Raw genomic sequence first — 71,255 nt, 5'->3', positions numbered from 1 at the left:
CACTCCGCAATCGTCTCGTGTGCCACTTTTTTCTTTTGCTGTTAAAACATTTTCATGTCATTGGTATGATCTACTACTGAAAAGACGAGCGGCAACATGGAATGTATATGGATTTTTTCCTTTTTTACAATAACTTTTAACCCTATCACGTGCTAATTGGCCAATTGTTATAAAAGTATCGACACAGATGACGCGATCATGTGGAGTCTATCTTTTTGTTGAGGGTCGGCGATCGAGGGTTACATGTTGAAGGTCGAGTGTGGCGGGTCGAGGGTAATATTTTTTGTTTTCTGGGTTTGTTTTTTTACTCTTCTATTTGCTGTAGGTTCGAATTACACCGCTCACTCGACTCTGGTCTACATGTTCCTCCCCGAATTGGTTAAATGTCCGCTAACATGATCGCACTTCATTTCACAAACGTCTTTGCTACAGCGAGAAAGATAATTTATGTAGTCTTCTCGATTCAGACATCTTTTTGGGTCCAATGTCGAGGGTTTAATAATATATCACAGACCTGATTAGTATTTATCTATAACCTTCTATAACATTCAAAGTCCGGTTTTTCATGTGACTAGTCCTCACGCTGGATGCATTGGCCGATGTACTAATGCCATCAACGCTTGAGTGGCTATCCGCGTAGAAATAAATCCAAACATTTAGTTTTGCAGTTGTAATTTCTTCAACAAATGATAACACACAGGAATAACAGAATGTGGTTCGCGTTAATATTTGCATTGATAGTGACAATGTTGTGTCAAAGTGCCTCACTCGCTTCGAATTTCACATTTTCTCCCGGCAAATTTTTCACTGTGGAAAACAAATAAAAAGCCTTTCCTAGCTTCGTTTGCGTACCTTTTCTTCTATGTCGCTGTAGTGGTTTAGGTCATTTTACTACCAATGCGATTTCGTGGAGTGTTGGCTTCATTGTTTTCCAGCGTTATTGACAGGCCGCGAGGAGAAATATTGCCATCTGTGAAACAGTACTTGAAATCTGGAGGTAATGGGAGCAATGGAAGCAAATTTACGGCTATTTTCCTCCTTCGGTAAATTCTCTGTCATACGAAACATCTGTGAGATTTTGCGACCTGAATTACTACTCTCCTTCGGTAAACTTGCAGGGCTTTGCGATGGGTCGCGATGAAAAATATCTGTGAGATTTGCGGTTTTCGACGACATCTTAATGGCTAGGCAAAGCGGTCAGAAATTACAGTGTTTGTATAGGAATCCGATGGCAAATAACTTTTTCCAAAATTGAATTTTACACAAGTTGTGAATCGGAACGTTAAACTACTAGGTACAGGATTGTATTTCCAGGTTTAAAGGATGTAGCTTGGCTAGAAGACGCTCGGTTTATTTTTCTAATTTTCCATACATTTGTCTGTAAATTTGGCTGAGTGGACGCGGTTCGCGGGAAAAAAATACAGACAAATGTATGGAAAATTAATTGAGCGTCTTCTAGCTAAGCTACATCCTTCAGATCCTTCAAACTTGGTAAATACAATCTTCCACCTAGTATCAGTAGAGGAATTTAAAACATATTGAACATCATGGGTGACAAATTACTCCTTAATTTTGGCGCGAAATTTTAGCATTAATTTATAATTTCACATGTGAAATTATAAAATTGCCATGGCAACATCTCTTGTATTTCGATCATTGCCAAGATGGCGTTGAGATTTAAGACGGTGACCATTGAAGAAGTTACGGAATTAAAAGAAGCGGCAGAAAACTTAAATACGCGATAGAGCACAATTACCTGGGTGAGGGTTTTTGAGAAGTGGTGTGGCGAAAATAGCCTTGAGAGATACCTGGAGATGATTCTTCCTGAGCAGTTGAATGAAGTACTCGAGCGGTTTTACGCCTTCGTGTGTAAACAAGACGGAATCGATTACGAACGTGGGTCCCTAAAACAGATTATCCAACCACTCAGTCCGGAAAACGGTGGTCAGAAAGCTGAAGGCCTAGGGAGTTCCAAAATCCGAAATAATAACAACAAATGGCCATCGACAAGAATAAAGCGTTGAAGCCTACAACCACGAGAACGAAGACGAGCAGCCGACAACTATCTAGCATCATTAATGCAAAGAAATCCACTTTAACCAGACAACCAGTCGAGTTCCCCTTCAGCCGCCAATCCAGTCCCCTGCAGCGGTGGGCAGTGGCCACGTCTAGAATTTCCTCAACTGTGATGTGGTGATAAACCACATGCCGGACAGGCTAACGCTTCGTGCACAACAAGCCATGATGTATAATTTGTCCACAACCGTGTTCCTTGCCAGCTTTGAAGGTTTTTCAACTTTGCGCATTTTCGCTTGACTTTCATTTAGGCAAGTTTTCTTAGACCATAAAGTAATTTCTTAGTGATAATTTCACTTCAAAACAAACTGTCAAAACTTTATATGGCCTCGTGCAAAATTGTAGTTTCAGCTCATTTCAACGGGTGCCGTTGTCATTTCATTCATCAGTCCATGACGAATTAGAGGCAATCATCTAAGAAAGATTTGACAGTTGTCTTAATTTTGAAACATTATGAACAAGCACGAAGAATTCGAAAGGTATTTTTGAGAAGAAACTCAGAAAATTACGAACTTTAGCAATAATGTATGCTTGAAACTAAAACTATATTCTTCGTAACGTTCTCGATTTTCGATAGAATAAACCAGTAAAAAAGTTACGGTTGTGAACGTAATTTGTAACCCACGATATTAAAGGGTAATCAAATGGTTTTCTCGTGAAATTAGGAAATAATTTCGCTTGCGTTTTGTCAAAACGCCTAAAGGCTCGAAAAATTATCAGAATTTTGACAAAACGTGCGTGAAATTATTTCCTAATTTCACTCGTCACCATTTGATTACACATACTAATAGAGAAAGCCAGTTCAAATCCAGTTCTATTTTCGCGGCGGCCGTTTCTAAAGCTGCTATTTCCCTTCTTTTTTTTCCTGAAACTCCTGTTTTTTATCTGGATGCCAACTCAACTCTCCACAGAAAAACACTGACTCACATTTTGCCACTCGGCAGGTACAAACTGTGTGATTTCTTACATGACAGTTACATAGCGTTGACCGGTATTTCCAAGCGCGGAAGCTGCGTCTCTTATCTTGGCAGAGGTTTCTTCAAGTTCTTATCTTTTAGCGCTTGCTTCCTCAAGTTTAAACTTAAAATTCTTGGCTCATTTTCCTCGATGAACCTTTCACAAGGGCTAAGTAACTGATGCCTGCTTGTCAGAAGAGAAACGTCGCTCGTTTTCGATACTCGATACTCGTCCGCATCATTGTTTGAGCCCGACGTGGATATCTTTTTTTCGTGCAGGAGATTGGAAATTTGATTCAGGGCTTTGTAACTGCTGTGTTGACGTTGTTTGACGCTTCAAGCTGCTTTTTACTGTCCCAAGAGTTGCTAGCCGAGCAATCATGTTCAAGACTGGTCTTTTGTGACCTTCAGGAGAAATGAAGATCTTCTTCTGCTAGATACCGCGCAAACAATGTTGAGGTGAACCCTTTCTTCCTTTAAAATTTCCCTGCATATTGTAAACGATCATGGTCGACATCCGACAGAAATTCCTCCATTGATTTCCTATCATTCATTCTGATTTTCAAAACTGCAAAAGACAAAATGCCCGTACGCGTTGCTGACTTTGCTTCTCTTCAAGTGTTTGCGGAGTGGCTCCAAAACGTTCCCAAGTGGGTGGGTAAACTTTGAAGTTTTATTGTCAAAACTTTGAATTTTGATTGATCGGCAGTTGCAATCGACCGTAAGATCTTTTTTAAACGTTTCCTCCACCCCGCTCTTCGTTTGTAATAGCTAGTAGTTACGGCATGTATTTCAGTAAATCTATTTAAGAGTTCGACTGATCGAGTGCCCAAGTTGTTTTCGCTATGTTATAAAAGAATTGGTTCATGCTTTCAGCTGTGCGTATATCGAATTTTGAATGCACTTAGTAAGTTTGGAGAGCACTCAAGAAGCTAGAGTTGCTCAGCAACTCTTACGCTTCTCTCGTGCTCTCCAAAACACATTTTTCACAAGGGGCCAAGTGTATTTTATCCCTCTCAAGTCAAAAATACAGTCGAACCTCCCGTAAGCGCTTCCTTACGGGAGGTGGTCGCTTACGAGAGCTTAGATCATATTGGGACAAAATTTTGCCTCATTAGCATATGGTAATTGACATCTTCTCTCCCCATGTTTTAAAGGTTTTACTCATAGGAAAAGTCATTTTCGACAAAAAAATGTGGTCCTTCTCATTGAGAATTTTTCGTCTTCTGTACTATCCAGAAATGCGATGATGTTACAACACCTTATCAAGTTTCCGCTCTATAACTGTCAAGTGATCGCTTACGGGAAGTTAAAAACAAAAGAAAATTTCAAACTTTTGGCTCTGAAAGTGGTCGCGATCGCTTACGAGAGGAGGTCAGTTACAAGAGGTTCCAAATATAGTGATTTAACTTGAGAACTTTTGGTATTTTGAAAAACGGGTCGCTGAGGAGAGGTGGTCGCAACCGGAAGTTCGACTGTAGAAAAAGCTGCGAAGATTTTATTTGCCTGACGCCACCTGGCACACATTTTCCGTGCACGACCTGATCACGTGTGAGTCAAAAGTTTAAGTAGTTGTTTCGTTACAGAGTTAGTGAGTTTCATTTGCTTTAGGTACGTTTTGGCCCATAAAAGTACTTGATCGTAACCATATCAGGTCAGGTTCAAGAAAATAGTAATTATACCTAATCGTACCTATTTGGTACGCTTCGGAGGCGCTGATTTCCGTTTCGTAAACAGTCGATGCCATTTTTAACGGAGATTTGGCGGACCAACCTGGTAGTGTAGTGGTATAGCAGGGTGTTGGGAAACAGAAATTCAGGCTTCGATCGTGGGTGGCTACTTAAAAATCTTTTTTTCTTTAATTTAGTAGAAATTCGTTGATAGTTAAAAAAAATTTTTAAGTGTCACGAAATTAAAATGGCATCGACCGTTTACGAAACGGATAACTGCTTCGGCGGCATATCAGGCGAGTTTGGACGAGTCATGGAGCTTATAAATCTACTTTGCAAACTCTTTTTTTCATACAAAAGAAAGGCATCAGAATCATTACCTTTTCTAGATTCCTTGAACATTCTAGTCCACTTTTTAAAACATTAAATGATATCAAATTATTAGATGTAGTTATTTTTCACAATGCTGTTTTCATGTACAAATTTCAAAATCATCCTCTTTCTACAAATTTTGACGGCTTTTTTCACTTCGGTAAAAGATACCCATAACTACAATACAAGGCTTTCATCTAGAATGACTTATGCTCTCCCAAACACCAGAACAAACTGTGGAATCTTTAACATTAGATATCAAGGTGCAAACATCTGGAATGATAATAGTGGTGATATTAAGCTTCTGCCGCTCAAACATTTTAAGAAAAAGATCAAATCAAACATTATTGCAAGCTATTATTAGCCCATTAAGGTTATTTCGGGCAGCCATGTACTCTTTTTATTTTAACTTATTTTTGTTGATCTAATTTCTAATTTCTAGCTGAGTACAAATAAAGTTGTCGTTGTTGTTGTTGTTGTTGTTGTTGTTGTATGGTTGTTATTTTGGCGTAGTCGAGCCAAAATACCCCTGGCGACACCAAACGTGCCTGATATGCCGCCTAAGCGTACCAAAAAGTAATTACAGTAACCAAATTCGGCCAAGTCAAAATGATATCGTAACCATATCAGGTCAGTGACTTGATATCGCAGGATATCAGTAGACACGGCTTCTGATTGACTAATTGCAAATTTGACTACGATAAGTTATCAAATTTCGATGATGTGGACCCTCAAAAATATTTCAGGTTCATTTGCCAACTGGGTGGCTTCCTGTTCATAGCGTAATTGATCAAATGTTATTTGATTTGGTTTTACGATTATCAACAGTATACTTAGTTAGCGCTTTTGAAAAGCTTTGGATAATTCAAACATGTTTTGTTTTATTGCAGGTTTCTCGACTCAAATAAAATTCAACATCTACCTGCGGGAATATTTTTCAACCAACAACGTTTGGAATATTTGTAAGTCTCTTTAGCAAGGGGTTTAATAGAAGGGAGGATCACTTTGATGGCCGACGGTCCAAACCGTGAAAGTCTTATAGTCCACGCATCAATTTCGCGCTCTTTGACAGTTGACGGATATTCTGTTATGAAATTACCCTGATAAAATATCTTTCTACCTGATCTTTCCAGTCAAGATTAAGAGTTTAACCTCATGCAAGAGAATATATGAAAGATCATACATTTGAACTACGGAAAAAGATATGAAGATTAAACCTCAAAAAATTCAGCCTGAACGGGATTCGAACCCATGACCTCCAGCTGAGCTATCAAGCCACTGGGAGCTGGTGACGTTGTGATTTCATAATATACCCGTTTAGCATAATTTCCAGAGGTGAATATAAGAATTGGACATTCTGATTGGTCGAAAAGCTCAACATATGACTTTATATTCACCCCACTAGAGTTTGGTTACTAAGCTCGTAACCTTTGCCCATCTCGGCAAGTAAACAAGGCGGACAGTTGCTAAATGAAATTTTCATTTATTCGAAAGACATCACTCCAAGTCTAGGATATTTGAAAGGATGGAGAATTTTCAAATTTAACGCTGTCGCCCTTTAGACCCACAATTTAAAAACAACAACAAAAAACCGTATTCAAGGCATTTAAAAATCGTAAACGCAGTGGTTACGTTGATCGCCAGCAGGTCAGATCGATGGACCGAATTTTTCTTCAAACTAAAGCTACTCATTTTTAGACGATGATGACAACTGTTTATGAAGTGAACAACGATAAAACAAAGGTACTGGATGAATTTATATTTCGTAGTGTTTCGCTCGTTCGTTCTACTGCCGAACTCGATGAGTAAATTAATTGACAATCGGTGTACGTGTACGCTTATTATTAAAACTACGGCTGCATACGTGTATGCACACGAATAATCCGCCGTAGGAAGAAAGATGGCGGCTGTACATTTTACCACAATACCATGCAAACCTCACACAGCCCATAAAAAAAAACAGGAAAGCCATATTTTTGCTATATTTGTCTCTGTGCTAACGACATTGTGTATGCTAGGTTTGAAGATTTTAGAACTTTTCTGTACGTTTTTATGAGCGTTGTTAAAGTTTTCGTAAGCTAAGAATTATGGGTAAATGTACCAGTCGCTATCCTTTTTCTTACGGAGGATTGCGTCTGTGTTTTTATGTTTTAGTCCGTTATTTTGTAGTCCTTGATATTCACCTCTGAATATTATACTAAAACAATTATTCGCCTCAAGCTCAGTGAACATTGGTAAATATTAACCTCGACTTCGTCTCGGTGAATATTCACCGATGTTCACTTCGCCTCCGGCGAATAATTGTTAAATAGGCTTTAATTTCACACCCGCTAAGTTGTGTATGTAACTGCGATGTTCATTAAAGTCTTAATATCTTTCTCCGCAGCTCAAATATATGATCTTTCATATATTCACTTGTATTCTTCACCATCTACAGGTATATTACGAACTCACAACGTGATCAGCTCCCAGCTGGCTTGATAGCTCAGCTGGTAGAGCACTCAGTACCGGTGTCGCAAAGGTCATGGGTTCGAATCCCGTTTAAGCCTGAATTTTTTCCAGGCTTTAATTACAAAATTGCTTAAGTTGGGTGTGTAACTGGTTTAGTCTTAAGCAGCATTCCGGAGGGATCGGTTGGAGTCTGGGGGCAAGGAGTGCTTGCATTGATTTCAAAGTTACATGTAGCTTCCTATGTATCAAGGCAGAATGGTCAAAGTGCTGTAACAGACGTTTACCTAGTGTTATGTGTCTATTGCATACATACATGTACTCAAAATTAGTCAAACGTGCTCTGAGGTTAAAAAGTCAATCATGGGATCAAAAATTTAAAATATCAGCAGGGCCTGCGCGGGTTGTTCAAAGCCCCATTACTTGTTTTCCCTTCTGTTCAGAGTTTGAATAATCTCAAACTGCACAAGAAATAAGCAGTGAAAGAGTTATACAAAAAACAAATACTTCGGTAAACTTTTAATCCTGGGTTATTGTTAACCGGCTTTCGAACAAATCGGCCCTGGCTTACCTTGTCTTAAAAAGTCCAACCATTTGCCCTTTGTCGTTCTTTTTCCTTGAATTTTCCCAGTCCAATCCTCATACGCTGACCTCAAAGTGTTAAATTACTTTACAAACGATAAATGCTTTAAGAAAACAAATTCTCGACTTTTTTGTTATGAAAAGTATTTCTAATTTTATTTTAATTTCCTTTTTTGCGGAGATTTTTCGTCAAATCAGATACAATATCTACCTAGAGGAGTATTTTCCAAGACATTGGGCCAGGTTATTCTGTAGGTTTTGAAACTTAAAAAAAAACTATTCCACTCTCCATTGTAACACTTATATCCCCTCAGCTGTCGCAATATTTCACTTTTTATTCACTGTCATTTGCAATCTTCCCTTTTTTGCTACTATGAACATTGCTCTTTCAGTAAAGTGCTCTTATGTTTCCTTCGATAAGAAGAAATATTTTTTGTTAATCAGATTGCGACCTTCGGTATCGTTACTGCGAATCAGGTAAAAGTTACACCCTCGAAACATCAACATTCAGTACTGATCCAAATTAATTCCTTGTTAAAAAACGCATGTTTGTGGCGATGGAGTAGAGCTAGGGGGTATCCAAGATTGGATATTTTTTCAGTTTTCTTAAGCAGTATTCCAGAAGAATCACCTTTTGACATGCCAAAATCACTGAATTATTTTCTCATCGATTTAAGTGATTTTCTAACTTTCTGAGAAAACGGTGAAATCCAAGGTGGCCGATCCAAGATGGCAGATACAATACGGCGGACTTAAAGACATCTTGTTACGTTCCATGACGTCATAACTGATCAAAATTGATATGGGCAGCGAAAACTTTATCCACTTCACTTCCGTTTTCCTTTAGCAGTGAGGGTATGCGTTTCGAGAGACATGCGCGAGAACAATTCAATAACTAAATTCACCTTTCTTTTATTTCAACTAATGTTCTTAAACTCATTACTAATTCATCAAGTCAGAACAAAGAGAATCACGACCATGAAGGAGGTTTGGATACCCGGTCTTAATTAGCACAGATTTTGACGATTTTACTTCTCCGTTTACTCCTTAGTTTTTGTTTAGATTGAGAAGATATATCAAACACTCGAGACAGTGTTTCATCGGCTATCCAAACACCTCAAATCTCGTCAAAAAAATATTCCTCTGCGCGTCCTATTTTTAACCCTCTTCTCGGTGTTTGGATATTCCGATGAAACACTGTCTCTTGTGTTTGATACATTACTTCGCGGCCTAGCCTGTCAAAAAACTTTCAAATTATTACACCATTCTGTGCTGTCACAATCCTTTTAATTTCAGTCAGACCTTTACGCTTCTTTAAGGGCTAACTTTTCTACCATACCATATCATACTACCTGATATTATAATATTCTTTCTGTGTAATAGTGATTGCTTCCTTAGTATCGCAGGTAGATGTTAATCCTACGTGCTAGATGTTGCAATATAGTTGAAGGATTGATGTGAGTTTTACAATGAAATATTTCGACTTTGATTTTATTAGATTGCTCGGTAAGAATCGTCTCCAAGTCATCCCTGATCAGGCGTTCAAGAACTTAAAAAGACTGAAAATAATGTAAGTGAAGCTAGAATCATGCTCATAATCATAAACTGCAGTGACTTATAGTTTCCATGTTCTAAGTAATCACTTTATTTTCACCGTAAACTGTAATAAAAAAGAAAATAAGCGTTATGGGATCATCTTCTGAAATATCTAGAGAGAAAGAAATCTTTGGAAGCTAGTATTCCACTATCTTGAGATGACTTTCAAAATTCTTCAGCGGTTGTTTCGAGTGACTCTCGATGATCTTTGAAAATTCTTGTTAGACTTTCAGGGATAGAACATAGGCACGCAAGGCGTGCAAGAATTTTTTTGGGTGAATTAAAAGTCTCCGGAGGTAGTAGCATTCAGGGAACTCTTAACAATCATGGTTAGGTTAATCCAAAAAGGTTGATAGGTTACGATGAAAATTTAGAATTTTATCAAGGTTTGATTGTAACAATTCGATTCATAGCTTTTTTTAATTAGAACTTAAATGTAACGGTTCCCAGCAAGACCTCATGAAGTTTGTAATGGTAGCCAGCGACAAACGGCATATTGGTGTCGATTGTGGGTAATTTTTCTAAACGCATTTTATAACAGCGAATTTAATTATAACGCGGTCAGATGATCTTATTCCATTGCCGGCATTGATCGAAGTTTCCTCAGCTTTGACATTCCACGAAACTGCCTTAAATAATATCGATTTTGAACGTCATTTAAACGAGAACACAACGTGACTTAACTTGATACTTGAAGTAACAAGACACCTCAAAGACTAGATAACTGTTATAAAAAGCCATGAAATCTGTAGTTTGGAAAGTTTCCTGGTCACATAACCCTCCCAATGCCTGAGAGTTTTTCAGGTGGCCAAAACGTTAGTTAAAGAAAAAGTTTTGTCACTTCTTCAACAACAATTTGTACTCTTTGTACGGACTCGTGCAATTTTGTTAGCCCGTTTGAAAAATTTATTGTGGTTTATTTATTCCCAATTGCACTCGAAATCATGTGATTACCTATATATAACTTTTTTTCGCTGTCAGCTCCATAAGTGTCTTTTTTTGAGCCTAAAAATATATTATATACAACTTTTTATTTTCCAAATTTATCAACACTTCATATAACTGAGGCCTGTCTTTAGTTCGCTTGAAAGCAAAGCTGCTAAATAAGTTTATAATACCATAATGCCAAAAAATGCTTCTTGTTATGTATTCTGCAGAATGCTTTCGGATAACCCTATCAAGACTATTGGATCACAGGCTTTCACCATCACTCCATCTAGAAAGCTGCTTATGTAAGAAAGCTTATTTTTGTGATTATAGTTCAACGCTAAACTTTCCTTTGTCTTCAATGGCCAAACTTGATCAAGTGGTACGATCTTGCGCGGACACTTTCCGGTGATAGAATGCCCATAGACGTACTATCATACGATTGTGCTCGCTCAGGGAAGTGGCTCGTGAAACGCTGCTTTGCCCTACAACTTCTAAGATAAAGATAAAGAAACTCACCCTTTATCAGGAATGGGAAAAGGAGAGCGGGGAATGAGGGACTGGGTATTAGGAATGAGAAATGGCGAATGGCGAACGGAGAATGGCGAATGGCGAACGGAGAATGGAGAGTGGAGAATGGGCAATGGAGAATGATGAATGGGAAATGGGAAAAGAAAATTAGGAATGAGTAATTGGAAAATGAAAAATGTAAAATATTGAATAGGGAATGGGGAATGAGGAATGGAAAATGAAGAACCGGGAATAGAGATATGAAAATTGATTGTTATTGCTTAAGTATAGAAAACAGAATAAGAATAGAATGAGCTGCAAAGAATATAAAAGCAAAGACCGACACAACTTACATTAATTATAATCTTTTTAAGATGGTAGAGATGTTTATTTGATAATCAAGGTATTTCCGTAACACTTGAAATACGTCCACTAAACTGATTGGCAGCGTACCTTAAAGATAAGGTTAAATAAAATAATGATACATGGAGTGGTGAGGTTTATTTTTTGTTTGAACGAAAAAGGCAGAAGAGCGTGACATCGGTAAAAAGGTCCATTGTTTTCCCTTAACTCTTAAAATTTAAAAAAAACCTTTGCTAACCTAACCAATTGAGTGTCTTTGGGAAAATAATTTTTCGATTGGGATTAATTGCGTGTTGTTAGCAGTGTAGTTAGGAGAGGAAAGGGAATGTGCGGTGGCTGCGATACGTTTAGATTTGGTGTTAGGGTTCTCTATAGTACGGCGGTGTTTATTACTAACCCAAACCCTACTCTAACCTCTTTTCAACGTCGTCTAGTGTCTCCTATGTATCATAAGGATGATTATTTAAGTGCCACATATCACTGGTCAAGTTAGATTTAATGGGGAGCGTCTCCCCGTTAGAAAAGCATAAAGTAAATGCCATACCATATTTTGTTTTATGGCTTTTGTTTGTAGCCGATATAACGCGCGCTATGATTGGCTAACTCTACTGCATTTATCTCTGGTAATGCCCACGGACCGATTACGAGCCTGCAAAAACAAAGCGAAAGGATATTCTAAAAAAATATATTTCTTTTCTTTCTGAAAATTAAGCGGCTGAAAACGATGATCGAACACTGAGAGTGAATTTTATTACAAGTATGAACTTACAATTTTAAGAGAACAGCGAATTCACGGCGTCAAATTATGAACGAGTTTGTGCCGGACAGGACGAAGGAAACAGCCAAGAGGAAAGGGAAACTTTCGTCCAAGAGCAACAATGTAAAAAAACGGCAAAGAAAGCAGTTGGTGACATAAACACATTCCAACGTTGTTTGTCGTCGATGAACAAAGAAAATGTAGAAATTTTTGAATTACGCGTTAGTTCACCTGATTTGTGCGGCTGGAGACGATGAAAGCATACACTGTAAGTGCACGTATTACTGGGTGACTTTTCGTGGATTGTTTTTTGTTTTGTTGTTTTGATAGGTCATATAATAAACTGCTTATTAACCGAGGGTGAGGTCTTTATGGGAAAATCTCAAACCGAGACCTTGCCGTATTGACCGAGCGATAGCGAGGTCAATACGGCAAGGCCGAGGTTGCGATTTTCTGGGTAAGACCTCACTCTCGGTTGACTGCTTGTTGGGAAATTAATATAATTTCGTATTGGGTAGAGTCGCGTAGCGATAAGGCGCGATGCAAATTTTACCTCCTATATATTTTGTTTGTGTGATAATTTACACTTTTGTTTTATATTTATTAGCTTTTTGTTTTCTTTCTTTCTTTTTATCCATAGATATATGATACGAACAGATCTAAAAGATGTTAGTCTTCAATCTTTTAACGCTACTATTGTTCTAACTCCAGTTATGTAAGTATTCAACAAAGCTTTCCTAAACACAATCATTGTTAAAATAGTTATACAAGCTATAGATAAATAGACCGAGTTCTCGACTCCTGAAAAGTTAAAAATTACGCCAGGTCACCACGATGCTGTTAGCTTCAAAATAGGCAGAACAACACAAAATACAGTTGTAAGCATAAAGACAGTTTTGAGAATTCCTAGTGAAACTTCCTGCAGCTCTCGTGGACTATTTTATCAATGTGCATTTTACAGGATGTACCTTTTGAGTTGCAGCGGTTTTTAGTCAAGAGTCGCCAAGCCAAAACCAAGCTTTCTACAGTTGGACATCGCTAATTCGAACTTGCAAATTTCGAATTCCTCGTTATTTCGAACTGAAACCCATTTACCTTCGATTTACCCTTGTTTTTTTGTTTTTGTTTTTTTTTTTTTCAGTCATATACTGTCGTCTATTTCGAACTTGGTTCTTTTGAACTCTCGCCATTTCGAGCCGATTTCCGTTTCCCTTGGCCTAACGTCATCCCGTATTTTTCGAACTCCATTGTTAGAGTCGATAAATAATATTGCCAAATTTTCGTAGCAGTAAGATTGGAATCAAACATTTAAAGAAGACGACACACCGTTTAAATTTGCAAGACATGTTTCGGATACTCAGTATTCATCTTCAGTTAAAGGATGTTTACAAGTGAGCGACTATATATAAAGTAGATAACAAGTAGCTGTTAATTACAAATTGTAGAATAATAGTTACGAGTAAGTGAAAAAGTTACATAATACTTAAGGGATACAACGGAGTGGGAGAATAAAAAGGTGCGAGTACAAATCTGTGAAAAAAGCTGAATACAAATAGTAATTGAAGTAAGAGTGTTAAATTAACATGTTTGAGTTGTTTATTCAATGCGGGTCGTTCCCATTCAATATGAAGGGCTTCTTTGATCTTAAGTTGGAAATTCAATTACTGTCTACTATTTGGCACATTGTTAAAAACTCAGTACCAAAAAGTGTGACTTAAACCAATTTGTCAGGAAATTTCAAATCAAACTTCGCTGTGAAACTTTCCCTTAATCTGTATTGTAATAAGGGGTCATGCTTCTCGAATAAGAAAAACTCTATCCTATTAAAGACTGAAAAAGATTCCTAAATTGTGTAAACAGTTTAAAAAATATTCTATACCTAAAACCGTATACTGTAAACATTGTATATAATATTCTATATTCCATATTAATTAAATTGTAAATAATTTTAATTTTATGTAGCTAGGATAAAATGTGTAAATAGTGTCCCCAATTAGTCTTTTTAAAGCTAAATACTCTGTAGTGTCAATGTTAGTAACGAATTTAATGTTCATTTATTATTATAAAAAACAGTGGTCTTTGTATTTCGCAGAAGCATAGACGAAGGGAAAATTGGCACCCTGAAATTAATGGCGGCAGATCATACCGAACGTTGCATAATTTACCTGTATGTAAATTTCGTTTAGATCTTTGAGTTGGCTGCATTTACTTGTACATTTTCAAGAGGAATTCTCACACACTTATATTAATGTGTTTCTGTGTTTGAGTTTAGTGGACTAGGGCAAGGTGACACAGACTACGTCCAGATCCCAGAAGACGTTTTGCTGAGAAGTACATTATTCAAGGCTTTTGCTCAAGTTGGATTTGCCAGAAAAGTCCAAGATAAAAACAAGCTGCTTGTACGTCCATGTCCACTGGGGACGTTTGTCAATTCATCTGTCAACGACCCTGAGAAACTTGAGTGCTTGAACTGTTCTGCAGGTAGCAATATTTTAACCCATCAGCGCTACTTAAATACCAGAATCAAAAACCGTCTGTACAGGCATATATTACATTTTTTACCTTGTTGTTGTTGTTTTCGTTGTTGTTCAGATTTTGTTTTAGTTCTTTAATGCTTGTTTGTTTCTTTGTTTGCTTTTTCTTTTGATTGTAAAACCAAAGCAATTTCGTATGCACATGCTAGGTGATGATGTCATTTGTTTTCGCGCCCTGCTGCAAGGAGGCCAATTGGGCGTCCCATATCCGCTAGTAAGCCGACTGTCCCAAAAAATGTCACTCCAGTCTGCATTAAGGCTGCGTTTATCTTTTTGTCTTTTTGTCGGCTGCGTTTATCTTTTTGTCACAGGTAGCTTTTATAAATAAAAAAATCGCACATTATTTACAATACTAATTTGCAAGACTGACATTACTTATAGGTGGCTTTTACTCTGACACTAAAGCTTTTGTTAACGACAGTTGCCTGAAGTGTCCCAATGGCACTTTCGTCCCCTATGATAAAACACCGGGAGTGAGGGCACGAGACTGCATTGCTTGTCCACAAGGTAATGAGTGAATAGAGAACTGATATCTGCAAACGTGCCTCTTGACCAACTAAACTAAGCGGCCAGGATATGTAGTATTTTATCTCACGATATTTTGGTTCGTCTTTTCTTTTAACAGGAACCGATACCAACACATTTGCTGGGTATCGCGCTTGTAAATGTTTAGATGGATTTCACCGTACTCATCGGTTTGAAGGTTGCGAACCTTGTCATCAAGCTGGATTAAACTGTGAAAACGACTATGTATCTCTCAAGACTGGTTATTGGTGGAAATGGTAAAATGAAACATACAAACACCTTTATGAAGATTTTACGGAGAGTCTCGATAGTATCACCTATAGTCCTGGTAAAAGCATCAACTTCTCGATAACTTATCATTCAATCAATGAGTTCCCACACACCTTGCCAACGCCACACAAATGCCCAAGGGAGGAGTCGTGTATGGGAGGTCTAGATTCCATCTGTGCCACAGGCTACCAAGGTCCATTATGTGAGGTATGCAGTGCTGGTTACTACAAACAACTGCAAACATGCCAACGGTGTCCAACCAAGAAGTGGATGATTGTCCAGCTGTCAGTCATAGCGACAGTACTTGTAATAGTCATTGCAGTTTTAGTTTGGACAGGCAAAAAGAAAAGCAAGAAAAGAGAAGGACGTTCCTCAGTGGATATCATTCTAGGCAGGTTAAAAATTGTCATTGGCTTCTACCAAGTCACAAATGGAGTTCTGGAAGCATTCTCGTACATTAAATGGCCAGACTCTCTTGCGCTTATTGGAAAATATTCCGAGACTTTGCAACTGAGTGTTTTCCAGATAGCACCAATCCACTGTCTCTTGCCCAATGTGAAAGTGAATGCTTTTGGAAGCTTGTTTGCCATACTCGCAATGAATGCTGCTGCCATCTTTCTGTCTGTCCTTGCTTATCTACTCAGAAAATTATTTTTGCTGCGAAGCACTTTAAACAAAGAACAGAAAGAGAAAAAAGCTGCCCAAGCCAAAGAACTGATTTACCGGAGCTTGTTTTTCTTCCTCTACGTGACATACCTCAGTACGTGCTTAAAGACAGCACAAGTGCTTCCACTTGCTTGTCGCACACTTTGCCTCGACGAAGAAAAGAAAACATGCGACGTTTACCTAAAAGCGGACTACAACGTAAAATGTGAAGGTCAAGAGTACAACCGTTTGGTCATCGTTGCATTCTGCGCTGTGTTTTACATCATTATCCTGCCAACTGCATCACTGATAGCTCTTTGGAAACAACGTAAGGTGTCTCACGGAAATGTAATCCAAACCGAGAATGAAGCTTTGGAGCCTCAAGACCAAGCCAAGGGAATTATTAAAGGATTACGATTCCTCTTTGAAAACTATAATTCCCGCTCATGGTATTGGGAATTAATTGAGACGATTCGCAAGGTTGTTTTGACATCTGGTTTGATCCTTGTAGGCGGAGAGAGCAGGGCCTATGTTGGATTAGCTTGTGTCCTCTCAGGACTTTATGGAATGTTGTTCGCCTACATCAGCCCTATGGCGGATCCATTCGAGAACAAGTTAATGTTGACATCTCTGGCTGTCACGTTCGTTAATTTAGGCATTGGAGCTGTCAGTAAAATTCCGAAGGAGAGAATACCAGCCTCCATTGACCCGTACGTGGACAGCATCATGTTCAACGTACTTGTGATTGGAGCTAATTCTTTAGTGATCGGCCTTCTCGTGGGTAATTGCTGACTCATATATTATCTAGTGACTAAATGACCTATTTATTTACAACAAATATTTCAGCTTGCCTTTTGAGTGACGTTTTTTTAACCCGTGAAACAACCCCCTCAATTACGGCTGAATAGTCGGCAAAAGTGAACAAACGAAAATCGTGGACCAATTGTCTGAACGTGTCTAATTGTATAGTAACTATTTCCTCTTTTAAGGTCAAACATTAAACTAGAAACTGACAAAAAAAGATTCACAAACGCTAGAGAATCGAAAAAAGAATGAATGGTCTAGACTGATCAAGAATTAAAAAGGTCAGACGATAACATTCAGCCATACTAAATTTCCGTCGAGGTGAATGAAACATATCTGAAAAAAAAAAACCAGTGAAACATCTCGAGCTCCTTTTACAGTGCAGAGGAATAGGAGATCTAGTTTAGGAATACTAAGAGGAAATAGTCTGAAGTACTCCTTACTGCTATTTTACCCTACTCATTCGGGGCTTTATGTCCAAACATGTTTCCTTTGATGTCAAGAAGATGGTATGACGATACCAGGATTTTCAAGAAGCCGCAATTTTGTATCAACCGATTTCTTAATTTTTTTTTCTAAGACGTCAGTTTTCAATTTCAGTGAAATTGAAAAAAATCAATAAAAGCTCTTTTTTAACAAAGTCAAGAATATTCCTTAAAGCATGCCTGTAAAATGAAGTTCTATGGAATCATCACGTTCCGAGAACGGAAAATATCAAATAATTTGTTCTCAGATAAATTTCATCCAAAGTTGCAAAGTTTGGAAGCTGTTACTAAATATTGGAAAAGTTATGAACGATTGTTTTATCCCAGGCCCTTTCTGCCCACCCCACACCTCATCTTTCTGAATGAGGATAATTAGTGGCTACCACTCATCTCCTCTAGAAGCCCACAGGCGTTTTAGTATGAGTGAAATAAACTGAGCCTCAGTGGTTTGCTATTGTTTCCATTGTTCTTGTTGGCCTTCTATCTTTGCATCAGTAACAGCTGTGACAACCTCCCGACTGACAGCCCTTCCAGCACTAGGCTGGTATCAGCTGGCCCTGACGATTTGCTTAATTAACGTCTACTCCCGCAAAGAATTCTTCGAAAAGACTGCTTGTGGTCTATTTGCGAGGAAACAAATTGAATGATTGTGACATTTTGACATGACACTAATGTTTTTTATCTTTTTTTGCAGGTCAGTACTTTGTATACATTTACCGCTACATAAAAGAATGGCGGAAAAATCCACGATGGTCTTTTTCTTGTTGCCTTGCTATGGTCCTTCCTCTTACTGAATTGCAGAGCGAAATACGCGGATTAGCTGGGAGAAACATTCTGAGGCAACAACTGTCAACTGGTAAAATCAACACGCCGTCGGTGTCCAACACTTTAAAGGACAGCGGACTGGTTACCTTTGACCTTACAGAAGACGAAACCAATCTAACGCCAAAAGCCAGGAAGAGTGATAAAATGGCTGATTCTCACAGTGAGAAAAATGAGGAAAGCGCAAATTGCAGGGAGGGCTTGGCTGGTAATGATCATGAGTTGCCAAGAGATATAGAGGACACTTGGTTCTAACCGGAAGAATGATCAATGAGAAAAATCCCGATAATTTTAAATTGTTGAAATAGAGGTGTGGTCACAACTAGGGAAGTTTGGAGAGCACTCAAGGAGCTAGAGTTGCCCTGGGCCATCGCCTCAAGCAACTCTTACGCTTCTTTCGTGCTCTCCAAACTTCCCACGTGCATCCATAACTCGATATACACACGCTAAACCAATCAGATGGCTGGAAACGCTTTGTTCAGCTCTGAAATGATATTAAAATCACCTATAACTAGTGCTTGTAAACCTTAGAGGATAGTAACACTGAAAGTGACTGTAGTCGAAAAAGCGTCTTAAAGAAGACAGGAACAGTGATTTTTAAAATAGACGGACAAAGGAAAAGAAAGAAGTTGTGAATGGAGCATGCTAAACGTCATTTTAATGTGTGTTAGTGCATTTTGATGTTGACACGGAGTACCTGCGCTCGTTGGCTAATCCCCCAAACAACAGCCTTTAATGTGGAGGTTTAATGTGGAGACCCATGTAGCGGCCAATTTGCATTAAGCTCTTTGGTTTTGAAGTATTGGTGCTGTTCCAAATTGCAGGGGGTTGAGTTCGAATAGATATCATTATTGTTGCAAACTTGGGTGATAAACAAAACCTAAATTACTCAGATGGTGGGCAGGCAGGTGGCGGGAGGGGCAGGGGGGAATGGGCATCATCTGGGATCACACATTGTTGTTCCATTTTCGTGAACTTCTAAACCTTCCTAATTGCAGTTGGCAGAAACGTTGGGAAAATTAAAGGTCCGCTTTTGACACTTGGATCTCCGGGATGGTTAGAGTAACCAATGTGAGTTATGATTGGTCGATGGGTGAATTTTGAAACCATTGATCAATTATAGCTCACGTTTGGTAACCAAACCATCTCACAAATGCAAGTGCTATACTGCTATAGACCCTATTCATAAATGGCGGCCAATTTAAAATTCTTTTGTATGCATTTAAATTAGTCCAATCAACCTCATTTGAGAGCAAAAATTCTTCTGAATTATTTTTATACATACAAAAGAATTTTTAATTACCGTGCCGTGCCTTGCCCTGCCCTGCCCTGCCCGTGCCGTACCGTTGCGTGACGAGGTGTTGTGTTATGCAAAGCCAAAAGCTGGCACTCAGCTCGCCAAAGGTTCTGTCAAAGGCGATAGGTTGCCTTAGAAGGTGTAGTAAGGTGTCCAAGGAATTAAGGTGTAGAGAAAGCTGTGTCGCACTTTTTGTTAAAGTAGAAAAATGATATTGTTTTTGAAACATGCTAAAAGTGTTAGCAGTCATTACATTATTTCAACACTTTTTAGAAGCAGTTTTCAGTTTCCTATTATTTCTAGTTGGACTGGTAATATTCTTGTTTCGGGGTAGCCATGAGGCTTGAGTTTTAATTAATGGAGTGTTAACCTTAGCATAGTAATTTGTTAAAGAAACAAAAGTTGGTTTTTGTAAACAAGGCATCTTTAATAAATGCAACATTACACTTTAATCTCCAGATCACAAAAAACGAGGTATATTTTATCCCTTTTACAAAATTATTGAACTTGTCAAGGCTAATCAAGACACAATGTGTATTTTCAATTAACGTTGTTTGTTTACAAGCATGGCATTCTGCAAACTGACAGCGATTACTATAATCGTTCTTAACACTTACAGCTGTATCTTCAACTAAGGGATTGTGCAGATTCCTTCCTGGAACATTATTCAACTTGCCGAGGATGAAAAAATGATGATAAAGTGATATTTTCCCTTAACATTGTTCGTTTACATCCATTTCATCCCGGAAAGTGCTCTTTAAAGTCTTCCCTGACAATTATCTTAAGCTAACGGTTTATACAGATAACAATTCAAACATTATAATTTAAACCTCCAAGCCAGCTCCGTGTTTATAACCTTCTTAACATTATCAATGACTGATCCAATGTGACTGGTAACTATGTCAAGCAACTTTGGATAATATATTGTTTCGTGGTTTTTATGGCAGATTTTTAGCAGGACTATGGCAGTTTTGTTCCAGCGAGCCTCGAAATTGGAGCGCGAAAATATGTTTTAGTGAGACTACAGCATCTTAGCTGCTATGATTGATAAGTGCGTTGTATGTTGAAAAGCTCAATACAACATGGCTGCCTTAACTGCCTCTTGGACGTGATAGCGTGTGTTAAAATAACCCATTTAGACTCCCCGAGTGTAAACATTTCGGCTTCTCGTCTCATGTTACAAATTTTAGAAGGTCGTAAATTGTGATTTGATGTTAATTTTTTTTAACTTATTTATGTACGAGTAAAAACATCAGGACTTAAAGTAAATACTAAAATTGGATTAATTACATTGTTAAGATACTAATCTACTACTAATTAAATCTAATAATAGCAAAAATAAAATCAATAACAAAATGCCTGTTTTCCATGAATGCCGTGTGATTAATTGACTTATTTATTATCAAAAAGGAAACCCCTGCAGCCGGATTTAAAACTAGCAAGAGTTTGTGCTTGCCGCAGATTGGTAGGTAAGGTGTTCCACAGCACAGCACCACTATAGCTAAAACTGTTTTTTTTTTTTCTTTTTTTTGGAAAATTGGTTCGGGGTAGTGGAAGAGCTAGTTTGCCCTCACAATCCCTCAAGGGAATAGGTAGATATTGCACTCCGATCAGTAAACATTGATTTCAGATAATCATGGCAAGATCATTACGTGATTTATAGACCATAGTGGCTGCTTTTAATTCCCGTTGAAGATTAAGTTTTTGCCAGCCAAGTCTAACGAAGAGATCATCCGCATTGGTATCATATGAAGAAGAGGTCAAAGTACGCGCAGCGCGATTCTGTAGTTTTTGTAGTTTAATGGAAAGAGATTTATTGCATTTCCCCCATACGACACTACAGTAATCGAAATGAGGTTGAACTAAAGCATTATAGATGTATGGGAGCGTTTCAAAAGAATCAAAAGACCTGCTTCGATTTAAGATGCCAGTGCAGGATGCAATTTTTTGAAAATATGTTCGATATGTACATTCCAAGTTAAGTTTTCATTTATATATATATATAATTTATTTATTAGGCAATCCAAACATTTCCTTCCTTTGCAAATCTGTATCTGCGCTTCCTAAGAAGTTAACTTTTACTTTTTGTTGACTTTTACTGAGGGTGGAGGGGTAGCATGTGAAATCACTTCCGTCCACAGTATACAATTTTCGTCCACATCTGCTATCTCACAATACCTCATTCGATGGGCTTCGCGCATGAATGAGCTAAAAATGGGGGGGCTCAACGTGTTCTGTTCTGCTCTTTTTATATAACAGGCTATCATTGCAACAAGACGAAATGCTAGGAACAACCTAAATTTTAGTTTAAAGTGCTAAAAAACAAGCTCGGTGGTCCCAATTCTTTTTTATCGAATTGTGTTAAGCATGATAAGATGCAACTTTTTGCAAAATTAAAGAAATATTCTGTGGAGAGGGTTCAGAGGCAACTTAAATTTTCGAACAAATTAGGGTGCCTCTGAACCCTCTCAACGGATTTGCAAAAACTAGTGTAATTCCCTTCGTCTTCAATCTCAAATGGTAGTTACTCTTAGTCGTGCATGCCCCTTGGCTTGTATATCGCTGGTGGCAAGGCCTGTGTTCCTTGGAATTGGCAATGTGGGTTGTTTTATCCCGCAAGTAGAAAGATATTCATAATCGTGTGTTGTCGCTAATGTTGACAATTGACACTGGTTACTACTCCCATTGCAAGCAACTTTTTCAAAGGCCCCCGTTGTCTCTGAAGTTGGCAGTGGGAGTTTCTCACTTGCCTTGGTGACAGGAAATGTTTTACAGTGATCTGTCTCAAGCGAGCGCATCTCACATGAACGAGGGGTTGAGACTTGTTGGTATTCGTGCTCTGTTAGGAAGTCATAAAAGCACGTCTCTTCGCTATCCCCTCTGCGTTGGCAAGGTTCTTCCTCAGTCTCATTCATCAACAAGGACTGCTTTGGTTTTCTGAAATTGGAAATTGTTCTGAATAAGCGTGTGATACATCTTGATAGGCGAGTTACTTACGTATAGGCTCATAAGTTCTGTTTGTGGTTAAATGAGAGGCTCCATAAGTATGTTTTATCATTCATGTCAGGAAACTATATATATGTTGAACCACAGACGAGAACCATCACTAAATTTTTTACATCTAAGATCTCAGCCAGCAGTTAAAAAACACGTAAGTAAAACACCATAACCACAGCACGGCAAACGAATGCATAAGAATTGTCATGCTCGCCGCTTGTTTAACCGATATCATTTTGATTGACATTTTTTCTGAGCTTCTAATTTCAATTTGTAAACTCGCAACCTGGCATCTTTAATCTAATGGTTATTTCGGGTTGCCAGCGCCCTTGCTTTTCAAAACTTTACCCATATGACGTTGTTGTCCAGTAACGAACCTGCATGTGAGGTCTTCAAATAAAGCAATACACGGTGGTCTGTGTTTGGGATTGTATCGCCAACACCGCTGCATCGTGTTGTACATCCAGTCTGGACAGGAATTTGGTTTGTGTAACAACTTGTTGTTTTGAATATTGGGCAAAATCTGGGGGGAAAAAATCCAAAAATGCCCACAATAATGACGTAAGAGGAATCATACTCAACCTCTAAATGAGCACAAAGGAGTCAACACTCCAATGAAGTCTTAGCTGATTTAGGCTCGTAAATGGATTGGTCGAATATTTAAGAGTCATCGTTATGTTTGTCTGAACTGAAGGGATATTTTTCGTGGCAACAATGTTTTGATAAGCGTGGTCTACGAAAATCGACGTTTCTTTATTTCGTCCATTTTAACATCCCTTCTGTTATAGAAAATTTAAGCTAGATTTGTTGAGTACCTGAGTTCAAATGAAAAGTACGAGTTAAAGACGGCAGATCCAAGATGACGGGCTGGCGACATGCCATTGACGTGTTTTTAACGATAGTAGATACCATTTTGTGCACACATTTACATCAAAACGTTTCATTACCATATTAAGTCAAGTTTGCGTTCAAACCCGGTGGCCCATCAGGCTGAGACGGATCTCTAGTTTCCCTCTGGAATGCTAGTCCATCGCAGGGTTACCCCAGTAGTACTGAAATTCCCTGGAACCCATTTATACACTGGGTGGAGAGAGGCACCGGGAGAGAGCCCCTTGCCCCATGACCTCACAGTTACAACAAAACGTCATGAAGTACCAATCAGGTGTCGAATGTAATAAAGACACACAGTTTTAGACAGATTTCAATTAGTTTTCATGGGAAGAGGCCAATGCATAGTGGATCCCTTATTTTTCAAATTTTCACCTGATTAGATTCATCTGGAGAGAGAGTGGAGAGGTTCTTTTCTGCTTTCAAGTCTCACGTAGTGATTGAAACCCTAAACCAAAATTGAAGATTGATTTTACGTCTGCTTCGAGGAGGTGCGGTGACCTCATGGTTAGTGTGCTCGACTCCGGGTCGAGCGGTCCGGGTTAGAGCCATTGTGTTGTGTTCTTGGGCAAGACACTTTACCCTCACCGTGCCTCTGTCCAGCCAGGTGTATAAATAGGTACTGCCAAATGGTTTTGCTGGAGGTAATATTTCGGACTAGCATCCCGGGGGTCCCAAATAGGGGGGAGTAGAAATACCCTAGTCGCTTCATGCTACAGAAATCGGGATAAGCTCCGGCCTGATGGGCCACCTGTGGTCGTGTGCAGATTTTCATTCCTGCAGCTGAGATAAAAGCCTCGAGCCTTTAACAAAAGTGTTTATTTTTCTGTCAACTTGCTTGTCTATTAACGTTTAGAGAAGGAAACTTAAACCCTAACTCGTTGAAATCTTTCATACAAATATGGAATTACCTCATCGTTGGAAATGTGGAAGTAAGGCAGCGTTCGTTCTCGAAAACGTGCACCATTGGTGAACGCCGCGTAAAGTTCCCATGCTACCACACCAAATGACCATACGTCACTGGCGTGACTGTAACGTCCCTGTGAAATCACTTCCGGTGCACTCCTATAAAAAGCAAGTTACTTTTCCTTCAGTTGGACATCTTGAAACACAATAGGTCATCATACTATCTCCAGTAAGCGACGAATAGCTTAGCAGATCTGCTCAAATCGCGGTTTAAACAGGGTACAATAGTCTGACTTACAAAAGTCTCACTTACGGTATGGGAACCGACTCTAACAACCCTGCAGAAACTAAAAATAGGTTAATGGGGCACCATTGAATCTGTTTTTTTTGTTGTTTTTTTTTTTCCTGTTGTCACCGAACCTAACAAAATACATTTTTGAGCTGTGGAGATATTTTGAATGAAAAACAAAACAGGACAGATCAATTTTACTGACTCGTTTGTCTCACGATGGAATCACTTTGAGAGGTCGATCGCTACGTTTGTACAGAAGCTCACGAAAACAACAAGAGCAACAGCTAACCAAGGACCCATGCAGGAATTCAAATCAACTGCGATTTTACCCTTTATCAAAGGTGTATCAGAGGTTCTTCGCCGCTGCCTACAACAACAAGGTGCACGCATTCTCTTTAAATCTGACACAACTCTTAGGTCCTACTTAGTGGTCCTACTTAAGACACCCTTGAACCAACAAAACAAGACGGTGTTGTTTATAAGATTCCTTACGAATGCGGCAAAGTGTATATCGAAGAAACAGGGAGAGCTACGCAAGAGAGGATAAAAGAACATGACAGTGACATACGACTTGCTCGTACGCAAACCTCTCCAGTTTCAGAGCACGCCAGCAAGACTGGGCATTTACCCATTTGAGACAAAGTCAAGTTCACTGATCGTGACCCTCACTGGGACACACGCAGGGTCAAGGAAGCTACCCATATAATACTTCATGCAAATAACATAAATAGAGATAGTGGAATCGAAATTCCTGAAGCATGGATACCTAAAATCAAAAAGCACAACAGCCGGTCAGTTACAATGCAGACCTATGCATGAGGGAACAGCGTCACAAAGTCGGAGTAAAAATGAGGATCGAAATGCACCAATAGCAGCGAACCAAGGTGCTACAAATAGCGACACGCAAACAATCGACCTCATCGCCTGATGAAGACTAGCAGTATAGCAGTCGAAACGTCGCGATCAACATCTCAGAGTGACTCCATCGTGAGACAAACGAGTAAAATTCATCTGTCCTCTCATTTATCTGTCATTATTCACCACGACGAATAATAGACACATCTTTAATCACAATAATAACACAATTATTATTGAATTCGACCACCTCTGACTTCAGCGGATCGGAAACTTTGCTCGGTCCGCATATTTTTTCAAATGATACTATATACCCAGCCTCAACCAATAAACAGTAAGTATTACATACAAAGTAAGTTTGAGACAAGGTGGCGCAAAGCAGTTTCCAGCACTTTCCAAAAATTTACGCTGGCGCTGAACCCCATGTAAAGAACTTTGCCAAAAGATGCGTCTTATCCTGCTTATCAAAATTCGATAATACAAAATAGTGTTCACCGTGCTTGGTTTTGAGTTATTAGCAGTTAACAGTAAAATTAAAGGTGTTTTTAGCAGTTCATAATGTTGCTATGGCAGCATATTATGTCACGAAAATTATAAGAACGTGTTCACTAATGATTGGGCATTTTTATGCTACATGATTGTAGCTTCCAGTGATAAAAAGTGGATATAATGATGACACAAAAATCTAAGTCTTGGAAAGTGCTGGAAACTGTTGCCAACCACCTAAAAGAAAGTAACCATCAAGGTTCCACTAACCAGCGAGTAGAGTCAGGAGAGATGTCTGTACTAACCACCACTGACTTACTGGTGTCTTTACCGCGTCTCATTTCAAGAGACTTGGAGCGACCAAAACGGATTATCTGCACCTGTAAAACTCCCTGTTCAAAAAAAAAATTGTTGTTCATAAAAAGTGAATAGCTGAGGATGGTCACCGAAATATTACTAGTTCTTAGGCTAATTTCTTCCGGTCGAAGCGTAAATAATTTTTCATAGCCAGTCGGCACGAAGTAGTCGATATTGCAATGGTGCAGTGTTTGCAAATCTTATATAAATATAAGCTACTAAACTTTGCAGCTTTAACATTTACGTACCTTAGAGCAATTTGGTATGGCCTATCATTGTACTCAGAACTTGATGCTTCCATGGCAATTGTGTTTTGAGAAACATTTTTTTGAAACATTACGCGGGGTATTTATCGTCAATTATAACAAAGCCAGATGATAACTTGTATAAATCTCTTTATGGAAGTACATCTGCAATGTTTTTTTTTTTGTTTTTTTTGGAAAAAATTGTCTGTTGAGACAGTCATTTGAACAGGACATGACATTACCTCCTCAAGCTCCACAACATTCACATTCTCGGCTCGAAGTGCTGTATGTACAATGTGGTTTTCGTGAAGGTACTGAAGAGCGCAGAAGTTACTTGAGACAAGAAAGTGACTATGAAGGTCTCCTCGCAACGTCCATTGAGAACATACTCCTTCAAGTTTCCCAGAGGACTTGCCACTGAAATCTGAGAACCAGAGAAGATTTTGACTGAACAGAAAAGTACCATACAACACATACATTTATTAAAGTTAATGGGACAACTGAGGTACTACGCGCGCTCTGATTGGTCAATAGTTGCCAAACCTGTGGTCTATTGTACCGGCAAGCATATGATTCCCGATATGGTAGAAGTACGTGATAACTAGAGTACTCAGAACACTAGCGACAACAAAATTAACAGTTTCCGCCTTCACCATTAATAAAGTTATTGATTGATTAATTGATTTACCGGCTGAGTTATCAATAACACGAATATCTTTTCATTCAACATGTACATGGAAATTTGAAAGGAAAAACAGGACCAGAAGTTTGTCGCGATGCTATCTCTCTTCAGTGGCAAAAGTAGCTAAACGTTTTGCGCCGATTTCGATTACACTTGTGTTAAGAAAGACATTTTAAGCGCTTCCAGCGCGATCCACGGTCTGCGGAGGACGCATTTCGGACTAAAGCTGGGCTAGACTGATCAATTTAGGTTATTAAAAAAGCAGGGAATATATTTCTTTCCAGTTAAAATGAAGCTTATCAGCAGTTTTAAATTAATCAAGCTCAATGCATACTCAATATATTGCTTACCATTTCCATGACTCGAACAGGTGACTTTGTCATGCATAAGTTAATGCAAAGGTTGGGATGGTGAAGGTTAAGAAGCCTTTTGTGATGCAGTTCATCTCCAGAAATGATCCTTTCCGTTACTGAGCCACTCTTGAACAACGGAGACAACGTGTTACGTCTATAGCTATAAGTATATATCTCAAAACTAATGAAAATGATTTAAGACCATGCTAAAATTTCCTAAAAATGTAAAAATAACTATATACAAGTTACAGTCAAACCAGGTGCTCTGTTGATGGCAAACGTCCACCACAACAATAATTTGAATGACAGTTTGAGTGGTGCAGGTTGCATCCTGCGCTAGCAACTTGCTCAGCTCAGTTCGTACCTCCGCGTGGTAATGACAAGTGATTTCCAAAATGTTTCAAGAGTGCTGCAGTATTTTGAGGATAGATTTGCGTGTCTCTATGTTGAGGAGCCACTCAGCAACTACAACGAGCTTTTCGATCGTTTGAAAAAAGCTAAATCAGTTCTTCAAGGCGTTAACGTCAGTAAAGAACGTCTATTTGTTTTAGCGTGGAAGTGATTTTGACAAAATGTATGGAATGGGATTTTTAAGTAAAGTGCTTGTACCAACGCGCAACTTTCTGTGCGCCGGCACCTGAGCCTTGAAATTTTATAGATAACTTGGCTTCGGTAGCGACTTTAGTTGGGAATGTAACCAAATACCTTAGCTTTCTAAAGACTTACCTCTGCCTCTGTGATCGAATACGGACTACCTTCGCTAGACGAGTCTGAAATCAAATTTTTATCAAACTGTCAATTTAAAAACAGTAATAAATAAATAATTGTTACACAAACAAGATGTAAAGTAGCTTAAATCAATCAGCTTGAGTCGCGGTGGCCTCATGGTTAGTGCGCTCGACCCCGGAGCAAGCGGTCCAGGTTCGAGCCCTGGCCGGGGACATTTTGTTGTGTTCTTGGGCAAGACACTTAACTCTCTTTCCACCCAGGTGTCTAATGGGTACCGGCGAATTTAATGCTGGGGGAAACCTTGCGATGGACTAGCATCCCATTCAGGGGAAGTAGAAATACTCCTAGTTGCTTCATGCTACTGAAACTGGGATAGGCTCCGGTCTGACTGGCTACCCGGCGAGTAATTTGCATAGTCCAAAACAGCAACCACTAAGAAAACGCAGCTCAATTCAACATCGAATCTTGGCACAATTTTTCTTTCTTTCTCTCGCTTTAACTTCGCTATAGAACTCGTTGCGCAAGCAACCGCGAGAGCTTTATGCACTAGTCAGCAGGTTCACTAAAAGTCAACAGGAACCAAAGGAAGGAGTGAAAGGGTGAAATTCAAACTCATACCTGTAACTCGAAAATGACTACCGCATTTTCCGAATTAAAATGATGCGGTCATGGATCTAGTCTAAATTGCCATATAGACTGCTGATTACTAATGCCCCTAAGGGTAAAAACGCATCGTCTATAGGCGGTCTTACCTGTAATGGTTTTCATCACAAGTTCTGATACAACCGTTGCAGGTAGTAAACAAAACTTCCAGTCGTTCCCACCACCTCCTCCAATGTAAGCCTTTATTACGTGCTGCAAAAATTCCACTGCTCGTCTGTCAATCTGCAACTGCGACTCATATAACTCACTGGAGTGGGCCTGTAAGTTGAAGGAACAAAACCTTGCTGGCAATTAATTTCTTTTAGGATCGAAACGACGTTTTTCGTTAGTGTTAGTTGCTAAGCAGCACGAGGTAGCCCTGTAATGTCATGACGACGTGACGTCACAAGGACGGATGAAGGTGAAAACTTGTAACCATCAATTTAATTGAACAGTAAGAATTGTCAAGAAGATTCGCCACGATTCGTCTTAGGCAAAAATTAGGTGTTAATTTTATATTTAGTGTGGTAGAGCAAGGAAGAAGATCTATGTAACATGCATCTGACCGAAATGACTGAAACGTTACGAAACAAACGATTCAACTTTGACTGAGTCAACGTGTCAAAAATTAACATCCAAGAATTTTCTCTCGTTACATTAATTATCACAGGAGAGACCTGATCTAGTAAGTCACCTAATGTATGTTCATAGAGTTTACTCTGTGCGCCGTAATATAAACAAGCACACCATTTACAACCTTCTCAGAAACCCACAGGGTTATTTCGTTTAGGATTTATACCCTTTTTCATGACAGCCTTTTGTCTTTCCGGTGTTAGAGGCGCCATTGTAAGATGGGAAGAGAAAATCTGGATATGTAGTCATCATGTAATACTTCATGTAATCTCATAATTTCGAGTGCAATTTGTCATAAATAGACACGTCACAGTATCTTACTTCTAAATTGCACCAGACGAGTGATCGTATTGCAGAAGTTACAAGAACTGAGAGGCGTTTTCAGGGGCGTAGCTATGGGGGTCCTGGGATGCCCGTTACCCCCCCCCCCCGCCCCTTTTTGTAAGCCTTGTTTTAAGCAAACAACCTAAAACAGGTGGTGAAAACGAAATGACAATCTGGTGAGTACCCTCAATTTCACACAGTGTGATCCCTCCCCCCCCCCCCTCCTCCTTTGAAAAATCCTGGCTACGCCCTTGATCTTACTAACCTTTCCATAAAAGTACAATATAACGCAGTGAGCAGCGAGCCAGTTGTTCTTGTTGTTGTTCTTCCTTTTCATCTTTTTTACCCACTTAGGGTTCTTTAACTTGTGAAGGAATGATAACCTCTCACCATTGTCGCCCTGTGTTTCAATATTCGCTGGGCATTCATTTAGGAAAGCTCGTACATTTGACTTCTCTGATTTTTGAATTGGTTTTAATAAATATCTAATCGCCTCCTGAATGAAAATTATGGAAAACTGAAATAAGCTGTTCCCCTGGTTGGTGTACTTTGCCAGACAGTCTTGTAACTCTAACAACTTCGTCTTCTCGATGTCGACAGCAAAGAGCCATCCTTTGATTTGCTGGAATATAAGTAATGCTAGAATATGACGGTAACCAGACAGTCGTAATTCTTTTTCTTGAAGGCCCTCCTTCTGAAACGTCGCATCAGAAGAGCAAATGGACAACCTTACAATTTCCTCCACACCAAGCAAGTTGCTTTGGTTACTCTCGAGATTGTCGAAGAGCATCAGGCGATGCAACTGTTGCAGAGTGTACCTCACTACCTTGGGACTGACTCGATTGTGGCTAATTTGAGCCAGAGTCTCGTAAACGACTGCCCGGCTGCTAGAGTCTGGTTTTCGCCAGGACTCCTCCAGCGATGGAAGGACGTCTTGTATAATTAACTGCTCTTTCTTCTCCAACGATTGTCCCGCGGCATCGTCAAATGCCTTGATTGACTCTTTTACGTTTTTAAGAAATCCTTCCGCTCCTGAAACATAGGAGTCACAGCATGAGGAAACGTCGCAAGAGATTGCAAGAACAATTGACAGAAAAAAGGTAAAAGTGAAATTTACACAAGTTTAAAATGTTGCTCCACACTCGATTATGGGAACTTAGAACAAAAACACGAAGTTTTTGGTTATAACCATCGTTAACATGCTTTCTTAAAAGTTCCAAAGTGAACGAGACAGGCGCCATGGCGTAATGGCAAGGACATTTGACCCCAGTTCGAGAAATCCTTGCCCTAGCTGGTAGCATTGTGCTGTGTTTATAGGCAAAGTACTTTACTCTCACAGAGCCTTTCTTAGTCTTAAGGTTTACCGAAAGATGAGTTCCCAGAGAATAGCAAGGTTTTTAATTTCATAGGTTCTGATATTTACTCGGAGAAATTCTACTCAATAAGTTCGATCTGATTCAAAGCTTAGCCAATCTGAAGCATGAACGATCAAATTTAACTAATGAAGAAACATCGCTGTCTCAATCAGCAACAACAAAGATGGAATATCTTAGACGGGATTCTTTATCAAGAATAATTGACTAGCAAATTGAATTGAGTCTTACAGTCTACCTGTATCAACGACAATTCCATTTCCTGCAGATCCTGGGTTCACACTCTGCCCACGTTGTTGCTGATGATCCATTGGCGCGCGGGGAAGAACATCATGGTCCAAGCAACCATGCCTTTTTTCTCTCTCGCTTTGTTCTCGATCCTGATATCTTTCTTCTAAGCCCTCTCCTTGTCTTGTTGTTGTATGCTTCGTGACCTTTTGATTATTTTCCACTTCAGGTGGTAAGTCATAAATGTGATCTTGATCCGTTGGACTTGAAGCTACAAATATACCAGTCAAGATAGATGTGTTTGGTAAAATAAAGGTCTAAAGCATTTTTATTGGGGGGGATCTTCTGATTTTTCATTTTGTTTTTTATCATTCACTTTAAAATGGCAATGTAGCGCGCATTCAACAAGTATTCTGACGGTGCCATTGAGACGCTCACTGAGAGGAATTCGCATTTCACAATTTCACTGTACTGATTTTTTTTTTTTTTTATCTTTAAAATCCACAAATACAGTTTCCACATTATTAAGGAAAGGTACAAAGGTTATGGGTCACCATCTCAGGAGTTACATCGACTGAACAGATTATTATCATAGACAATAATGTTAGGGTACTCAATATTTGTCCCCTTCCTTCTTTTACAACGTTTATTTATTTTTTCCTCTTTAAGTTTATAAAACGTGAATTTTCTTACAGTATTGCGGGAGGAAGCAATTTATCTCAACAATTTCATGTAACACTGGAACTAGTAGTTAGCAAGCCAAATCTGAGAATTATTAAAGCGCAGACTGTTGCAAAAATTAAACTAAACTTGATACCTGTTTGACTCAACACATTCCTTTTTTTGTTAATGTTAATTCCCCTTTTTAGCCTGCCGGTATTCCAAGTGTGGTTCTTTCTAGTCTTAGACTGTTACTCACCGGTCATAGAATCGATTTTAAGAATGTTGCATACCTCTCGGCCCTGGTGGATGTGAGTAGACGTTACTTCCACCCCCAAAAACAATTGCGGAAGCCTGGTGGATATCGATGTGGTATGTGCTTCCAAGAGTCTTGTTTACGTCTACCACGGAACAGACAAAGTAGAAATGAAACATCACATAAAATGCTTTACGCAGAACACCAAGCCACAAGGCACAGAACCTTCTTCCAGTGCTTATTTTGAACACTTTTAAGATGCCTTCTAAGGTCGTATGACCTAGCGCATGCTGATGAATGCATGCTCAATGAAGGTAAAAAAAGAAACAAGAACTGACCATCGCGCAGGTACTTATCTCCTGTTTCTGTAGCATTCAAGGCGACTAGGAGAATTTCTAGCTCCCCTCTGGATGGTTACTCCCAGCAAACAATTCACCGGTACCCATTTATACACCTGGGTGGAGAATGGCACCGGGAGAGAAAAATGTTTTCTCTAAGAACATAACACAGTGACCTCAGTTAGGACTCGAACCCATACCGCTCGATCTAGACTGCAGCGCACTAACCATTAGCCCAGCGCGCCTCCCAAATTCAGTGCGGAAAAACATAATTAGCATGCGGGAGTTTTGGTCGCTGGCCAGGCTCCAAGATTTAAAAAATGGCGGAAATTTCGTTGTTCATGTAAACAAAAAGCTACGAACTTATTATTATTATTTTTTTATTTTCAAGTGAGTAGCAACACTTTCTCGACACTAATAGAAAGTTGGTGTAATGTTCTCTGCTCCATTGCAACCCTCGTTATTGTCTGATGTAGCGGTTTCAAACAGTTTTAGACGCTTTTGGCCAACAGCTTAGTGCGTTTATGTTCGTTCGAATGTTAAATAGATATTTTCATCGAAAGTTGTTTGAATTTGAATAAAGTAAGTCTGTGGTGGATGCGTGTATTTTTCCAACGCTAATTTTGATCTTATATTTATCCCAGGTTTCGTTAAAGCTAAATTTTACGGATGCTGAAGATCTTTTTGTTTTTCATTACATAGCAAAGCATTATACGGCTGAGACGTATTCTTCCTCCTAATGGGTAAACACGGCCAATTTCCTCACCGAAAATGACTCAGTAACCAGTGAACACAAATTAGTTAACCTGAAATATCCCAGTTTGCGTCGATCGAGGGACGAGACGACTACAAGCGTTTCTTGTTGTTACAAAGTAGCTTTACTTTAGAATGTATTTTTCTTGTCTTACAAAATGTAGAAAAATTGTTTTTCTTAATTCGAATGAGTTGAATCTTTGAAATATTTATGACCAGTAATTAATAAGACATTTTGAAGCCAGTGGTATGTAAAAAAAAAGGTTTTCAACAAAATTTAGCGGTTTATTAAAAATCGGCAATATTCTCAACACAACACCAGCTTGTTGTGACTGATTTTAGGGTTCCATCGTCTTGTACTTTGTAGATTAGAGCCATTTTTTTAGGCGTTAGGAAAAGAGACATAATTATTTCAAATTTTCAGCCAAACGTACAGAATTAGAACGTAACTGCCTTTATGAAAACAATGAACTAAAAGATTGCTTCTAGTCTGCGATTAGGCCATCCCTCCTTTTTTTTTCGTTTATTGCCGAGTGCCCTTTCTGATTTTGGGTCGGTCGGTCGGAAAAGGAAAAAAAACAAAACAAAACAAAAAAAAAAATTGGAAAAGGAGTGTGAAGCTACGAGGCCCAGTACCTCAGCATGATATCCGTGGAGCCTGGAAACAACAAGGTGTGGTTACAAAGTCAACATCGCGGCAATGGAGGAAGGAAAAAGTCGACGTCGTTGTAACATGTACATTGGATACAAGTTTCCTCATATACTTGGATCGTTGCCATGTCACCTTCCAGACTAATAATCTCCCCTACCAGCTCACTGTGACCTACACGAACCTGTACAAAAAGAAGAGTTTGAAATTTGCTGTCACTGTTTGCAGCTCAGCAACCCATATCCGTCCTGGCCAAACATGTTACATAAATACTGCGTACAAATGTATGTCAATGTTATGATACTGTAATGCAAAGTGAAACTTACCTGGTTTTGCAGGGTGCTACAAAAGTGCTGTTCCACTGATAGGCGAAGGGCTAGTGGAATGACTTGTAGTCATTACCGACTGACGCATCATCCACTGACACTATTCACTTGACTCTGAAGATGCCTTCTGCTCAGGTTGTCGATATGTCAGTCACCAACAGTAGCCAAGACGAACTACTGATACTCCTTGTTTCACACCATTTACTATTGTAGTTTATACTGTTTTGTTACCACAGGTTGTCATACAGGCAAGGACTAATGACTGTTTTCTTTCTTTTTTTTTTTTTTTTTGCTTATAATAAACTTTTAGAAGGTCCTTATTGCCATAAGTGGATCCAGACAAATTCAAAATCCACTAATCAACAAGACTAATGGAGAATGGTTTCATTGAGCACTACGGTTTTTATCACTTTTCAAACATACTTGTACATGTACAGCTGCCAAAAATAGCAGCGCAAATGAAAAATCCTAGATTGTCAATTGAACAGTAGCTAATCACATTGTGAGAATCAGTTTCTATGGTTGGGGTGCTGAGACTAAGAGCTGGTTGTTAACACTATGTATCTGTAAGTTGCCATCCAGTGGACAAGTGTTGCAAGACAGTACAGGGAGGAAAGGGGAAGGGAACCAAAAAGCAAATAGTGCAGGTACACTGTGGGGAGTTAGATTAAGAAGGGATGGGAAGTCAGATTCGCAAGGTGGTGAGAACTAGGAGCAGCAGGGGAAAGTTTTAAAACAATCCATGGTACTTTGCAACAAAACAGCAGCTACAGTTAGGGATGGCAAATGGTCCTTCAAAAATCATGGATCTCGCAAAATTTTCGCTGAATTTCACGGGTCTAGCAGTCTTGTTTATTTAGCAGTTATGTGTGTCTCACAGTCTTGATCTTTTTCACAGAGCGGTCTCGCGGTCTCAATTTTTTTCAAGGTTATGAAAGTCTCGCAGAACCGATTTGTTTAATTTATTTTTATAAGCTTACTAAATGACATATGAGAGTCTTAGAACCTGAACGTCTCGAGCTTGCATTTAAAACACGTGGAAGCCTCGGTCTTGCAATTGAAGAAGTCAACATGTCTCGGGCTTGCAAAGAAAAATGCTAGTCTTGCCTTCTCGCAAACTCTCAGAATGACCATTCACCACCCCTACAGTTGGAAACCACTGGTAAGGAAGGGGTGGGAACTGGGACTTGAAGCTACGGGAAGGAGGAAGTTCATACCCCTCCCCCCCCCCTCCCCCACTACTACTCCCCACTCAACAGGCCCCCTTCCCTTCCGGGAAAGTGACGTACGAGAGCCACACTGTACTGTAGGTGGCACATGCATATGCACAACTCTAGATCTAAGAAAATTCTGACTTCTCTCTTTATGCATAATTATGCAAGACGAGTTTGGTACTCCAAAGGACTTCAGGCTTTATTTGAATGCGTGAGTTTATGTAGATATAAATATTGACAACCCACAATCGGTTCAACATGACATAACTTAACTTCACTAGTAGTCAGTGACTTACATGTGAAGAAAGTTTTACTTTCGCTTAAATTTCTACTCACCAATTCGTACATAGCGGCTCCACTCATGTTTTCCGCTGTCACCACTACAAAAAAACAAAAGTAGACCGATATATTCACTGTAATGGGATATATGAAGACTGGAAAGGAAGAGTTGAGGAATTGCGATGCATATTAAATTAACCGGAGAAGTTTGATCTTACCGGGTCCTGACACAGCGAAGACATATCCAAACTTGCTCTCCTTCTCCTGATCCTTGATTTTAGGAAGTTTATTCGCGAGATCCATTCCTCCAGCCTGTGTAAAACAGAGCGATTTTCAAAATCAAGTTTAATTTAATATTCTACGTAAATCAAGAGATAGGACACAACGCAGGTTCACCCACCATCTTGGAAATGATACAATAGTCACGTGGGTACCTTGAGATCGAAAAGTCGCTGGTGCCCAGTGTTTTTCATTTTCCTTTCTCTGTACAAAACATGGCGGACCTTGTGGGGGTGACTTATCATGTCCTAGTCGCTTTTCTACTGAAATTTGCTCTTCAATATAACATTGCAGCACAGGGAAACAGTGAAGCTGCGCCAGCTATCCAAGTGACAGTTACGAGTTCGCAGTCTGCGGCAAGTTTGTCGTCTGTTTCACCCACCAAGACAACAGCTATCAAAAATAATTCTTCAGGAGATATTGATTGGTCAGATTTACAATGCCCAGACGGTGTTCGATGCCGTGATCTTGGGGCTTCTTGTATTCAGTGCGAATTTAATTACTCATGTATTTACGGGAAAGACGTTGAAGTACAATGTAAAGCAATTAGCTCAATTAAATGCACGGTAAGTAAGCGTTACTCTATTAAGCTTAAGCTTACATGTATTTTTAATGTTGTAACTTAATTAAGTTTGAGCTTAACTATGTACATGTATGTTCACGTACAAACTTATAAAGCAAAAACAGTCAAATTTTATTCTGACTAAATATTCTTGACAATTCTCCCACAAGTTTTGTAAGTTGGGAAAATAACAAAAATAGCTCGAAACATCTGATTTCCATGGTCAAGAGTTTGTATCAAAAATTAATAGTACCATTACTGCACTGGATTGTGAGTAAGCTTTTATCAGTTTTCCAGTTTATTATATGGCTAAGTCTTTGAGTAATGTAATAAATTCTTTGTTGACCAAGTTTGTGGGGTAACGATTGCTGGATATTGGCCTCGTTCTCATCTTTGTATGTGTTTATGGACCTCGAGTCCATCTTGGTCCATAAACACTTCAAGAAAGAACTTGGCCAGTATATATATCCAGCCATCTTTATTTCAATTTATCTTATGGTAGGAGAAAAAATAAGGAGGTTAAAAATCAAACTTCATCAGCAGCAAACTAAAACAAATTTACACCCAAGGACAATAATAAAATTACTGTTGTTTCTGTACAGGGTTCTCAGAGTTTTAAGAGGACATTAAACTGTAGATACTGTTATCAAATGAATCCTGATAACTACATTTGCAAGAAGCAGTCAGGATGTAAGGTAAATATCTGGTCATTATTTCAATTAACAGACTTTACAGTCACTGTGACAGAGGTAGTTTACATCGAATTTACCGTTAGTATGAGGACCATTCTTAGTTTGTATTAAGCAAACAGGTCAGGTCCATATGGGAGACTGAATGCAGTGAGGTCTGTGCACACAACCGAGGTCAAGATTCTCCCATACAGACATACTAAGCTCGGTTAATAAGATGTTGATGATATGGCAAACAAGAGAAATTTAGTTTGTTTAATGAAATTGGTTTGTACTAAATGATGTTTTGCTTGCTAACAGCAATGAGCTGAACTTAAATCTGCCAAAGTTTGCTCGCCCTCTTTGCGTTCTTTTCACTTCCAAAATATGAATATTTTCTGGAACTAATATTTTTAGAAGAAAACAGTCAATATTTTTGTATTTTAGTTTGCAACTTTTTTACTGCAAAATGTAATCGGTCTAGATGCCGGTCTAGATAGGAGAATCTACGCCACCGTCACTATTGATTTCAGCCAATCAAATTCATGAATTTGGTAGTTCCCAGTCCTTGTGAGACACAGCCATGTAATAAAGGTTGAATTAATCAGCCCTAAGTCTCAAGTGACAGAATCTATCAGGCACAGCAAGTGGCTCTACAGAATAACAGACTAGTGGTGGTTAGGGTGAGGGTTAGGGTTGCTTTGAATGTAGCTTTGAAAAAGTCAAGACATCAAAAATTACATGGGATCCATTGAATTCAAGATGGGAATTCATGTCACTGTTTTTGTTTGTTTTGTTTGGAATAGGTAGTGTCCAGTCCCCAGGAAAGATATCAAACAAACTGTACTGTAAAAGACAATGTACTTTGTCTTGGTAAGTTTACATAAAAAAGATGTCATTTATTGACTCTCAGGCTAAAGGAACTATTATAATAATATTATTATTGTTTATCAACACCAGTCGTGACCTGCTCTCTCATATTTTCATCAGGCTGATATTTGCATGTTTCACTGTTCAAGTATTGAGTCTTTCAATTGCCTATGTCCGTTGTGATTGGCTTATTTAGTAAGTTATGACTCTGGATTTGGTTCATGATGCTCAAGTGAAAACCTCTCTAAACTTCTCTAAAAAAACAATGAGTTACATTGTATTATTTTTTATATATATTTGATGATGTGCTACTGACTATGACATTCCAATTGTATTATAAAACAATGCTTGATACGTGGTAATTACATGTATCACAGTTATGAATTGGCTAAAGTAACACTTGCATGACCCTGTTCATACAGCTGGACCTTATTTCAGTTTGTTCTGCGGCATAATGTAATATGGATTGGATGACAGTCCATTGCAGGGTTACCCCCCCCCCCCCGGCATTTATTTGCTGGTACTCATTTAAACACCTGGGTGGAAAGAGGCACTGTGATCTAGAGAGTGTCTCGCCCAAGAACGCAATGCAGTGACCCCAGCCAGGGCTTGGAAATCCAGAATGCTTGATTCAGAATTCAGCCTGTAATCATCCTCAAGATTCTTAATCTGACTACTTTATACTAGTTCCTCATCACCATAGAAGAGTTAAAATAGCAGCAGCGAGGTCTTAGTAGCTGTGTTAATGTACCAGTATTTCCTATGCCATTGAAAATACGGAACTACCTGTTCTTTATTGTATGCTTTGTTTCTAAGGTAACCGTACATTTCCAAAATTGTTGTCATGCAATTGGACTTCAGGTTACAGATGGTCTACTGCTGTATTACTAAGGTAACCAAAGACATATTTTGTAACTATATCAGTGTTGATAAACGTAGCTGGCTGCTGCGGAAAATTCCCATCTCTTCCATCTCATTTGATTCTTTAGAAAGAGATTGCAAAATCAACCAGCTACTGTACTCCAACAGTAAAGCCACCTACCTTCAAAACTTTGTGACAGCCTTGCAGTATGGTATTTTATTACATGACTAAGTTAGTTCACAGGGCCAATAACTAAAATCAACCAATCAGATTGCTCCACTGCTGGTCTAATGTTCTCTCAGTATTGGACTGGGTACTGTCTTGATTGATCCCACATGATCACTCTTGAAAATTGGTGGTTTTAAGGCTAACATCTCTGAAAGATGAACTTTTATAATTATGTCTGAGGGTATTACACTGTACATAGTCAAGGAGCATCTTTTTTGGCACCACTCATTAGGGACGCATAATCTAAGTGTAATTAAAATTGATTACAATTAATGAACTTGCTATGATAATTATCTCAATTTGTAGCCAGAGCCTTCTTGTTTTCTTGTGAAAAGAACTGTTATCTCTTTCTCTCTACAGCTTGACTCTTGGTGGTTTTGGTGTGGACCGCTTCTATTTAGGACACTGGAGAGAGGGTCTTGGAAAGCTGTTCAGCTTTGGGGGCCTGGGAGTGTGGACCCTTGTGGACCTCATTCTTATTATCATTGGATACGTTGGACCAGAGGATGGCTCCCTTTACATATTCTAGGTTCTGCTACATTGCAGAATGGGTCTTGGAAATTCCAGGTCCTTGGAGTCAGTTTTGACCGCACCCTGAAAAAGTTGGACCATGCCATCTCAGGACCTGTTGGGCCTGAGCTCACTTGAAATATTCAAGAATGTTACTACAATGCCAGAAGAACTTGGTCTTTGGCAGCTTTCTACGTAGCCTTAGGTTCCTAGGCCCCAGTCCTTATCTGCACTACTACATGCTGCAGATTTCAAGATGACCTTTAGTCCTGTACGACTACCACTTTGCACTGCTGGAGTGGAAGGAAACATTTTCCCAAACAACGTGGAAAAAACTCAATAAAATGAATGGTCAGACACGTGGATTTTATCCACAGGAGCAAAAAGTAGAACCTTAATGCATGGCTCAAGATTTGGCTGAAGTCAAGAGAAAGAATTAAAAGTTAGATTATTTTGTATTTGAATAACTATGTCCTTTGAATTTGGAGTAGTGGTAGTTACTTTGAGAAAATAAAACAGAAGTGGACTGTCTTTGTTTTGGATCACAGAACAAGACAAAATAATTAATCATGTGTTATGAAACACATTCTAAATAGTTTTACATGTAAGAACTGTGACATATATGTTACTGCCCAGTCAGATGCTCTATAGTCCAGCCAAGTACTGCTATTGATAATGTATAGACGGATTGGAAATATAATTTATTAATGGAGACTCTCTCTATTGAATCAATATTCAGTTGTCAATTGACAGTTATGTTGGAGGGCAAAAGAATGTTGTACATTGGAAATAACTAACATCAATTTAGAATTCTTGAAATAGTTATTTAAAAGCATTGCATACTTACTGTAATTTAAACTTTCGACAACTTGATGGCTTCAGTTTAAACGAATACCAAGTTGAGGCATTCGGTCGGACGAGCCATAACAAAAAATTAATTTAGCTCGGGTATACTACAAACTAACATGAACTCATACTTAAAAATATCAGACAATAAAATTTGCTTCCTTGTCATATTTCTATGTTGTAACAAATTATGTGTTTACATATGAAGACTATGTGTGCATTGTTTCATTTCCCCTTTAAATACCTATTTTTTTTTTGTATTAATTAACAAACACAATATACATAGGAGAAACTAAACAAAATAAAAAGAGGAAAATAAATCTCCCTACCCCGTTATATACCTTAATGGTATCTATAACAAACTTCTCGATCGTGTTATGCTCTCCGCGCGCCTATTTGTTACGTAATCGGCGCGCGATCACGTGGGTGTCCAATTACAGGTATCCAATTTGAATTGGATACCCACATGATTCGCACGTCAGTTACGCGCGCTTTAATGGCTTCCTTCGCACCGTTTCCTACAGCTTCAAAATTTTTGAAAAGCGTTAAGATGTTTTCACTCAAAAGAAGTTCTCAAAAGACATTTTTAATTCCGAAATTTGTTATAGATACGATTTATTAGTGATTGGACCGAGTGGAGTGCAATTCAGGGAATAATCGTGCTCGTAATTTCAAATCGGCCTCGCGCTTCGCGTCCGTCCGATTTTGAAACTACTCGCGCGACTGCTCCCTGAATTGTACTGTACTCGGTCCAATTACTATCACTAACTTGTAAAATCCCTACCCTTTTATATATCTGAAGCCTGGAAAAGGTACCCCTTTCCGGCGGAGCCTCCCCGTATAGTACCCCCCTTCCCCAGGGAAGGTTACCGATTGTCGAAATGAATAACATAAGAACACTTCAAGGTCACTCATGGTGATGTGTGGTCTTTTCTGATGGATCTGCAGATGTAAAACAGTGACAGCGGTGTTTCAACTCCGTAAGAGCATCCCTCGAAACGGCCTCCTTATAAGATATATTTCGTGCCCCAATTAATATGAATATACCTATTTTTCTACCGACATTGTTGCATACATTCTTAGATTACGGAGAATTTTTGGTTAAATCATCAAGCCGAGAAAATTTGTTTATGACATCACCGTACGAACCCGTATCAACACCATCTTTTCTTGGCGGAAAATTGGGCAGGCAGCGTTTTTCTGGCGGGAAATAGCATGAAAACCGCATTAACCATTTTGACAGAGAGAGTTTGCTTTTGGCGAAACGATTGCTCCCCCAAAGTTTTCCAGTTTTAGAAAAGAAAACTCATTTCTATTGTTATGTCAGCAAACGAAGGCGGCGTTGATATTACGTTTTCAAGACAGGGTTTAACTGAAGCACAATGTGAAAGAGAACGCAAGATGATTAGTGTCATATACTTTAGCCTGCAGAACAGGCGTAATTTTTTGCGTATTTTAGCCGAACATCATGTACAGAGGCGAAAGCGAAAAAAATAACGCGTAATTTTTTTCGCGCACACCCAACCCGATTTTTTTTTTTACTTTTCTCTTATCTTTACGTGAAACCTGCAGTAGAATTAAAGCAGGGGAGTAGCCAGGATTTTTCAAGGGGGGGGGGGGGTGAGGTGCAAAGTAAGGGTACTCACCAGATTGTCATCGTTTTCGCCACCCGTTGTATGTTGTTTCACGGGCACCCCAAGACCTTTCCCCGTCGGCTCCGCCCCTTTAAGAAGGTGAGTGATTTGTCGAGTGTTTCACATAATTATCGTGACGTCATCGTATTAGGAAAGATCCGTTTTCAAAATATTTTCCGTCTACCCTAAAACGTACACTCCGCTATTTTTCAAATTCCTCCGGTTTGTAGAGCACTTTCGAAAAACTACGTTTTCGTGATGGCCTAGCGTGGAAGGTTAGCTTAACCGTACACGAGGTAATAAAGCTGCGTTTTCAAATTTCTCTTGCATGGTGTTGACGGGGCCTGAGACCAAAACAAGACGACTCAACAACGACATGATAGCATAGAATAAAAACAGACATATGTACGACGTTTGACAGTTCAGTATGGATGAAATTCGTAATGTTATATATTAACATTATTTATAATAGGTTGTTCGCTCAATCACCCTGTTGACAATTACGTTGGCATTTTTCAACTTTAACAAGGCAAGGAAGGAATGCCTTTCTATAACTGTACTATCATGGGCTATGCATTGACAACCTAAACCCTGATTACGTTGTAAAATACTTATAAAGCAATAATATCTTTTAAAGTTAGGAGTAATATTAATGAAAAATAGTGTTGATAGAGATGCTAATAGGATACTCTTAATTAAATAACCGACAATGGCAATGACAACGGTGACACTAATCTTATTACTCTATTAAATCTCTATTACCTTACATGACGGAAAACTATCAGCCGCATAGTTTGATGCTATTTGTAATAAGGTTGAAGAGAAGATACACGCTTACATTTATGCTCACAAGTAAAATAAAAACGGTAGATTTCAACACTGAGCTCTGTCAAGGAAATGTAAATATTAATGTGAGATAACAGTTATGAGACGTGTTTGGACAAGACCTTTTCAAACAAAGCACTTATCTTGAACAAATCTAGATGACGTGTGGCCATTGGCATTTTAATATGACGGCTTTTTAGTAAATAAAGTCTACGTATCAATTTCTAACTTTTCTGTTATCTCTTCTGATCATGCACTAAACTTAAAAATGTCGTAGTTCTCACAGGGAAGCCTGTTATCCTATCAACCATGAATCCATTAATGGACTACATCAAGGACTGCTCTGTTCGACGTTCATGTTATTTGCTCCAAGAAAATCGTGTTCATTTTGAGTTTACCCTGTAAATAAAGGGAATATATTAGTTTCTAATACTGAACTGCAAGATTGCACTGTCCGATCTGATCCCTGGATTTGGCTGATAAGGCAAACAGACCACTTGATTCTTCAATAACAATAATACTGGTTAAAAAAGCAAATATTCAGCTGTACAACAAAATTGTAGTCCCTTCTTACGAGACGTTCTTCGAGATATTGAATAACATTAGATAGCTCTCTCCTCAATTTCCAGACCTCAACAAGTGCTGCAACGTAAGACGGAGCCAGCGGCTGACGTACCTGTCATTTGAATTCCTTTTCATTCACATTGTTGACCCTTCCTTCTTGCCATCGTCTTATCGCGCTCTCTTCTAAGAAGAGGAGGCATACTGTTAGCATTGTGGGGTTTAGCATTAAGCAGCCGCGCAAATATTTCGAGATCGCTTAAATAATAGCGAAGCGAACCATCAACTGACGGTGGTTCTAGAGGCGCCAAGCCCGTGAGGTGAGGGTACAAGCCCAAGCTAAAGCGGCTACTTTGAGACGTTTCTCGAGACTTTTCTCATCCGTTGCTGACTCCATGTCGTTTTTACAAGAAATTAGACGCGAATTTTACGAATGAATTATCAAATGCTAAATCTCACAAAGCCGTAGAAAGCTGAATAAATTAAAATACTGCATCATGCCCCCGGGCTGGTTATGGAAAGTGCACATTGTTAATTAAAGCTCTGTTAGCCAATCACCTTCTTGCAAATGTGACAGTCATGTCATTTACACTGACAGCTAAACATGGAAACAATAGATGACTCAGAGGATATGTTTAAGTATTGACCAACAGACAATAACATGCTTTGGTGTCTCGACCCAGTTGTTCTCAAGTAGGCATACAAGCATTTTCAATCAGCTTTTAACAATTCTTCTTTCATCAGATCTATGTGAAAATTACACCAGTGATTGGAAATTTGATTGAATTTTGGTATCATCTATTTCATAAGGCAATCGATATTTCCATGGAAACAATAAACAAGAATTAAAAGTCGGTAAAACTAAATTTTGTACTAACTAGATGAGATATAAAAAGGCTCATACCATTGTCTATAATGTAAAGTGGAATGTACAAGAATACCAAAAATGTAAAGTTCAATATACAAGAAAAAATGCATGTTTAATTTCGAGCATTTCAAGTCAAACATTTTGCATACTAATGGTAAATTCAGATTTCACATTTTTTATTGTTTTTCACTATTTACATATTGTTAACGATCAGTCTAAATATTACATACTAATTGTATTGCTTCAAATAATATCATAATGTGTCCTGATGTTATGTTTTGAAGCTATGAATATTTTGTTGGTGTCTTTTTGATTTATGACTCATTCATCTGTTTGGTATGGTCTAGGAAAACACTCCATCGAAAAACCTTAAACGACGCATGTAAAAGCTCTTTCACCCTTCGAATCAAACAAAAAGACATGTAAGACTTTTGTACCAAATTTCTCGTCTAAAAGTTGAATTTTAGCGCCCTGGATCGACTGTCTGATTGTCCTAAAAATATAGGCACAGGAAACTTCAAACTTCACATTAGACGAACCGTCTGAACTGAGCGAATTACGTTCATGATAAGTTCGGCATTTGACTCAACTGAGTTCGTCCGACTGAATTTAGATCGACCTACACAATCTGTCCGTGTGCTTCAGATATTTGACCCAACGGTCTTTACCCGTTTGCGGGATTGACTCAAAATAATTTGGTTCGTCTCATGTGAATTTCGACGCTTGACCTGGGTCTTAGCGCCCATTTGTGTACACTTGAATATTTTACTTGCGTCTAGTTACTCTCGACGATCTTTGAGTTTTAAGAAAAACGTTTATGAAGTCCTGTAATCATCTACGTGATCTTTAATTACTGTTCATGGAAGTTTTCAGTCAACTTACTCTTAAGTTATCTCCTTTTAGTTCCGTGAATCATAAGACCTCGTGACTCTGTCTGACACTTCATAGCCAAAAAAACTGATAAACTTCTGATCTATTCTCTAGATATCGAGGTCAATTTTTTTATTGAGGGCTTCTGTTACAAACTGGGCGCTTTCTCTTGTTCACAGTTTCGTAGAACAATGAAGATCTAATTCGTGATTTTACTGTGTGTTGAATGAATTATCTTAGATTTCTTACCTATAAATAGTTACATGTAATACTTACTTGTACGGTCAAAAATATGTTTTATTTAAATATTCTAAACAGAGTAGCCCTTGAAGTACTAGACTGCTATCACAGGGGCCCTGACACTTTGGTTGACTGATTTCAATTAATAATTACCCTTTGCTCCTGTAAAGGATTTTACGAAAAGACTGCTTGCAGTCTTCTTGAAGTCTTCTTCCATGGAAACAAATTGACTTATCGTCCCATTTTGACATGAAACTGACTTTTTTCTTTTTTGCAGTGCAGTATTTTGTATACATTTATTGCTACATAAACGAATAGCGCAAAAATCCACGATGGTCTTTTTATTTTCTTGTTGTCTTGTCATGGTCCTGTCTTTTACTAAATTGCAGGGCGAAATACGCGGATTAGCTGGCAGAAACATTCTGAAGCAACAACTATCAACTAGTGGAATCAATTCAACATGCCGTCGATGTCCAGCTCTTTCATGGACAGCGGAGTGGTTACCTTTGACCCCACAGATGAGGAAACTAACCGAACGCCAAAAAACGGTAAGACTGGTAAAATGGCTGATACTCGCAACGAGAAAATTAAGGAAAACGCAATTTGAGAGGAAAGCTCGATCTTCTCTTGACGTTCATGAGCATTCAAGACTGAGTGAAGAGGACACTTGTCTGTGACTGGAAGAACGATCAATGAAGAAAAAAACCCATAAATTTAATAGTGCTGAAATGGAGGCTTGGTCACATCCAGGCAATCATGAACTCATAAACTGAAGTTTGATCTCGCTGTTATCGTAGTTGAAGCTTAATAGCTCTATTCCTGTGTCACGTGCTGTTTTTCTCCTATTTTCTACAGATAAGAGAGAGAGAGAAAATGGGCTTTCAACGTTAGGGCAATTAGTGTCTTAGCTAACGCGTTAAACATTACTTCAAAAACAACATGGTCCTAATTAGGTAATTAGAAACAATGTTTCTGTAGCTACTTGGCTGAAGCATAGTTAGCGCTCACTTGTGGACACTTGATTATTTTACTTGCGTCCTAGTTACCCTAGACGATCTGAGTTTTAAGAAAAGCGTTTATGAAGTTCCTTGACCATCTTTGTGATCTTTAATATTGATAATGTAACTGATTGATTTTGTTCCGTCCGTAATAGGACATGCTGGTTCTGTCTTGACAATAGTTAAAATATCCTTTGAGATCTGATATTTTGTCGAGGAAGAGATTGTTGTTGTTCATCGTGGTAGATGCAATAATAAAGTGTATTATCGTTTGTCTCACGATGTAGCTAGTCACTTGAGATGTAGATCGCGGTGATTCGACTGGTTACTGCTAGTCTTCAATTCTTCAGGCGATGAGGTCGACTGATTACACGGCATCATTTATATTACGAAAATCGGCTGTGATTCGTGGATTTCAATCCTCCCATTGTTCCAATGTTCCGGTGAGTAGCTGTTCCCTCAGCGGTTCGCTGTTGTACCGTTTTCCCGTTGTTGTGTATTGATCGTGGGCATCCATGAATCAGGAATTTCAATTTCACTATCCCTGTTGATGTTATGAAGGTGAAGTGTTATGTGGATAGCTTCCTTGACCTTACTTGTGTACCAGCGAGGATTTCGATCAATAAGCTTGACCTCGGATAGTGGCCGGTCTCGTGGGCGTGTTCAGAAACGACGGAGGTCTGGGTTCTGGCGAGTCGTATATCCCTGTCGTGTTCTTTGATCCTCTCCTCCATAGGTCTCCCTGTTTCCCTGATGTAGACTTTGCCGTACTCGCAGGGAAGCCTGTAGACCACGCCATCAAGTTAAGCTGGGTCGACGGCGTCCTTTGGTCACACTAAGTGTGACCGAAATGTCGTGTCAGACTTAAATAGACAGTGCGAATACCTTGTTGTTCTATGCAGCGGTGGAGAAGCTCCGATACTCCTTAGACATAAGGTAATTTGAACTCTGCCACGGGTTCTCTTCTTGGGGCTGTTCTTGTCTTTGTGATCTTCTACACAAAAAGGAGGTATATCCGTTAGAAACAAGTACAGATGACAGGTGTTTCTTCTCTCCACGATTACTGATGGTTTGGTCACGAGACGTTTGGCCCGGTCGTACAGACACTTCACAATACCGTGCTTTACTGACTGAGGGTGTTGTGAATCATACCCTAGGTACTGATCAATATTTTGCCGTGACTCTTACCAGCGTCCCAGCCACGGAGATATTCGCCAAGGTTGAGTCAGCAGTCAAGCCACTGGATGCGGAACGAGTAGACACAGTCAAGAGAGCTGTCAACACCATCTTTCAAATGGCACAACCAACCACGCCTAACATCACGAAGGAACAGCAAGAGGCTCTAAAATTAAGCCTAAAAGAGGACAACTCCATCATGGTCCTCCCGGCTTATATAGGTCGCGCCAGCGTAATCCTGGACGCTGAAACATATTACACCAAAATGTCAGCGCTAGTTGATTCCGGACCGTACCAGCTGCTCAACAAAGACCCAACAGACAGCTTGAACTGGAAACTTTCCGAGAAGCTACTAGCCCTGTAACGGGATGGACACATACCAGATCAGACCCCGACATAAACAACCTAGGATTAATGGTTTACCTAAGATCCACAAGGCCGACACACCGCTTAGGCCAATTGTGTCATGTGTCAATACTTTTGCTTATGATTTGTCTGTTTTCTTGGCTAACATCTGATCTCCTCTAACAGGCAACTCGAACTTCACAGTGGAAAACTCAGCTTACTTCGCATCCACCATCGTCAGTGAAAAGATCCAGGAACACGAGATCATGGTGTCCTTCAACATAGAGTCGCTGTTTACCAACATACCTATCGAGGGAGCCGTACAAGCCGCGCTGCGGAAACTAGAGAGTGACGCAGACCTGGCTGACCGCACGACACTAACCTCAGCTCAAATCGCGGATCTCTTGAATTTCGTATTAAGATCTACGTATTTCTACCAACAACGAAACCACACAGCCACGGGGAGCCCGGTATCCGCGGTTATTAGTAATCTCTACATGGAGATATTTGAAGAACAAGCAATAGCGTCCGCACCTTGCAAATTTAAGATCTGGAAGCGCTACGTAGATGACACCCTCACCATCCTGGATCGGAATAGAGTTGACGTCTTTCTACAACACCTAAACAGTCAACAATCATCAATCCGTTTCACCATGGGGATCGAGAATAACAGCAAGATCGCCTTTCTCGACAAGTCAGTTTATAGAGAAAGCGATGGCCGCCTCACCACCAGTGTCTACAGGAAGCCAACACATACTGATCAGCACCTAACGTATGATTCACACAGTGAGACAAACGATAATACACTTTATTATCTGATACTTTGTTTGTCAGAAATGCATTAGTTGAAAAGTTCAGGGAAATAAACTTCTGATCTAACTTCTAAATATCTTGATCAATGTTTATAAGAAATTGGGTGCTTTCTCTTGTTTACAGTTTCGTTGGACAGTTAATAAGACCTGACTCGTGATTTTACTGTGTGTTGAATTGATTCAACTTAGGATTATTAAAAATTAATGGTTACTTGTTATACATCGCATTAGATGTTTTTTAACGATTCTAAACGTAAGCTTATTACTATATTGGAACGTTTGGCTAACAACTGAAATAACATGATAAGTACACGATGATAATCTTACAATCTATTAGTTGTTACAGAAACATTCTTTGATAGAGAACTCCAAAAACGCATATAACCAGTCCCTGTAAGTATATTTTTGGAAGGTTTAACAGGTGAGCGAAACTTGGAAGCAAGTAAAATTGAAAGTGACTGTCAAGAAGCGTCTTAAAGAAGACAAGAATGGTAATTTAAAACAAAACAAAGAGAAGTTGTAGATGAAGTAACTCGGTAAATTCTGTTAAATTATCTTTCTTAGTGCAATTTGTTGTTTGCTGATTTATCGGCACGGAGTACCCGCGGTTGTTTGGCTAATCCCCTCCCCTTAATGTGTAGGCTACCATCGACCAGTAATTTGTAAAATGGTAATTTTGATTTATAGAATCTTATAGCTTTGATACGATCCTTTTTTGTTTAATTTCCTGATGCTCATCTGGCATTTACATAAGATTTGCATGATGCAGATTGAACGTACTGTAATTTCGTTATTATCTTTCAAGAGCTTGCGTGCCGTTCCTGTTTTCAGCAGTTTCACTTCAAAGTGTCGAAAGAGAATCACACTTTCTTTGGTTTTGCATAAGAGAGGTTTTGAATTGAGCACCGTAACACCCAAACCGAGGTCATCACTCTGGGCAGTCACAAAGGACACAGACACTCCACTGAACCAATCAAACCTCTAAGCAAATACATGTCGCCGATGCGAAGTGCAGGGAAACCAGCGCGAACGAAAAACGAATGGTTTTGGTTTTACTTCAGATTTGATCGCAAAGTGGCACTAAATTTTTTATTCATTAGCTTAAAGTGAAGTAAAGAATTGCTCGCTTTACAAACAGCATGATATAGCTTTAAAAATCTATATAACATCAAGCAAATTTAGAACAAAACATTAGTTTGATCTCTGAGTTAATAATGATCAAAACTAGCTTATTAGTAATAGTGATTGGACCGGGTGGAGTGCAACTTAGGGGGTAATCGCGCGAGTAATTTCAAAATAGCGCGCGAAGCGCGAGGCCGATTTGAAATTGGAAGACGATTACTCCCTGAATTGTACGACTCGAGGTCGAATTACTGATTAATCGTATGTATAACCAATTTCGGAATTAACAATGTCTTTTGAGAACTTATTGCGAGCGAAAACGTATGTAGCGCGTTTCATAAGTTTTGAAAACTGTAGGAAACATTGCAACGAAAACCATTAAAGCGTGCGCAATTGACGTACAAATCACGTGGGTATCCAATTACAGGTGTCCAATTATAAAAAGTTTAAATTGAATATCTGCAATTGGACACCCACGTGATCGCGCGCCGATTACGTGGCAAATAGGCACCCGGAGAACCAATGTCGATCGAGAATTTCGTTATAGATACGAATTTAGGAAATTATATAATAATCAAATCAATGCGCGCGCTCTGATTGGTCAATCAGCTATGGTTTATTGTGCCAGTAAACTCATGGAAATTTCGCGTGTCTTCTGAATTATTACATAAAAGCAATAGACCACAAGTTTCTATGGTTTATGGGCTGATAAACCACGCGGGATGTTGGAAGAACACGAGAAGAATTCGTAAATCACGAGTCGCAGGCGAGTGATTTACGAATTCCTCGAGTGTTCTTCCAACATCCCAAGTAGAAACTTGTGGTGCTATTGCTTAATTAACGATGCCCGTTGACAAAGCGAAGAAAAATTATGTTACGTTCCACAAAATTAACGCGAATTTTCCAAAAGTTAGGTTTACATACATTAAATTAACGCGAAATTTTCCCGAAAATAACGGGCCATGGAAATTTTAAGAAGAAAGGCTGAAGCAGCCTATCCTTTTGGGAAGACGATCGAACGACATTTTGAACTCAATTCTTATAGAAGAACTGCCAAATAGTGACTCCGAGGCATTAATTAATGGAACTATGAGCAAATGAGGTTTTGTTATTGAAATAAAGGTGCTGTAGAACAACAATGATGTAAAACAGTGCGATTTAAATTAACATCGACGTAAATTAAAATGCAGGTGTATCGTTAATTTCCTGTAGTAAGGTATAGGTTTTAAGTCAATCTTTAATGCTTCGTTCGTTCTCCATGACAGTGAAGGGAACGTTGAAGGGAAACTGTTTCGGTCTTGGATGTTTAACATTCACATCGTAAAGATTCACTGAATTTCATTGAATTCACTGAAAGCATCAAGACAAGGAGATGCATCTATCATTTACTAGATGTCTGCAGGACATCCTGCAGAGCAGCACCCGGCCGGAAGTTTGGAATTATCCCAAGTCGAAGTCTAAAACTGCACGAGAATAAAAGCGGCAAACAGTGAGCAAACTTTAATACTGCCGTGTCCGACCGTGATCACGTTGTACATGAATTTTATTTAGTAACGTGTTTGACCCATCAGAGCAACGTACGTTCTCTAAAAGCTCTCACTCATTTAATGACGAAGACTCGTTGCTTTCTTTTAAATATTTCGATGCAGGCTCCCAGACGCATGTATTAATCATTGTGTAACTGAGACATATCAACCCATGCGGCGATTTCTCAAATGATATCAACAACAGAGGGGGGCATTGGGGTTTGCGGTATTGCGGTATTGGACAATTTTTCTTGCGGTATTTCGGTAATTTTAATTTCGAACTGTGGTATTACGGTATTCTCCGAACCTGCGGGATACGGTTTTTTAGCATTTTGGACGGTATTAAAAATGATCCTTCTAGTCCTCCAAAGTTTTCCGAGCCTTTTCCAGTTTCCGATTGGACATTCCCGACTCATGGTAACGGTAAACTGCAATTCCTTGTGTCGCAATCGTAGAAGGGTTTGTTATTTTTTGTTAATTATTAACCAACCATGTCAATGGATGTTACTTATTTTGTCTAAATCGAAAATTACCTGTCCTAACGATAATTAGCAAATTCTTAACTGTTATTTCCGTTTTGTTTGCTCTAAACGTTAACATGCTTTCAGTATAACATCACGTTTCCATTCGGTATTGAAGTACTGCAGTAGTTAGGGATCTTTTTGCGGTATTGCGGTACTCGCCGAATTTTTTTGTGGTATTGCGGTATTTAGAACCCCCCATTGTCCCCCTCACAACAGAGACGCACAAAGAACACTGGTTGAAGGTTGTCCTAAAAACAAATTGTAATTCTGGCGCGTGTTGCTTACCCGTCACCATGACTTCCTAAGCTGTGATAAGGTTTAAACCCGTAACAGCTTTTGGCGACTGGCATTTAAGATAGTTTTCTTAACATTTGATGACTTGGTTGCATTGTTCAATTCGCTGCAGGTTAATTCTATTATTACCGTCACTAGACATTGTCAAATTGAATAATTTATACGAAATAATATCGATGGCGCATGCTAGGTCCTTGCTTTGTAGGTCTTGGCTTTCCAGACACGGAGACTTCTGTGACGCGGATTGAACAGATCGAAGTTTATGGAAGCGAAGGTATGAGTCACTCACATTTTGCGTGTTTTTACACTACATGTAGGCCATAACGTAAATCCCACTACTTCTCTAAGAGTAGAGTAGGCCATCTCTGGACGAAATATGAAAAAAAAAGTATGCTATTCAGCAGGTGCCACCACTGGCTCGATGTTAGTGGACATACATTCTGGCTCGCTGCAAAAACATTTATTCGTACCGTTACGTTCTTTAAGCACCGTTTGCAAATTTTTCTTTGCGTTCGAAAGTTTAAATAACACGTATATCGAAGTTATATTAACCTTTTTAATGCACTTCGTTTCCTTTTTTTTTTGGCTTTCGTTTCCTTATTCCGTTTCAAAGTTTGATCATGTCAAAATGATTATTTTTGACTGACCGAGCTTTCGCTAGCCTGCGACAATATTCGAGTTTTTATTAGCATTATAGGTTAATTAAAGAGTCTCTAGATAGTATCCTGATATCTTGTTACCACAGTGATGATAGGGGCCTAAGGATTTTGGCCCTATTCACAAAAAAGTAATAATAAAATGTTTTAAAAATGAAAATAATGAAAATGACTTTAAAAAAATCAGCCTTTAAGGGGGCATTACGCTTGAAAATTTCACCCTTTTCCCCCTCTTTAATATTACTAGAACCCATCTAGTTTCAGATTATATATGTATTTTACGCTTAATTATTCATGCGCCGCTAAAAAAACAGCCGCTTTTGAAGGCTAGTACATTATTTGTTTTTGGTTGCCATGGCAACCACAGGTAATCCAATCGTTTTGGCACGTTTCATTTCTCCAAAATTGTACAACAACTCATTCTACTTGATCCTCAGACCTTGAGTCCAGCCCCACATCCCTGGATTTTAAATTTCCACTAATACGAAGCCCGGTTACAAAGCACTCAGTCTTCACAGATCGAGCGTGAGCGTCCATCTTGTTGACAGGTGTTCTTGTCCGTAAATCATACCAAACGTTGGGAAAAAACAGTCTGTTTTAAGGAATAGTGCGTGAAAGAGAAAGAAAGGTTTTAGGGGAACCCAGAAACAGGAGGTAGCGCAGAAGAGGAGGAAAGAAACGCGAGCTGTAGAAGTCACCTTTGTTGGTGAAGACGATGTTGTCAGCGAGCAAATTCCGCCCCCCGCAGAATCTGCTTCCAAACGGAAAATACAGCCAAACGACGATGAAAGTTCCTCGAATGAAAGTGTTGAAGATGATCTGGCGCCTGTCGAAGCATATAGACTTATCTCAATGGACAGTCTCCTTAAATTTGTGAAGAGGATTCACGCACGAATGAGTAGTCCGAAAGGGAAGAAATTTAAAATTCTGTAAAAAAAACAGATGATGATCAAATTGCCAAAACAGCCTCTCAGTGTAACAACAAACATTTGCTTGTCTCGATTAAAGGGTTTTTATCCGGATTTATATCGTTTTCTTTGTATGGCAAATTATTAAAATGTGCCCTAAAATGGCCGCTGAAAGCCTTCTCAGAGGGGCAAAACCAAGATGGTGGCCCCAGCGCTAAAATACGAATCGAATTGAACTGAAAGTTATATTTTTGTAAATCACTTGTCTAGACTATTCATCTGAGAAAGTTTCTGGAATTTTTGCAGAGGGCGCCTCTTAAATTGGGCGGAAATTAAAAACTACCCGATGAATTTTTTTTAGACCTGGCCCTCAATGAGATTAATCCATATTCAACGTAGCACCGGAGTTTCAGGTAAATTGAAGCATTTTAAGGCTGCTAACTTTCAGCGTCAACTCAACAAAATGTTGCGTTGATTTTCACTCATATTGTTTGTTGTCTTCATTAAAACTTTCTTTTGTCTCAAATCACCATGCTTTTGTACATTTCTGTATATCATGAATTCATAAAACGCGCGATTGCCTTCCGGCGACTTTCCCGAGGCGTGCTAAAATTTGTCGAGCTAGCACTACAATAACAACAAAATATATGTCACACTTTCACTCATCTCGCGTTAACGCAGACACGCCAATGGTAAGGGGTGAGCGCAGGTTGAAAATCACTATGCTGTAAGTCTTGTTTATGTTTAAGACGTGTATTTTATTGTTATTGTAGTGCTAGCTCGGGATATTTCAGCATGCTTCGGAAAATCACCGGGAAGCAATCGCGCGTTTTATGAATTTGGCACAAACTAAATAATAAAAATATAAATGCAGTTACATTTCATTTTACAGACGATGAAGACAGTTTAGTTTATTTGAATGGAACTGACATAAGCGTCATTGTTGGCATGGAATAAATATTTTTTTTTTACAGTCAGCTGGGTTAAAAAGAAATACTGATCTTAAAGACTAATGCAAAAAAAATCCATTTGAGAAAGGTTTTTTTAAGTAATGATAAATATTTGAACAAAAACTATTGAAAATTTGTATAAACGTTGCTCTATAAAATTAGTTACTAACAAGAACCTAACTTTAAAGAGACTGCAAAACCTACTATTAAATCTTCAAATCTATTTAATGATATGGTTGTTATAAACAAAATGAAAGAATTGAAACTTATTATATGACTTGTGTTTGTAGCCGATATAACGCGCGATCTGATTAGCTCATACAAGGGCATTATTCTCCCGTAATGCCCACGGGCCGATTACGGGCCTGCAAAAACCAAGCAAAAAGTCATATAATAAACTAATTATTAATCTCGAACGTTCGGTCTTTACGGTCTCGGTTTGAGATTTTCCCGCAAAGACCTCACTCTCGGTTAATAAGTAGGTAATTTTGAAACTCATGATGTTTATGAAGTTTCGCAATTAACAATAAGAAACTACGAGATAACTCAGATTATGACAGAAATTCTAAATTCTACTTTGGAGGAAACGAAAAAACAGTAAATGTCATTTGAAAGATCAATGCGCTGGAATATTAATTGTGGAATTTTCGGATTGAGGTCTAACGTGTACTCTTATGTGAAAGAAAAGCAAAGATAGATAGAAAAAGTGCTATCCGAAATTAAATTCACGAAAAAGTCTCTAGTGCTTAAGCAAGAAAATAAAACTAGCAAAGACATTTTGTCTTTTGTTACAAAATACGAGCCTTCAGTGCCACTGTCTGGAGTGTTTCATATCTCCTCAATCGAAACTAAAACTAAGGAGAAAAAGGAGAAATAAAATCGTAAAAATCTATGCTAATTAAGATCAGATATCCAAACACTGTCATGGTCATGATTTCCTTTGTTTAACCTTGATGAATTATTAATGAGTTTGAGAATTATATTTCATTCTTCTACTTGAACAAAATGAAAATAATTCTGCAGTGTGGTTGTTCTCCATATACACAAAGACCACTCACTAGGAACTAACTCTTCTGTAGACTAGGTAGGTTGAGTGACAAACTATACTTCTTTACTGATTCAGTTTATATTATTATTATTATCTGACTTAACTTAACTTATCCTCTCCTTAAAATCAATTATTGTTTGCCGCTTAGCCCCTTTTAACCTTCCATTTTGCCCAGTGCTCGGATGGTTACTTCTTGACTGGCAATTTTGGTTTAATATTCCAAGTCAATTAAACATTGAAAAATCAAAGGAACGTTTGGCAGCGGACTATTTTTTTTTTGTATACAAGCTTATTCTTATTTGACGCGCTATGCTATTACCAGATTTTTCTGTTTGACGTTCTTCTAGAAAGCACGAGCTTTGTACAAGGAACAGAAGTAAAATAACTTGATGAGTGTCTTTTCCCGTTGATAATTAAAAAACAAAAATGACATCTTTGCTATGAACATTTTAGGCAACCGTTGCAAGTCAATGGATTGAAAATAAAAATTTACCAAAAAATTTATAATCGGGGAATGGATAATCTTCAGTTTAATTTTTGGGAATAATCTTAATTGAAACTAAAGAATTGGGTCATGCTTAGCGTGTGTATGTCGAGTTATGGATGCACGCGGGGATTTTGGAGGGCACGAGAGGCATAAGAGAACAAATTTAGTTTCTTGAGCGCTCTGCATCCATAAATCGATATTGCACAGCTGAGAGTATGAATTAATTATTTTACAACATAGCGATAACTACTTGGGCTCTAAAACATACCTTTTTGTGAATGAATACAAAGTTTTTATAATGCACGGTGAAGGAAAACAAAGAACCACATTGCATGGTTAAAAACACGCCACAATCAGTTGAGCACCAGTTGAACGAAAACGCTTCATCTGTTTTAATTTCTAAAATTGTCAATAATAAATTCGCATTCTTGAATTAATGAAAATGTAGGCAAACAAAGTCAAAATGCTCAATGGATATGTAGACAAACAAAGTCAGTATGCTTCAGTTTTAGTAAGCATCTTAGCTTCGTAATAGTCAAAGGCTAGTACGATAAGGTTTGGATCTTTCAGAATGTTGTTCACATTGCCGAAATTTCAACAAAACAAACTCGCAGCGAAACTCTGCGGCTAAAATGAAACTGCACACGTCATGGATTTACGCTTGGCCTTGAAAAATAAAGATTTTTACCATGATTGCTCAATAGGAATTAGGTAGAACCGGCGTATGCGCTGTGTTTTAAAACATAATTACCGTCAAATATATGAATATGGCTATAAGGCAAACTGTGGGGTGGTCTCATTTCAATTTGTAGGAAAAACTGGCTCGCAGCTAATTATCTTTTGTTAATAATTATCAATAATAATTACATATAACTTTGACTTCAAATATATGAATTCAGTGATACTTCAATCAGCCAAGTGGTCTTCAATTTAATTTGTCAGAGCAGATAATTTACTACGGCAGAAAAATCTCAACTGTCGCGATATTTGATGCTAACTCTTTTAATAATAACAAAATATAAAGTTGTTTTCAAATATATGAATTGTGTTATACTGTAAACAGGGAATATTTGGCAAGTGGTAAATTGAATTCAATTTAAATTCAAGGTTATTTAATCTTTTCGTTATGGCAGTAGCTCATTTTTCCCAAAGAGACATTCCTTGTTCTGGTCGTGTCGCAGCTCACGTTTTATTACAGCCTTCTTGAGCCCCTTTACTTTTCTGTTTTACTGTTTTTAGAAACCATTGAAAGTTTATGCCTTCTAATTTTGATTAGTCTTATCATAATGTAACGATCACGAAATCATTACATGGAAAGTTGCGCTATGTATAGTTTGATTATTAGTATTACCAGAGGTGTTTACTTCATGATGGGTATTTCTTCCTCAAGGGTGGGGCTCAGACCGTAAACCTGTCCTTGTTATCACTTGATGGCTAGAACTTTCCGGAGAACGTGCGCAGCTCCCAACGGTGCTGGGTTTTGAATTTCGTAGAGATTTACGTTTCCTGATACATATATTTCACTGATGAACTTCTATGAACCTTTGTTAATTTCCCCTATAGCGCCTAGGAGCACTAGGATTGTTGCGCTTTTATCTGCCTCTCTCTTTTGATTTCTATTTCAAGATTTCTACACTTGGATAATTTCTGGAAATGCTAGGTGAAAGGGTTTGGGTTATTATTATTATTATTATTATTATTATTATTGAAAATTCACACAGCTATTGATGGTACCTTCAGCACATTACGACCACCATTACTCCCTAAATTGTACGACACGAGTTCCAATCACTAATTAGTCGTATTTAGTACAAACTTCGGAATTAAAAATATCTTTTGATATATTCTTTTGAGCGAAAAAGTCAGTAAGTTTTGAAAACTCGAGGAAACATTGCGAAGAAAGCTATTAAAGCGCGCGTAATTGACATGCGAATCACGTGGGTATCCAATTGCAGGTATCCAATTACAAAAAGCTTTAATTGGATACCTACACACACGTGATCGCGCGCCGATTACGTGAAAAAAAGGCGCGCGGAGAACCAATCACGATCGAGAATTTTGTCATAGATACCATTATTATTAAAATCGCTATTATTATTACAATTATCATTGCAGTTGTTCCACCGAATTAAGGATGCAAAGTTGGCTTTATACAGTTCCCGCTTTATTTGCAATATTGGTGTGGAAACCGAATGGTATATATCTTTCCTTCTTTCTTTTTGCAATCAAAATATTTTGCAGCTGATTAGCCAATTATGCAGTTTTGGTATCTACACACTCAGTGAGATAAAATGGTTCTAAGTGTTTTTCTTTCAAGGCATCTTTGTTGGTTCGTTATCAATGGCTAATGTATGAGCATTATTGCATACTTGAGTTGAACATTTATATAACCTGATCAAAACTGTAAGAGTTCACTGAATGCTACTACCTTTAAGGGCTTTTTTCTTTACAAAAATCTGTTCTTCATCTTACATGCCCTTGTTTATAATTATCTAACATTGAAGCATCTACTCTTATAGATGTCTTTTCTGTGACATGTGACTTTGACGTACAAGGCTCTGGCGAGTTCATCAGTTCCGAATCATCTGAGGACTGTACGAATGCCAGCTGGGTCATCACAGCACCTCTGTACCACAACATCAGATTAAAATTTGCGACGTTTCAGCTATCTGATTTAAAATTGTTTGGACAGAATCGGATCCACATCTATGATGGACTCTACAAAAACAACACCTTATTAGGGGTTTTTACCGGAGTAAGGCGACCTTTCATCGTACAGTCAAGTGGCCGTTTTATGTTGGTGAGGCTAATAAAACTATACCGGTTTACCCTTAACAACTTTAAGGGTGTTTACACGTTTGGCACAGCTAAAGGTAAGTTTTTGGTAATTTGATAGCTATTTAAAGTAAATTAAAATCAGTATGAAGAGGGTTGCTCGAAAGTTTTCCTTTTTTCTTTTTAATAGCATCAAGTGAAACCTCCATTATACAGGGAACCACTGCAATTTATTTATTCTCTCTTTAATTACGTACAATATGGAAACATAGTATTAGATAATCAGGTCCGAACCTTTGGAAAAAGGTAACATTGAACTATGCAGCAAACCCAACATAGAGTCTTTTAAAAAAGGCTCCAGGTGAAATTAATGTTGTGGACATATTAGATGGACATATTAGATTGAAATGGCTATCAAACTGTGCAAAGAGTTTTGAAATAAAGTGAATTGTCGAATTTTTCACAACCCCTTAATGTCCGAATCATCTTTTAAAAGTTTCAAGTCAAAGGGGATTTATTTGTTTGCGGTCTAATAATACACATGAAAAAATTACTCGATTCTGATTGGCTAAGAGCAGTGCAGTTCAAGTGTAACACCAGTGCAAAAAGTGTAACATCAGTGCAAAAAGTGTAACACCAGTGCAAATCACACATCAAAATTCTGGATTATGATTGACTGAAAGATAATAGGAATTTTTCTAAGAAAATGATATCAGGTAAAATGATGACGAAAATTTTGTGTTGAAACTTTGAAAAAAGTTTTCTCAAATAAGAAAAAATGGCTCCAAGAAAGATCTTCCGGCACTTCCTCCGCGCGAATTTTTTCATGTTTATATTATTAATAAGTAATCATACGGTTTTTCTCGTTCAATTTGGAGTTAATTTGCACTTGTGAGTTTTTCAAAAAGCTGAAATTACACTCGCCGAAGCGGCTCGTGCAATTTCAGCTTTTTGAAAAACTCACTCGTGCAAATTAATTCCAAATTGAACTCGAAACCGTATGATTACCTATACAAACTTGGACTGTAGCTAGGTAAACATACAAACAACAAAACATGTGTCTCCGAATTTTATATTTCCAAATATTTTTTCTCCCAGAAAAACTTTTGTACGATCACTCCACATTTGTTTAATCCTATTACAAAAATGTGCTATAACTTTTCACTGAAATTGAATATTGCGAAACGCACACAGGCTTTTTTTGTGCGTTTTGCGTCCGGAAACTGAGGAACAAATTATATTGCGAAAAACAAAATTCGCTTTGACTCGCAGCTTTCTAAAGGTGATTGGTATGCGCGCATTTAGAGGTCGTGAAAAATTCGACCATTTATTTTATTTCAAAATCCTGGTATAATTTGATAACAAGCCCTATAAGCTATAATTTGATATAGGCTTTAGGTATTTATGTCTAGACCAGACGCGCTACATCGCTTGGACGTGAGACACCAAGTATACGGTAACCTTAAGTGCGAGCTAAGCATCAAGAAATAAATAAAAGCTACTATTATTATGACGCAGTGTTATTTTTTTACATCACGAATGTCTTAAATAGTCTAATAAACCTGGGTTTGCTCTCTTTACACATTACTGTTTGCATATGCAGATAAACCGAAAATATTGATCGCAGACCCAGTTGTGCGAGCAGCGCCAGGTCACTTAGTTTGGTGTTTTGCGGAAGGATCCCCACCTATCAACATATCCATCTTTAAGAACTCCACGTCCTTGGCTAATGGGACTGGCTTGGTAATGACTGCATTAAATGAAACTGGAATCTACTCGTGTGTGGCAAGTAATGAAGCTGGTACCGACTCCAGAGACCTATCAGTTACTATTGTGGGTAAGATGTAGTTTGCTGTAGTAGCTGCAATGATAACCCCTGGTTTTGTTATGAAACTCTTTTCCCCTTCATCAAATAAATAATATAATAGTGATTAATTCCTTCATTTATATTTAGATTGCGGAAATCTGTGTTCTAGCCATGGTAAAACAATGGACAATCAAGTTGAAAATGAATTTTGGTGTGATGGGTCAGATTCATCAGTTGATATCTTAAACTGTCTTCCATCGACGGCTACAACTCTGTAAGTACATTGTACACCAACCGTGATTTTACGACCCATTTGGATTTTCTTTCTCAAAAGGCTCGTCTACTTTTCTTATATTTTTCTTTTAATTTTTTGAGGGCAGATAAAAGTTATAGATTTCTTATAATTACTGGTAAATACACTCTGGATGTCAGGGCATCAAGAGACGGATAAAAGATATTAAAAAGTGTTAGCCTCAAGAACATTTTGTTCAAACTCTGAGGTAAACGAGTTCTGAACAAAGAAACACTCTCTTAAATAAGCCTTTAATTTCAGGCAACTTTAATTGGATGAAATTATCTAAATCATATTTTATTAGTCAATAATAATTTTACTACCTATGATAATAATTATCATCCGATGCATTGTTTCCTACTTTTCATTTGTTGGGAGCCCACCACGTGACCTGCAAATAACTGCCTACAAATAATGGTCTGCGCATGCGTAGTACCGTCTAAATGTGTTTTGCCGCCAATAAAATTCTGCTCATGAGAGAAAAACCCTAAGAGACCCAACTGATACACATCCTTAAACTATTCCAAGTGTCATTGATGTTCATATAGCAATATTGTGTATGTCCTACTGAATTAGCACCATAAAGGGGATGAAGATGAGATATTTGCCTAAAGAAGCCTTCCGTCACATGACTGCGCTTAAATACCTGTAAGTGGCAAATAACAAGGCTGCTTTTGTCAAAGTCTGTCAACAGGCTCCTGTCTAGGGGTCTTTGGGCGAAATGACAAAAACAGCGGAGAAATGGGCGTCTCGAGTAAAGTTTAAAAAAGAAAAACATTTTATTGAGGAGCCTGTTGAAATGTGATTTTTGACATGAAGTGGCATTTAAATCTTAGCTATTAATGTTTTTCTGCCTATTATCGAAGATACAGAAACTTAATTTTTTACCTAAAGTTTAAACAAAACCAAGGTAATTTTTTGGGTTTGTACCGTACCAATGTTTTTATTTGTTGATGGTCCTCAGAAAGTTTCAACGTAGAGAAAAAAAAGGTGCTTTTCGCCTAGTTTTCTACGTACCCAATTTGCCTTTACTTTGCCTTGACTACTAGACTAATTATCAGGTTACCAGGGTAGCTTTTTCCTGCCCAACCCTCTTCCACCAGTATTAGGAGTGATACAAAAAAAGCAATTTTTTCTTTCTACTACATATACCCTTATAGTAAACAATTTTCTTTGTTGTGTCTAGTGATATCAGAGATAATGAAATAGAAGTGCTACCAGAAGTACTATTTTCAGACTTATTCAGCCTGCAAGAACTGTAAGTTTGCAACTCAATAACATACGATTACCTTTTAAGACGCTTTTAGATATAGATTAAAGTTATTACACTTTACAAATTCGCGTCTTTGTTCATTTGCTTAGATGTATTATTTAGCCAGATTTACTTATTACCAACCAGAGTAGAGTAGTAATCTAAACCAGTCTACGTAATGGACACTCAGTTCTCTACATTGTACATTTGGTGTTCTTTAATGGTTGGGCAATAGTCACTACTTTCAGTTTTTGATTAACGTTGCCTCCATGATTTCTAAGCCTCTTTTTGTGCCATCCCCTTAGAGAGCCTTTCAGGTTGCGCGGTTTTATTGCCCCATTTCAGACCATGTGACGATACCCTGATAATGGTCGCGTGTACACGAATAAAAATTTTTAGATGGATAAAAAAAAAACAATTTGCCTAGTGAATATCACGTAGTCTGTAATGGGAAAACAAACTGCCCAAGCTAAAAAGGTTTATTTATCTACATGCACTTACTGTTGAACTTGCGGGCGACGAATTCCTAGAGAAGGGTCCCGTGATCTCGACGTTGAACAATTAATATGGCTGCTGCAACATGTATTTTTGTTGTTTTCCACCCTTGTTTTTTGGAGATTCTTATCCGAAAATAATATTACGAGTTTAACGGAAAATGTTTTCTCTACTTTGGTGAGCTTGCAACACTTGTAAGTATATCCATTTATGTTTTAAACAAAACGTTGCCAAAAATGTCGGAAAGGGGGTTGGTCGTTTGGGAAGAGGAGGATAAACGAGGGATCACGAGGCGGCTAGGGTTAACATGTATTCAAGCGTCGTTAAACAAGGGTATTTTTAATCCATTTGACAGTATTAATAATATTTTTCTAAATATATAAAATGAAGTTTTTAGGGTTTTTCGAAAAAACATACATCTAAACTAGATCTTTTTTCCTTCTTGGTTTGCGGAGATTTATCTCACAACGCTATTCGTCGTCTTCCTGCAAAGGCATTCGCCGGACCATCTCAATTACTTAGCTTGTACGTTTCTCTTCATTTTCCTCTTATCAAATTTATTATCTGCTATAAAAAGTCCCTATTTCCTGCTGTAGGGAACCAGTGTTATTAAGAAACCAACATTTATAGATTGATACTATGTATAAGAGGCACCAGAATCAATGCTGACGCGTCATTGCTTACATTTAGCTTTACAAGTAAGCTGCTTAAGGCCTTATGCGTCCCGTGGCGCTACGAGAACCGATGAAGTTTACTACTTTGCGTAGAGAAAGCATCATGCTATGTAATATTGACTTGAAGAATTTACAGAACTTATGGAACTTGGTAATTGGTGAAACCTCCAAAAGAATTTTGGTGTAGAATTTTAGGGAGATAATGGCTTTCTAAAAAGCACTAGTAAGCTCATTCATTCTCTGCAATTGCCCCATTTTTAGTGCAGAGTGCACTATTGGGATGGATTAGGGGGCTGCTGTTCCCTAATGCACTAACACAATAAGGTGTAGACTTTAATGTTTGTTTAATTAATTAATTTCAATTAATTAATTGGCCTTGTGGGAAGGTAGGCTGGGTGGGGTAGCTATAGGTGCCCGTGTGTATTACGTAAAACGTGTAATGCATACGTTACTTCCTTTGATAACATGACAAAAATATATATATGGTTTTGTAAATCTCATGCTATCCTCGTGGTGTTATTCTCTTAACAAAAAAAGGAATTTGCTCTAAACGCATGCGCAGATTAGTTAGCGTCAAAGTCGACTATATGTAAGGTGAAAGATACATTTCACACGGGACTACCCACGAACGTTGAGTTCTTTTCCTTTTGGTAGAACATAACATGTAAGACGCATGCGTTCTAGCATTGCTTGTGTGATAAACTCCGTTATCAAGTTCAGATGCACGCTTATTTTATTTTTTGTAATGAGTGATACCACACTCCCGTTTTGACCAGGAATAGCAGCTATATTTCAGGTAACGTCAGTTCTCCTTTTTTGTTGCAAAGAACGCTACTCTGACTTCGTTCTGGAATCTTCCATAGCTCGATTTAAGAAATGTCGTCTGTTGTGTGTTTACCAGGGTTCAAATAAAGAATGGAAACATATTGCTTCTTCTTAGCAGCTTGTTTGTTTCCTCTTCTATGAAAGAGAGCCAAAAGCTCATATTCAGCCGAAACTTTCCCGCGTTAGTTATATGTAAAACTAGTAAATTTGTGACAAACGAAACTTGTTATCATTGCGGCAGACTCCGCGGCACTTACTGAAACCGCCAATTAATTTTATCAGTCGATGAGGTGACTCGCTCACTGATGTGCGATATAATTTCGATCAAGTAAAGATCTCTTCCCTCAATACTTGTTGAAACGCTCCTCAGTTGTCTCAGTTGTATTACTCAATAGCATTGTGTATTAGTTTGACGTGGTTTTATTGTTAACACCAAAGCTGGCAACAGAATAAGAACGCACTATTCCGTGACTGGACGTGACTATTTGATGATTAGATTAGTTCTTGTTGTTTATCGGTGAAATGAAAATTTGCGTTTTCAATAAAACAAAATCGTTCCTCTTCGACTTGTCAGCAGATATTTAACTTTTATATTCCATTTATCTCCAGCAATGAGTTAAAAAAATAGACATCTTTCTTATATTTTCGTGGAAACAAAGGTATCTTGTGAAGTATATATATGAAATAATTCATATTTGAACTGCAGTTGTAGATGAAATTGAAGAATGATCATCGCAGTAAATTTTCCAATTTAATTAAATTGGAAAATTTACTGCGATGATCATTCTTCACTATCATCTACAGCTGCAGTTCAAATATGAATTATTTCATATATATACTTCACATCATGTCACTCCTCACGGGAAGATATGAACTCAATTAATTGACCTCGCTCCCAATGTGTGGCTTCATAGCTCAGTTGGTAGAGCATCGCACCGGTATCGCGGAGGTCACGGATTCGAATCCTGTTGAAGCCCTGATTTTTTTCATTGCTTAAATTGGAAAATTTACTGCGATGATCATTCTTCACTTTCACAAAGGTATCTTGTTGCATACATTGGCGAGGAAAACAAAAGTATCAAATTACAAACGTTGGCGTCAAAAGTAAAATTGTCACATTTGCTACAAAATGAACGAAACTCAACATAAAATACCACGATAAATTTAAAACCGTCTTCACAAGCGATAATTGTAAGTTATCTTTGGGCCTTGAAAGAAAGCACAAACATGAAACACACACACTGCCAAGATTATGACTTATCAAGTTCTTGTCCGCTCATATTTTGCAAAGGAGAAAAGGCTTAGTTGTCTACCAAGGGAGAGAACGGCATGGTTGAGGACCTATGTGATTACTGTATCAGAGCCGTAAATTACACTCTGCACTATCTGAGATTGTCTCACAAGTTAGTACTTCAGTCTCCATTTTTTTCGGGATTTTAATGCTACCTTTTCTTTTGGTACTTTGTTCAGAATCGATGTTCGTATACTCAATATGAAGTTATTGGCCTATGCTTATTGCAAATATGGCAAACAAAGATTACCCTTAGGAAATAAGTTAGCTGAACACAAAACTAACAAAATGTACTTTTAATGATACTCAGTTACCCAGTCAATATGATTTTCTACTTTTTAAAGAGGAAAAAAAAAGTGCATTGGAACAAAAAGCGATTACTGACCTTGTCAATGGCTGCGGTCACATCTACGACGCAACTAAAGTTTAACTTAAGTAAGTCTCAAGTTACGTGACGTCATACCTAACTGTAGTTAGTGCTTTCGGTCGACTTTGCGGTCACACCACGCAGTTAACTGCAGTTAGCTCTAATTAGCCTATGGATGACGTCAGAATTAAAAGAGGTTGGTGACGGCCCTTATTGTCGATCCGTGAAATGTCAACTGGTTGCGCGACGTCGTCGTCGTACGTACGCGCCCACGAGCAATACCGCCAGCAATTTTCACTATGAGAAAAGCGGTTCACGGATTTCTATGACTATGAGGCTCCGCTTGGCTGCCTCCCGGGCCTCCGGGTCTCCGTTAATAAGACGACCGATACATGCAGCCTTGGTTTAACAGCAACAACTTTGTAAATGGTTTGAACCCAGGAGTATCAGTAGTTTAGATAGCGTGGTCGTCCGGGTGAGAGTAGTTCTTAAAAGAACTGTTGTTGGTGACTGACGTTTCGACAACCCGAGCGGGTGTCATCTTCACAGAGTTAGAAGAGTTAGTTAGAGTTAGAAGTCTGGTTCAACGTTCACGTTCAACGGACCAGACTCGTAACATCATCGATTGACAAACACTATTCACTTGACTCTGAAGATGACTTCCACTCAGGTTGTCGAAAGTCAGTCACCAACAACAGTTCTTTTAAGAACTACCCTCACCCGGACGATGACACTATGCGAACTAACAACAACTTTATTTGTACTCAGCTAGCTATTAATTAAATGAACAAAAATATGTTAAAACAAGAAGAGTACATGGCTGCCCGAAATAATCTTAATGGACTAATAAGACTTGGCAGCAACCCTTAGCGATTTAAAGCAATTATTTACTTAGGTCAAATAAGAAGAGAAAATCAGAAAAAGACATGCAAGAGCACACAAAGCACAAACGCAAAGACTAATTATATTTATACATACAGATTGGTTTACAGTGTACATTTTTGATTAAACATTCAAGTTATGGTCAATTGACACATGTCAAAACAAAGTATCCGCTGACCGTTATAACGTGACCATATCGCAGGCTCAAGTTTAGAGCTTATCGAAAACACGTGGGCTTTTTTAACTTGACCACTGTTCAAGTGCTGGTTTTCGATTACCCTGCGGGCTCATGTTCGTTTTACTTGTTATCAACAGGGCTGGGGTGTTCGGAAGCCGGTTAACGCTAACCCAGGATTAAAAGTTAGCTAAAGTATAGATTTTTCTTGTAGACAGTGTTTTTCACTGCTTCTTTTGTGTATGTTGAAATTATTCAAATTCAAAACAGAAGGTAAAACGATATACAGAAAACGTCACAACAAGAGTTACACAACTTAAGTCAAATTTTTTGGATTATTTTCCAGTCTATCAATGCTTTTCTCCTTCTAAGCTTGTTTGCAGTTCTTTTTTCTTTAATTTATATGAACGTAATTATTAGCGATAACTAAGTATTTGTCCGAACTATGACAATGACCCTCTCAACTCCAACTCTCCGGTTGTCGAACAAAAAAAAAACAAACACGCATTTGAGAACAAAGATGCCGAAATTGGTTTCAACATTACAAACATTGCTTTTTAATTATCGTTATCGATCGTTTATCGGTAAGTTTTGTTTTTCCATTATGTAGAGATCAAGACTGAAAACAGCAGTGCACAGTGTTATGAGGGAGATACATGTATCTGGATAGTTGGGACCAATATATGTTTATTCATTAAAGAAAGGAATTGCAAGGACTTTGATCTATTCCTTTTATAAACAGATTATATCAAGATCATTGCTTTCCACTTATTGGCGAGATAAAAATGCGACCTTATTCACTACAGTAAAATCTCACACTTTTTATCCGTCGACTATACAGAAAATCCGTGTAAATTAAGATTGAAATAACATATGATTGAGATAAACGTTTATGCAGCAACAGTCCAGAGAAGATCAAGATAAGAGAGTCAATCCTGCATAGAGACCTCATACCCAAGGTAATCTCTCATTTTATATGTTTTAATTTTCAATACACGATTCATGCACATTTTTTGTTTGCGCTCTCAGCCGTCTTTTTATGCTCGTTTGGCTGTTTATTCCTTTGCCGTTCATTTGGTTTCAGGGAGTTTCATAAGAATACCGCAGTGGCAATGGCAACATAGTTAATATAGGGAACTGATTACGAAGCGTAGCAAACATCAAAGGAGTAAACAAAGATGCAAGATTTATGCTGGAAGTTCCACGACCGGGCACAATCGTTTGTTTTGCGCTCATACACTTAACATGAGTTACGTTACTAAAACGTTTCTATTAGTTAGTTCCTCGGTCAGTAATAAACAACTGTTTGAGCACGGTCAAGGCCAAAAAATAACACAAAATCATACAACAAAGAACTTTGTCGAGTTTCATAACCATTCCCCTCCATTAACTAGGATAGCAACGAGTGCAATAGCTGTCTACAACAACAAAGTGGAATGACAACATTCTGTGTATTATAGAGAACGTGAAATACGACGGGCAATTAAAAAAACAATAGGCTTTTGACGCTGTCTTACATATTATATTTAGACCAATTTATGTCCTCATAAATTTAAGTTAATGGGACAACCATGAGTGATTGTGTGCTGGTTGCGTGACATGCAAAAAGGTAGAGGGTAGGATTTCACAGTCCAAAGTTTAGTGTAATCACATGCATTAGTAACGCAAACTGTACGCTAAGCCAATCAGAACTGGCTGGTATTTCACGGTCAATCGATTCCCAAGCATCGGGCACAAGTTGTGTGTTCATTCATTCCTTCGCTGCGAGCTAGTAAACTGTATTTGCCTTGTTCTATGACGTGATTTTCACTCCCTCCCCACCCTATGGTTTAAGCATGTCACACACAAACTACACAATGTTTGTGAATTTATGGATAGCTATATATATCCTACTTAAGCTGCTCAGCTGGGCCTTAGGCCCCCACGTTACGAGATCACTGACTAGCTTTACTATGTACAGCCAATGTACCTGTATCTAATTTTCAGATACACAGCAATATGTATTGAGATCTCTTTAAACAAAACGCTACAGTTAGGAGCTATTTTTTGTTAATCTTATTGACTAATGCTGTTGGTACTTACGCAGTTTATCTGCATCAAAGACACTGAATGAACTGATTAGCCTTGTCTAATCTCAAGGACTGCATAATTGTAGTAAGGAGTTAGTCTACGGTTTAGATTTGTCTAATTGAAATACACAAATAAACTTTGGGTTGGGATGAAGCGCTCCCATACAGGCACTCTTGGCCCCATAGACTCAGAATTTATGGGTTGCCATGGTAGCCATGAGTCTAAACTCCCTTAGGACAAGGAACCTCTTTCAGGGTATTGTGACCTGCAGCCCTGGAGGGGAGTAAGGACCTCTTTCAGGGTATTGTGACCTGCAGCCCTGAGGGGAAGTAGGGACCTTTTCAGGGTATTGTGACCTGCAGCCCTGAAAGGAAGTAAGGACCTCTTTCGGGGTATTGTGACTGCAGCCCCGAAGAGGATTAGGAACCTCTCCCAGGGGTTTGTGATCTGCATCCCCGGAGAGGAGGGGGTTTTGCCCCCCCCCCCCCCCCCCCACCTTTACCAAGCCAGATTAGTGATTCATTTAGTGATGGCATTTACATGTAGTTACACTGGCCTGCTATTGGAGTACTTCATTCCCAACCCCTTACCCCACATATTGTTCTGTTCCTTTTTCTCATGGGTTGGGCGCATTAATGGATATCTCTGAGAGTAATAGACAAACTGAATCTAAATATTGCGTAATTGCTAGGTTCAACATGAAGTTGTTTTCAATCGACGTTGTCCTTGACGTTGCTCTCGTTGTTGCTCAAAGTCCCTTTTGTTGTTTAGGGGGGAGCGTCTGTCTGCCTTTTCGATACATCTGATTGTATGGTTGCGTTGTTTTCGGCCTTCGTTTGCTTTGCACTCGTTTGGTTGCTCATTTCTTTACCGTTTATTCAGTATTTTTTTTGATTGTTCGCACAGGGCGAATGTGTCCTCCGATTAATATTTCGAAATGTATTTAAACTTAGCGAGGGCCGAAGCTCCTTTGGTACTTTGATCTTTGATATTAAAATATCAACGAAAACATCCTTGCACTGTTCCATGTTTTCCTTAACTTTAAAAGGAAGCGAAACATAACCAAATCCTCCACGAAAACATCCACGCAACGCGCGAGAAACATCCGCAGAAGAACTGGGGACAGTCGTACATGTACCATGTTTCAAAATAACTTAAGGTATAAGGCATATATGATAGGTTCACTCTCTTACCTTGATCTTCTCTTGCTACAGTATGATGTCACGATTTGTGCCCCGTGACCCTTCGTTATAGCCACCTCCGTTTAGTTGAACCGAAGTGGCTGTAGGCTTTTGAAATAAATTAATAAATTAGGAAACAGTGTTGAGGCCAGTAAAGTGAGTTCGTTTTAGTCCATTGGTTAAGCAAACTCATAACTCAAAGGTGATTCAAGAGAGGGGGGTAGGTTGAACGGATGGAACTCTAAACTTTTTTTAACACATATATATAATTTAAGAGAAAATGTATCCTCCGTTTGATAGATTTGCAAATATTACAATTAATATAGCCTAAATTAATGGTGAAGTATCACAAACTGATATTAGAATGTAAAAGGATACTAGTTCTGCCAAAGACTT

The 71,255-nt window shown here is 38.5% G+C and overlaps 5 protein-coding genes, 1 long non-coding RNA gene and 1 pseudogene across 6 annotated transcripts; 4 read left to right on the top strand and 3 right to left on the bottom strand.

Moving 5' to 3' along the window:
* The first annotated feature begins 15,047 nt into the window (after positions 1-15,047).
* On the top strand, positions 15,048-18,597 carry LOC145493729 (uncharacterized). The gene is made up of 3 exons (XM_081473186.1): positions 15,048-15,298; positions 15,417-17,012; positions 18,215-18,597. The coding sequence occupies exons 2-3, from the start codon at positions 15,740-15,742 to the stop codon at positions 18,595-18,597; spliced, it is 1,656 nt and encodes a 551-aa protein (XP_081329312.1). The 5' UTR covers positions 15,048-15,298; positions 15,417-15,739.
* A 2,407-nt stretch (positions 18,598-21,004) lies between these two features.
* Positions 21,005-26,901, bottom strand: LOC145491735 (insulin-like receptor). The gene is made up of 4 exons (XM_081470984.1): positions 26,334-26,901; positions 24,436-24,589; positions 23,014-23,159; positions 21,005-22,576 (listed from the first exon to the last, which is right to left on the bottom strand). The coding sequence occupies exons 1-4, from the start codon at positions 26,480-26,482 to the stop codon at positions 22,153-22,155; spliced, it is 873 nt and encodes a 290-aa protein (XP_081327110.1). The 5' UTR covers positions 26,483-26,901; the 3' UTR covers positions 21,005-22,152.
* On the bottom strand, positions 26,370-36,432 carry LOC145491731 (uncharacterized). The gene is made up of 10 exons (XM_081470979.1): positions 36,323-36,432; positions 36,162-36,205; positions 32,583-34,469; positions 31,640-31,900; positions 30,294-31,060; positions 29,182-29,350; positions 28,427-28,470; positions 27,698-27,826; positions 26,908-27,089; positions 26,370-26,455 (listed from the first exon to the last, which is right to left on the bottom strand). The coding sequence occupies exons 3-9, from the start codon at positions 32,722-32,724 to the stop codon at positions 26,928-26,930; spliced, it is 1,674 nt and encodes a 557-aa protein (XP_081327105.1). The 5' UTR covers positions 32,725-34,469; positions 36,162-36,205; positions 36,323-36,432; the 3' UTR covers positions 26,370-26,455; positions 26,908-26,927.
* A 114-nt stretch (positions 36,433-36,546) lies between these two features.
* LOC145491738 (TM2 domain-containing protein 3-like) lies at positions 36,547-42,375 on the top strand. The gene is made up of 5 exons (XM_081470988.1): positions 36,547-36,949; positions 37,548-37,640; positions 38,420-38,486; positions 39,300-39,375; positions 39,934-42,375. The coding sequence occupies exons 1-5, from the start codon at positions 36,599-36,601 to the stop codon at positions 40,100-40,102; spliced, it is 756 nt and encodes a 251-aa protein (XP_081327114.1). The 5' UTR covers positions 36,547-36,598; the 3' UTR covers positions 40,103-42,375.
* Positions 42,376-43,712: 1,337 nt separating this feature from the next.
* LOC145491986 (uncharacterized) lies at positions 43,713-44,547 on the bottom strand. Its single transcript, XR_014049906.1, has 3 exons — positions 44,230-44,547; positions 44,065-44,135; positions 43,713-43,787 (listed from the first exon to the last, which is right to left on the bottom strand). It is a non-coding gene; the product is annotated as an uncharacterized LOC145491986 (long non-coding RNA).
* Positions 44,548-47,959: 3,412 nt separating this feature from the next.
* LOC145493728 (uncharacterized) lies at positions 47,960-49,409 on the top strand (annotated as a pseudogene).
* A 9,986-nt stretch (positions 49,410-59,395) lies between these two features.
* On the top strand, positions 59,396-62,909 carry LOC145492185 (uncharacterized). Its single transcript, XM_081471526.1, has 5 exons — positions 59,396-59,646; positions 61,152-61,385; positions 61,503-61,629; positions 62,224-62,295; positions 62,834-62,909. The coding sequence occupies exons 1-5, from the start codon at positions 59,568-59,570 to the stop codon at positions 62,907-62,909; spliced, it is 588 nt and encodes a 195-aa protein (XP_081327652.1). The 5' UTR covers positions 59,396-59,567.
* Positions 62,910-71,255: the final 8,346 nt, after the last annotated feature.

Source organism: Orbicella franksi, chromosome 7 (assembly GCF_964199315.1).
Source record: "Orbicella franksi chromosome 7, jaOrbFran1.1, whole genome shotgun sequence".
In the NCBI taxonomy this organism is placed as follows: domain Eukaryota; kingdom Metazoa; phylum Cnidaria; class Anthozoa; order Scleractinia; family Merulinidae; genus Orbicella; species Orbicella franksi.
The sequence above is the reverse complement of the archived record's forward strand: the minus strand, read 5'-3'. Positions and strand labels throughout refer to the sequence as shown.

Excerpts from the sequence above, each read along its gene's own strand:
- LOC145493729 (XM_081473186.1), top strand. The coding sequence starts at position 15,740 with ATGGGAGGTCTAGATTCCATCTGTGCCACAGGCTACCAAGGTCCATTA. Across the intron at positions 17,013-18,214 it reads AGTGATCGGCCTTCTCGTGG|GTCAGTACTTTGTATACATT; the intron begins GTAATTGCTGAC and ends CTTTTTTTGCAG.
- LOC145491735 (XM_081470984.1), bottom strand. The coding sequence starts at position 26,482 with ATGAACAACAATTTTTTTTTTGAACAGGGAGTTTTACAGGTGCAGATA. Across the intron at positions 24,590-26,333 it reads TCTCCTGACTCTACTCGCTG|GAGTGCACCGGAAGTGATTT; the intron begins GTTAGTGGAACC and ends TGCTTTTTATAG. Across the intron at positions 23,160-24,435 it reads TCCACATTTCCAACGATGAG|ATTTTGCCCAATATTCAAAA; the intron begins GTAATTCCATAT and ends TTTTCCCCCCAG.
- LOC145491731 (XM_081470979.1), bottom strand. The coding sequence starts at position 32,724 with ATGTTTCATTTCTACTTTGTCTGTTCCGTGGTAGACGTAAACAAGACT. Across the intron at positions 31,061-31,639 it reads TGGAATTGTCGTTGATACAG|GAGCGGAAGGATTTCTTAAA; the intron begins GTAGACTGTAAG and ends CCTATGTTTCAG. Across the intron at positions 27,827-28,426 it reads ATTCGATCACAGAGGCAGAG|AGTGGCTCAGTAACGGAAAG; the intron begins GTAAGTCTTTAG and ends CCGTTGTTCAAG.
- LOC145491738 (XM_081470988.1), top strand. The coding sequence starts at position 36,599 with ATGGCGGACCTTGTGGGGGTGACTTATCATGTCCTAGTCGCTTTTCTA. Across the intron at positions 38,487-39,299 it reads AGACAATGTACTTTGTCTTG|GTAACCGTACATTTCCAAAA; the intron begins GTAAGTTTACAT and ends TTTGTTTCTAAG. Across the intron at positions 39,376-39,933 it reads TCTACTGCTGTATTACTAAG|CTTGACTCTTGGTGGTTTTG; the intron begins GTAACCAAAGAC and ends TTCTCTCTACAG.
- LOC145492185 (XM_081471526.1), top strand. The coding sequence starts at position 59,568 with ATGTTGGTGAGGCTAATAAAACTATACCGGTTTACCCTTAACAACTTT. Across the intron at positions 59,647-61,151 it reads CACGTTTGGCACAGCTAAAG|ATAAACCGAAAATATTGATC; the intron begins GTAAGTTTTTGG and ends TTGCATATGCAG. Across the intron at positions 62,296-62,833 it reads ATGACTGCGCTTAAATACCT|TGATATCAGAGATAATGAAA; the intron begins GTAAGTGGCAAA and ends TGTTGTGTCTAG.